The sequence below is a fragment of the Erythranthe guttata genome, chromosome 8 (assembly GCF_056151865.1).
Source record: "Erythranthe guttata isolate IM_541 chromosome 8, IM_541, whole genome shotgun sequence".
Classification (NCBI taxonomy): domain Eukaryota; kingdom Viridiplantae; phylum Streptophyta; class Magnoliopsida; order Lamiales; family Phrymaceae; genus Erythranthe; species Erythranthe guttata.
The window spans coordinates 21128008-21188955 of NC_142540.1; the positions used below are offsets into that span (position 1 = coordinate 21128008).

At 38.4% G+C, this 60948-nt stretch overlaps 7 protein-coding genes and 1 pseudogene across 7 annotated transcripts; 3 read left to right on the forward strand and 5 right to left on the reverse strand.

Moving 5' to 3' along the window:
• Positions 1–3695: 3695 nt before the first annotated feature.
• LOC105970348 (uncharacterized) lies at positions 3696–4271 on the forward strand. Its single transcript, XM_088821348.1, has one exon. It carries the CDS (start codon positions 3696–3698, stop codon positions 4269–4271), a length of 576 nt encoding a protein of 191 aa, XP_088677474.1.
• A 5711-nt stretch (positions 4272–9982) lies between these two features.
• On the reverse strand, positions 9983–11029 carry LOC148768792 (uncharacterized). Its single transcript, XM_088821349.1, has one exon. The coding sequence runs from the start codon at positions 11027–11029 to the stop codon at positions 9983–9985; it is 1047 nt and encodes a 348-aa protein (XP_088677475.1).
• Positions 11030–20098: 9069 nt separating this feature from the next.
• LOC148768793 (uncharacterized) lies at positions 20099–20832 on the reverse strand. The gene is made up of 2 exons (XM_088821350.1): positions 20669–20832; positions 20099–20537 (listed from the first exon to the last, which is right to left on the reverse strand). The coding sequence occupies exons 1-2, from the start codon at positions 20830–20832 to the stop codon at positions 20099–20101; spliced, it is 603 nt and encodes a 200-aa protein (XP_088677476.1).
• A 10570-nt stretch (positions 20833–31402) lies between these two features.
• LOC148768794 (uncharacterized) lies at positions 31403–31888 on the reverse strand. Its single transcript, XM_088821351.1, has one exon. The coding sequence runs from the start codon at positions 31886–31888 to the stop codon at positions 31403–31405; it is 486 nt and encodes a 161-aa protein (XP_088677477.1).
• A 2040-nt stretch (positions 31889–33928) lies between these two features.
• On the reverse strand, positions 33929–34663 carry LOC148768795 (uncharacterized). Its single transcript, XM_088821352.1, has one exon. It carries the CDS (start codon positions 34661–34663, stop codon positions 33929–33931), a length of 735 nt encoding a protein of 244 aa, XP_088677478.1.
• A 16696-nt stretch (positions 34664–51359) lies between these two features.
• Positions 51360–54862, reverse strand: RUG2 (Regulator of chromosome condensation (RCC1) family protein). The gene is made up of 4 exons (XM_012995215.2): positions 54483–54862; positions 54061–54277; positions 53638–53950; positions 51360–53100 (listed from the first exon to the last, which is right to left on the reverse strand). Exons 1-4 carry the CDS (start codon positions 54797–54799, stop codon positions 52625–52627), a joined length of 1323 nt encoding a protein of 440 aa, XP_012850669.2. The 5' UTR covers positions 54800–54862; the 3' UTR covers positions 51360–52624.
• LOC105970404 (uncharacterized) lies at positions 51503–52364 on the forward strand. Its single transcript, XM_012995218.2, has 4 exons — positions 51503–51763; positions 51865–51901; positions 51994–52115; positions 52191–52364. The coding sequence occupies exons 1-4, from the start codon at positions 51503–51505 to the stop codon at positions 52251–52253; spliced, it is 483 nt and encodes a 160-aa protein (XP_012850672.2). The 3' UTR covers positions 52254–52364.
• Positions 54863–56267: 1405 nt separating the features above from the next.
• LOC148768796 (uncharacterized) lies at positions 56268–58946 on the forward strand (annotated as a pseudogene).
• The last annotated feature ends 2002 nt before the right edge of the window (positions 58947–60948 follow it).

Here is a 60948-nt window from a genome sequence, read left to right on the forward strand (position 1 = left end):
GGAGCTCTGATTGCTGACTTGCATTAGCTGACATCCAACCTTTTTTATTATATTTTTTTTCTTATAACTCTTTTCTTCTTCTTCCGACGGCGGGTCGTCGGAGCTCTGATTACATGAATAAGCATTAACAAATTTCAAACATTAGCTGACTTCTGACTTCAGCATTAGATGACTTCCTACTTTTTTTCTTCTTCTCTGATGGCGGATCATCGGAGCTACAATTCAGCACTGAAAAAGTCGGGCATCAACTAATTCTTATTTTGGGCATGTGTGAAATATTTTGTTTTCAGAATGTTTATAGTAGGAGTAGAGAATTTACATTTGTCTATAACTAAGAGTTTAACGTTGAAAACGAGTTTAATTAATATCTATATTCTAGTAAATCCAAATCTTAATTCTTTAAATTGGGTTGTTATAAGAATTCCAATTCCGTAAGAATTTGTGTAAACTGGTTTTTGTGGTTTTGCTTTTTCGTACATTCTTAATTAAATCAATAATGTTTTTGAGTTCTAATAGGATTCAGAGACTTTCAAATTTATAAATATATACGTTTTGGTCTTCACATAAATTATTGATCTCCCTCTCTCAGAAAAAAGGAAAAAAAAAAAAATATTGCGCTTCAAGTTCGTGACATCAAAAAAGTTTACGCGACAATGTTTTGTTGTTTCACCGGAAGCAGTAGGAGAAAAAACAATGCTACTCCAAAGGAAGAGACGACGACGACGAAAAAGAAAGATTCTGCTCCGCCACCGAAAGTCAAGCCTTCGACAGCGGCCCGATCAGGAGGCGGAGGCACAACAACTGCAATTTCAACTCCGCAAGAAAAACACGGCTCGTCGTGTAATTTGCCGATGATGCCGTTGCCACTTCTCATGGGAACGTATTCAACTGCCGTCGCGGCCGCGGGTAATAACAATTCCAACGTGAATGACCAAACAAGTAATACTAGTCATAATCATCGTCATCATCATCATAATCATCATCACCACATTGGCAATTACGGTGGCGGCCATACTCATCATCATTTTGGCGGCGGCCATAGCTTCGGCGCCGGCGGTGGTGGCGGCCATAGTCATCATCATCATCATTAATCTTTTTGTCAGCTAATTACAGTTTTTCTTGGAATTAAGGTTCTCCTTACATAAAAGTTTTGCGTGTTTTTTTTAAATTGTTTTCAACCTTGAATTGACTATTATCCATTGGATATTAATTATAGAGCATTTATTTTCTTCTTAATTGTTCTTTTTCTCTTCTACCCACAAACCTTTTATTTTTTTTCTTCCTTCAAATTTGGTTACACGGGAAATTGAAAGAACATGAGTAATTGTAATAATTTTTGTTTCTTTTTATTTCGATGCTTTCAAATTTAACCAAATAGCAAAAAAAGACAAAAGACGAGCTTATTGCATTTATTACCTTTGTGAAAATTGCAACTGCGCGTTTTTCCCTTATCATAAAAACTTAGCAAATGCCCCCTGTATTTTTATCATCAAAGGAGAAAACCTCCCTCATCGCTTATCGTGTGTCTCAATCGCGGGTTCTGCGATTTTTCTTCATTTTTGTTGTGTGAAATTGACAGAATTGCCCCCATAACATCTTTTCCCTTTTTTTTCTTTTTTTTTCTTCTTTTAATAAATTTTAATATATATTTTTTGAATTTTCTTTGATTTAAATTTATTAAATTATAAATATTTATAAAGCAATATTTGTTACTTACAAAAATATGAATATTTTATAAATATTATATGTATCTTTAAAAAAATTACAATTCAGCCCCCGACTTATTTGATTAAGTTTTTCAAAATTTCAATTTGGTCCCATAGTTTTTTGCAGAAACCCCAAGGTACTTCGGTCCTTTTACAACCTGGTTGGAGAAAATTTAAATGAGTGGAGTATGCTATCTAAAAATAAATACATGGGGGATTTTTGCTAATTTTTTTATAACAAGGTGAATATGCGCAGTTGTGATTTTTACAGGAGTATTAAATGCAATAAGCTCAAAGAAAGACAAAAGAAATATGGGTGTTTATATTGCTAGATATCCCCAATCCCTATCTCATGTTAAATATTTGTATGATAATGTTGGTCCCGGTATATAAAACGGGTAGTGATTTAGTAAAATGATCAAATAGATTAATCGAAATACGAAAAGATTAGCCGAGGCGAGAATACTCTTTCCTTAAGATAATATTGCCCCGCTACGGTGCTTACGGTTATTTGACAATTGTCTCCCAAGATACAACGGCTAACTCGGCATATGAGCACTCAAAATCCCGAGTACAACGAACGTTACTTTGTGGCTCAAACTCTCGAATTGAATACGGAAGAAAATATTCTACGAAGAATATTTCCGGGCTAAAGAAGGAAGAATTCCATAGAACAAAATTATAAAATTGAGTTGATTTTTTGTTGTTTTCAATCAAACATGTGGAGTTTCTATTTATAAGTTTCCAATGGTTGTGATTAATGAACACAACCCTTAGGAATTTAAACAAGTGAAGAGGTGTGGCCACACCTCTTCACATTGTTACACTTATTTGATCAAATAGGTGCCTAAAAATATTTTTTTAATTTTCATTCAAAAAATAATTTTATTTTATTAAATAAAATTCCCAACAGATAACTCTCATTTTCACAATGTTTTGAGAAAAAATACGATTTCCTGGATAATTTATTTTTTTCTGAATTTAATTTGTTGTTATTGACCGACATTGATTTTTTTTGAAAAAAACTTTTCTCCAATATTGACCGTCTGTCAACGACATTGATTTGTTTTTTTACACGAACTTTTATGTGTTAAACAATAATATTATTTTGTTGCACATACAATAAGTTTTTTTTTTGCCTAGTTTCTTTTCTTGACCAATTAATGTAGTCATATTACTGTGAACCACAATAATATTAATTTAATTTTCTTTTGATATTACCGATTTCAACAGTAATTTTTTTTTATAAGAACAATGATTTTTTAGTTAACTTTGGGTTACTAGTGGATTACAAATCTATCTTATAAGACAATTATTTTTTTGAATTTTTCTTATTTTACCAAAGTCATCTAGTTTCAGAGTCTCCTGTCATCATAAATCATAATTACTGAGTTTCTTTTACAGTTTGACTAATGCAAAGGAAAATTTTAAAATATATCCCTTTTGGTAATTGACTAATTGTTAATCAATAACAATACCCTACAAAGCATAATATTGGTCTATTTAAATAAGGAAATTAGTTAATTTTATATTTAAAAACACACGATTAATGCCAACTTATAATCTTTATATAATAGAATCCAACTAAAATTCGGACTCTAATAAGCCTTCAAATATCGAATATCAATAACATATATAAAATTCCTTAAAAAAATAATAACATATATAAAATTCTCTCTACTTGAAATTCCTTTAGGAAATTTTCCAGAAAAAAAAAAGACCTGTATTTAAATAAGGAATCTATGTCCTACATGGTATATAGATAAATTAGGCCATTCTTGTTAAGAATTATATTATTATTATATTTATGGTAATATAATTCTATTAGGATTAGATAGTTCTATGTTATTATTCTATTTGGTAGCTATATATAGTTCCTTTCTCCTAGTATTTGTAATATCAATACAAAGTTTGTCTCTTCGTTCGGATCTCTGATTCTCTTCCCAATTCTCTCAGCATCTGAATTAAGTCTACACGAAACCTCGAAGAATGGAAGGAAAGGGAGCCCAGTTTTCGTATGTATTTTGCGCATCCGAGAAGAAAGAATCGTCGTCGGAGGGTATGGCGGCGTTGCTTTCCGTCTATGGCGGCGACGGCGAAGAAATGGAAGATCCGTTGGACAAGTTTCTTACCCCACCTCCCAAGGCCAAATGCTCGGAGGAATTGCAAGAGAAGATTATCAAATTTCTCGCATTGAAAAGTACTACCGGGAGAAGATTCAACGAAGATGTTCGAAAAAGAAAGGAGTATTGCAATCCGGATTTCATGCGGAATGTTGTATTGTATCAGAATATTGACGAGATAGGATCTAGCTTCGGGAAAAACGTGTTCGACCCGCGAGGATACGACGAATGTGACTTCTATGATGAAATAGAAGCTGACATGAGTCGGGAAACCGAAAGGAGGGAGCAAGAGATGAAGAAAACTCCCAAGTTTGTTCTTGCAGCACCAAAAATTATAAGCATGCCTACTCCAGGATCGACAGGTTTCAGAGCTCGGGATCGAAGACGGAACAAAAAGTCAAAGTGGGATATGGTGGATGTTGACCAAAGGAAGTTTATATAGCTATCGAATAGAAACCAAACGCTAGGATAACCTAAGAAACCCTAATGACGGATTTGTAATTTTTTTAATATTAATTATTAGAATTTTTTCATCTTATATTTTCGAGTTTGTTTTTTTCTCTAATGACCTTTATAGCAAATCAGATTTGTAAATCCTCTAGCAAAATACTAATCCATTCGAATAGTATATTTTTTTACTCTTTCTCTTATACACATCTTCATATCTGAATTTAATTAATACAATTCAATGCCCCATATAGGTCAACTGGTTTCGGAGGTGTTAAATTGGTATAAGATCTAGGATCGAATCTTGGCATATTTAAATTTTCTTCCTTTTTGCAATCCCGAAGAATTGCAAGTAAATATACAAATAAATCTCCTAGCAGAAAACAAGTTTCAAACTATCCACCGACAATGTGTTGCAGTGTAGGCAAAATCGTCCTCCCAGACCCGAAATCAGACGACCCGCCGAGTGCTGATGCAAACGCCAACCGTCAGCCACCGCCGCCGCCGCTGGCGGTGGAGAATAATGGAAAGTCTAACAGTAACAGCGAAAAGAATGGGAATACGGCGGTTAATCTGACAGTTTCGACTGCGGCCGTTAAAACCACCGTCAAGAAAACGCGCCGAAATTATTGGAGGACAATGTTCTGGTGCGGCGATGCAAACGCGTCTAATGAGAAGAGATGTAAGTCCAACGGTAAGGGTAACGGTAAAGAGGATGGAAATATGGTGGTTATGACCGGAGATGGTGGTGCTGTGTCTGCGCCGCCGCCAGCCGCCGTTAATACCCACGGCCAGAAAACTGGTCGGTGTGATTTAAATGGTGGTACTTTCGATTGGCTCTTCTGCTTTTGGGACGATCGGGGAGGTTGGGGCGGCGATTGTTTTTGCTGCGACTCCGATTGCGGTGGCTGTGATTGCGGTGGTTGTGATTGCGGCGGAGATTAATTAATTATATCTTCGCTTGTGAACCCTAATTTTTCGAAGATTTCTTTAATTCTTGTGAACCCTAATTTTTTATTGGTGTACGGAATTAATCAAGATGTATATATATTTGAAGTTACCGTTTATCTTGAATTGCAGTGTTTTAATTTGTCGTTTGGTTTCTTTGATTTTAATTTACCTAACTATTTATCATAAGATTGGTACTCAACTTCCAAAAATTCACTGTAAATTATAATTAATGAACTTGTGAAAATTGGTGACATTTGAAATTAAAATCGAGTATGATATTCCGATATTAGCGAAATGGCATCAAACTTTGAAATTTTGGTTGAAATTGGTTGAAATTTTGGGCCGGGGCTTCTAGTGATTGTGTGGTGGGTGAAGGTCTCGATCTTCTTTCACCATCGTCTTTTTTGGAGTGTTCTCGATCTGGCGGTGGTGGCCCATCATCATGAGTGCGGGCATCGCGCTTCTAGGTGTCGGATTTTCTGCAGTGTCTAGTTATTGGTTGTGTGCGCCCTTACGTTACTTATGGTGTTCGACTTGCTCTCCAGAGTGTCTTGCTTCTTGGTGTGAAACTCGCAAAACCTTTCGATCTTTTAATTTCTACGGAGGCAACCTTCTCATTTAAAAACTGAATTACTTAGATGTTAAATGTAGTTTCACCTTTACGTGTACCTTTACGACTTTAAATACAATATTAAAACCTGTCCAAATTTGGCAAAACTCAAAACTCAAATCTCGAGGCCGAATTTGTAGTACTTTGAATTGACGTGATTCAACTTGAAGCAGCTAGACTCGATGTTGTGTGAGATAGTTCTGCGTGAACAGTTGACATGTCGGAAGGTCAAAATGTGAAAATTCCATATGTACGAGTTGCCTTTTCCTATGAAACTTGAATCATGTTACCAGAAGATCGAACGAAAGAAATAACTAGTCTAAAAGTAATATATATATATATATATATATATATATATATATATATATATATATATATATATATATATTGCAAATTAAACCATGCACTCATGATATCATACTTATCAAGTTCCAATTCATACTTATTTAACATCACATTTTAAGTTTTGATCATGCACATAACACATAATTTTTTTAGGTTAAATTACACCCACACCCCTAATGTATGCTTAAATAACTTTAATGTTTCTGTGGTATTGATAATTACACTCTCCCCCTTGAAACGTAGTTATAAACTCTAATGATATAATGCATTGGATACGTTATTACGATAGAGTTCTAACGGACTATTGGTTTCAGGAACTGGTGGAGACAACAAAGAGTTATGGGTGATTTGAGAAATATTGGGGGCCATGTCACCCCATAACTCCCCATAACTCTATGTTATCTCCACCACTAGCTAAACGTAATAGTCCATTAGAACCCTATCGGAATAATGTATCCAATGCATTATCCCGTTATAGTTTCTAACTACGTTTCAGGGGGGTGAATGTAATTATCGATACCATAGGGACCTTAAAATTATTTAAGTATACCTCAGGGGTGTGGGTGTAATTTACCCTTATTTTACTGAAAGAACCTTCAGCCAACCATATAGGTACATCGGGCAAACTTACACTTTCGTATAATAGTTTGCAAACTATACGAGAGATGTAAACTAGGGGTGTGCGCCATAAACCCGCGGGTTCTATCAAAATCCGCCCTCGTCCCGTTAAACAACGGTTCTTGATTTTGAAGAACCAAACTTATGGGTTTCAACGGATTTATGATAGACGGGTCCATGACGGGTTTGTAGTAGGACCCAACCTTTACGGGTCGAAACCCGTTAATATCTAAACTATTTTTTTAATAATTTATAAGTTTTACGGCAGAATAATTAGAAACTAAAATGAATAACCTAAAATTTTAAATTTAAACCAAACATAAACAATTCTTAAATTTAAACCAAACATAAAAAAATTAATACAAGTATTAACCATAAATTCCATTATAAAACTATAAATAACTAATTGAGAAATTAAAAAATAAAATTTAAATAAAATTTAAATAAAATAAATATAGCATTTTCAAGGATAACCAACGCCATTTAGCTTCATTCAACGCCATTTTCTTTCTTCTTCTTTTTTCTGCCGTGTATTGACTATTGTATATATTTATTACATTATATAATGTGAAAAAAACGATGTCGTTTTGTATGGCGGGGCGGGACGAGTTTCACGGGTATTAAAAAAAATTGAACCCGTCTTAGATCTAAATCCACGGTTCTTCACCATTTTAGGACCCAATCCTATGGATGGATCTATCCATCCGGTCCCAACGGAGCGGTTTTTCACGGGTTTGATGGATCGATGTAGCGGGTTGACGGGTCCGACTTACTCACCCCTAATGTAAACCATACTAGGCTCACAATTACAACACCTAACGACCGCTGGCAAGGAGATTCGAACTTGAGTCAATTGAACAGGTTCACTTGCTCCAACCACTAGATCATCCCTTACGCCACACATAACACATACTTTAATATGTTGAGATCGTCACAAAAGAATTTTCAATTGTGTGTCTAATCGCAGAGAATATTATATCTTGGCATCCCATCGCATGCAGTCTAAAAATTTAGCAAACCGAAATGCCAAAAACTCTTCACGAAAATCGGTTAGTGAAAGAAGAGAGAGGAAAAATGAAGCTCGACGTGAGTGACATTAGATATGTTGGTATTCAGTATGATACTGTACTGGACATTAATACCGTATACCATATCGATCACCGAAATTCAATAAAACAATAACCGAATACCGAACCGAATTTTCAGTTCTTTATTTTGTCATGTACCATATTTTCGTTCACTGTGGTTCGCTATTTCGGCACCTACTAAATTTTCGGTTCAATGCAGTTTGATTGGTTTACCTACCGAGTGAACACCCCTACATGATACTCTATTTGCACGGGTACTTTTGTAAATTACCTCTTGATAAATTGAAAAAAAGAAAAAGAGATACAATGGAATAAAACATTGTATTTTATGATTCAATAGTTTTTCAATTTTTCTATTATAAAACTCGGACTTTTTTACTAGTGGATTACAAATCCATCTTACAAGGTCAACTTGTTTCCTTTATTTCCGTATTACAAAAATGATTGTTTACTATGATTATTTTGCTATAGTAAAAAAGTCGTAATAAAATGTATTTTTTACTGCTTAGTAAAGTTTTTGTCACGCCGCTATATGCTACGATGCGACTTCATAACAAATGCGTAACAAAAGTCTTTTTTACTATAAATTTGATACATTTTGCTACCGTAACTGACCATAATAAAAAGGTATTTTTCTATTAGTGTTTATTAATTTTTTTTTATTCGTTTCTTACCTAAGTCCTCTAATCAAATTAAAATTCATCTGTCCTCAGAATTTACGTTGAGTAAATATCAACCGTAAATATGATTAAATAAAATTCATATATGATAAGACCATGGGCGGAACCAGGATCTAAATGTAGAGGGGCTAACTAAAATTTTGGGATCTAAAAAAATTTAGGTTCACAAAACATTGCGAAAAATAAGTTTATATTATTTATTTTTAATTAAAATATCATATATATTATAATTATATCATATTTTAATCATCACAGAAAATTCTAAATTATAATTGTTGATTTATATGGGTATAGAAATCAATTAACCTAAGTTGTAACAGTTAAGTTGTAGAAACAGTATTCAGTTACAACTGTAAATCTTGTGTTGGCACAGTTATACTCTACTTAAAGTAAATAAGCAGAACACAAGAATTAATGTGGTTCAGACACAATTGTGCCCTACATCCACGTGGACCTGCAAACACGATTTCACTAGTTCAGATTTATAGTGTACATTAATAGGACTTAATAAAAACACTAAAGACTCCCTCTTTATGTAATATGCCGTTCTTGCACACAACTCGAACTTCGTGTTTCTTCCAACAGCAGCTCCACACCGCGTGCCTAGAACACCTTTCTGGCCTGAACCCCCTTCAGTGACGCGGTTGATCTCCCAAGAGATCTATACAGCAAATCTGTATATGTTGACACATCCAACGATGGCACAGTTCTGTTCAGCAGAACGTTTCAGCGATTCTTCAAAGCTATGGAGTGATTTTTCTCCCAACAAAAGTGTCACGGTCTTTGTGAGGTGATGAGCCTTATATAGGCGTGAGATCGGCCTCCAAAGACCTGTCTTCCAAAGGAACCGAATAACTAGGAAACATAATCCTAGTCAATATCTAGTTCTAATCTAGATAACTATAAAAGATTCCTAACAAGAGTAAAGTACAAGGAAATAAATCTAAGTCCTAAAGTATTACAAAGGTAGGACTCTAAATTTCCAAAATAAACATGGGAACAAATCTTTAGCCAATCTTTACTTCCCAAGTGAGGCGGATTTCTTCCTTGGTGGAAATCTGGCGCCAACAATCTCCCCCTTTGGCATAGATTTGGTCACAACCCATGTTTAACAAGAACTCCCCCTGCAGATAAGACGGAAAGAGGAAAGACTCCCCATGCATCACATAATATCACATACTGTTAGCACAATAGCAGCGCTACATAAGTATTCCCTGCAGTGAGACAAATAAGAGAGAGATATAGTATCACTCCAAAATTAACTCAAACATAGTTATCAATGCAGATAAAAAGCTAACAAATAGAGTCAAGATGCAGAAAAAAGAAAGCAATACTAGCTATTACAGACCAAAGGTAATAGCAGATAGTTTTAAGATGAAAGTCATAAAAACGCAAAAAAACATAAATCTCTGCTTTAGTAACTAAAGCCAGAGAACAAATCATCATCATCACGAGAGCTGGGCTGTGGAGGAGTGAGGAGGGATGTCTGCTTTTTGCCTTTGTCTTTGGTCTTGGTTGAAGCCGCAGGAGTTGGAGTTGTTGCTACTCCCCCTTTCTGACCAGAATGTGCCAAAGTCCTAAGCAGCTGATCTTGAATAGACGCAAACCCTTGAGCAAGCTGAGCCTGGATAGTCTCCTGAAAACGAGTGAGCTCATCCTTGGTGACCACATCAACTGGCGGCGGAATAGAGGCAGAGACAATTGGAGCCTTCTTCGCACGAGAGACCGTCTGAACAACAGAAGGATCGACAGGAGGCAGATCAACAAAATGTTCAGAGAGGACCTTACCATGGATAGTGATTGGACGGCCAGGAGGATCCAACAGAGTGGCATCACGAGTGGGCAGACCTTGTTTGATCAGAAGCTGATAGATCAGAGAAGGAAACGGCAGATGCTCACGCTCGGTTCGGGAATTGGCTAACACACCAATCTGATTGAAAATCAATTCACCAATATTGATTTTGAGGTCATGAGTGATGCACCATAAAAACTCAGCTTGGGTGGGATTGAGAGTAGCATTGTGAGTAGTGGGAAACCAGTTGGAAATGCCTATTTTAAACAGGACCAAGTACAGCTGAGTCAGCTTAAAAACATGAAAAGCAGACTTTGGACCAGGCCATTTTTTCAAAACTTTGGCAGTGAGAACAGAGGCCAGAGTATCTTTGGAAACATAGGGTTTGAAAGAAACCTCGTTTGGACATTTATAGAACACATTAATCAAGGCAGGGGTTACAGAATAGAAGGAACCCCTCACATACACTTTCCCATACCCACGAGACCCCTCAACAGAAAACCGATCAGAAAGATTTGCATAAAACTCAACAATGACAGACCTTTCGAAAGGTTGTGCACTCACAATAGTGCCCATCAACCCTTGAGATTTAAGAAGACGGAAAATCCCAGACAGAGGTAACACAGCCCTAGACAAAACACGCTCAGGAGAGCATGCACGCTTGCTCATACTATCCTAGTTTTCTTTAGCAAGTGCGGAATAAAAGAGGGTTGAGAAACAGTTACCAGCAAAGAGTTGAGAGCCCACAAATGAATCAGAGGATTTAGAACGCAAAGGGTCATCCTCAGGAATAGGCTCAGAAGAAGATTGATGACCTTCAGACACGGAGAGAGGAGTGGAGACAGATGGGCCTTCGTGTTTTCGATTAGAGCTGCGGAGTTGAGCAGGAAACACAACATTGCGGGGGGCAACCTCTGGATCTGAGGGCAAATCATCTTGTGGGGTTGCAGAGAGGCTATCACCGTCAAGATCAGCCACGCCGGTGTCGACAGGGTCAGGCACATCTCGTCTTAAGACTCGGTGATGGTGAAGCCACGGGAGTAGAGATAGGGTCCAGATCTGTGGTGACGGGAACAGGAGAGACCTCCACAGCAGTAGGACGAACTTTCTTCGAGGATTTCCTGGACTTCTTCTCAGCAGGCGAGGCAGATGGAGTGTGGCGTCTTTTCTTGGAGCCCTTAGCAGATCGATTCTTGCCCATGGTGAATAGTGAACACAGAGAAAAAAAACAAGAGAAATAGAAAAAGAACGGCGGAAGAGAAGGAGAAAAGGAATAAGAGTGTGAGAGGCAAACCCTAGAAGAGGCAGATATTTAAAGCACAGGGACCGAGAAAATAGGCAGAAAAAGAGAGGACTCTTCGGATACTGGATATTTTCAAATTAGAAAAAGATCCCACAAAATCCGCCAACAATAACAAGCAAGATATTCTCCACACGAAACATCAAAAATAGAGAAGGCAGATGACATGGCTATATCCACGTGGCCAGAGACAACTAGTAGCCAAAAAATACACAAAGCCCATAAAAAAATCAAAAAGATTTTAAAAGGAAAAAAAATCACATCTTTTTAAGGAAAAGAAAATCAAGAAGATCACAAGATAAAAAGTTGAGGGCTTGGTTTTCATGAATTAATTTGATAATCTTAAAGAGAATCACAATAGAAGGCCACCGAGCAAACTCTTGGATGCACGATATAACTATAACCCCATGACCATACTCAAGAAACCATAATTTAGGTAATTTTTTAGGGTTATGAATGCGTATGCGATTAGCACAGCAATTCGATCATGGACTTCAAGGAGAATTTCCTAATATATGCTTGAATATCATCCCAACTTTTTTTTTTTTTTTTTTGAATTTGGACTATTTATCTTCTCCTTTTTTTTTTTTTTTGATATGATGTTCAAGCAAACATTAGGAGGGCAACCTCCTTAAGAATCCACATAGCTTTTAAATAGAAATCAGGGATGCATATGCGGTAGGGATAATTCTCCCAATAGAGGTATGATCTTTGAGATGAATGAGGTCATAGACATTGATCACTCCCGATAGAGGGGGCAGCACACTTCTATCATGGCTAACTGTGGAAACAAAAATTAATTCACAAAAACTAACACACAAACAATTAGTCAAAATGATCATCCCATCATTCCTATTCCAAAAACAATGATGTCACATTTATAGGTGACACATATAATGTCCGATTAAAAAAATCAAGTGCAATCCGGACAAAAGCATTAATTGCACTATCATAGAAAATTTAGTTTTGCACATGGCAAATTCCAAGCGCTTTACGCAAGGAATCAAACCTAAGGAAATCGAGGGGCTTTGTGAAAATATCAGCTAATTGATTGTCTGTGGACACATAATCTATAGTCACACGTTTCTGCTCAACTAATTGCCTGATGAAATGGTGTCGAAGATCTATGCGTTTGGTTCTAGAATGCTGGACAGGGTTTTTTGAGATATTTATGGCACTTTCATTATCACAGAATATATGAAGGAGTTTTTCATGAAAGCCATAGTCATTTAACATATGTTGCATCCAAAGAAGTTGAGTGCAACAACTACCTGCAGCTATGTACTCAGATTCAGCTGTTGATAAAGAGATGCAGTTTTGTTTCTTACTGTACCAAGATACTAAGTTGTTTCCCATGTAGAAACAGCCTCCTGTAGTACTTTTTCTGTCATCCACATCTCCTGCCCAGTCAGTATCACTGTATCCTGCAAGACAAGTATTAGTATCTTTGGAGTACCATATCCCTAGTTCAAGAGTTCCACTCACGTATCGTATGATGCGTTTGACTGCACTTAAGTGACTTTCTTTAGGATATGATTGGTACCTAGCACATACTCCTACACTGAAACAAATGTCAGGTCTACTGGCAGTAAGATAAATTAAACTTCCAATCATACTCCTGTATAATGTGGGATCCACGTCTGTGCCCTCACAGTCGCGTCCCAACTTTTCAATAGGACTCATTGGAGTTTTTAGAGGCTTTGCATTATCTAACCCAAACTTACTTACCAGATTCTTGGCATACTTGCTTTGTGTGATGAAAATTCCATCATTCATCTACTTTACCTGCAAGCCAAGAAAGTATGTTAGCTCTCCAACCATACTCATTTCAAATTCGTTTGACATTTGAGAGATAAACTCATCTTTCTTGTGGTCAGAAGTAGACCCAAAAACAATATCGTCCACATAGATTTGAGCCAAAAGAATTTCGTTTTTAAATTTTTTAACAAATAGTGTTTTATCTACCCCACCTCTTCTGTATCATTTTTCAACTAAAAAAGTCGTAAGTCGCTCATACCAAGCCCGAGGAGCTTGTTTGAGACCGTATAGGGCCTTTTTAAGTTTATAGACATGTTGAGGTTTGAGAGGATCTTGAAAACCTTTTGGTTGTTCGACATACACTTCTTCATTTAAGAGCCCATTTAAAAACGCATTTTTTACATCCATTTGAAAAAGTTTAAACTTTAAAGCACAAGCTACCGAAAGTAAAAGTCGTATTGACTCAAGTCGTGCTACCGCAGCGAATGTTTCATCGAAATCTACTCCTTCAATTTGGGTGTATCCTTGAGCAACAAGACGCGCTTTGTTGCGAGTCATATTACCAAGTTCATCCGTTTTGTTTTTGAACACCCATTTTGTACCTATAACGTTTACCTGGTCGGGTCGTGGAACAAGTTCACACACGTCATGTCGAGTGAACTCCTCAAGTTCCTCTTGCATAGCTTGTACCCAATATTCATCAAGAATTGCTTCTTTGATGTTTTTTGGTTCTACAGTAGAAGTATAGCAAACATACCTGACCATTTCTTGGTAATCAACTTTGGGCTTATTGCGAGTTTTCATACCTTCATCAACTTCTCCTATCACCTGTTCAGAAGGATGATTTTTTACAACTCGTTTTGATGGCCTTTTTCTTTCTTCTGTGCTGTCCTTCACTGCTGTCACTCCTTCTGTGCTTTCCTTCACCGTTGTCACTTCTTCTGTGCTGACTTCTGGTGTTTGTACTGGTACAATGGTTTTTCCAGGGCTAGAGTCTTCCTCATCCATTGCTGCAGATGAAACTTCATTAAAGCTTACATTAATGGATTCCATGACAGTCATTGTACGTTCATTATAAACGCGATATGCCCTGCTGTTTAGAGAGTAGCCAAGAAAAGTACCTTTATCTCCTCTTGGAGAGAACTTACAGAGTTGTTCTCTATCGTTCAAGATGTAACATTCACACCCAAAGACATGAAAGTAGCTTAATGTCACGGACTTGTTCCCTTAACAAAGAACCGTGCGGCCTTAGCTCCTTCTCGCCCCTCGCGATAGCTAAGTCAGCCTCTCCCGAATTGTGTTGCGAATGCTAAGTGATGGAAACGAAGGAAGAAAGTAAGAAGACAAGAGAGTTGGTAGGAAAAGTACTTTATTGCTAGAGTATGTGTTGGATTTCTTGAATGATTACAAATGAGGACCCTACCTCTATTTATACAAGACCACCTCCTCAATGGACGGTGGAGATCGATATGATCTAACGGATGGGAGTGGAGCAATCCCTTGATTGTCTCTACCTACCACCACCTACCTCTACCTACCAAAAATGGCTCTACCTACCACTATACAATTGGGCCAACTTGGGCCTAACCCTACTTGGGCTAATTCTTGGACTCTTTAACCTCCCCAACTCAAGGGAAATCGGCAAGGGGTTGGGTCAAAACTCGCGGGCCGTGACATCCTCCCCCGCCTAATCCGGCGACGTCCTCGTTGCCTCGAACAAGTGGAGACGATCTCGAGATTTCCACAAGTCTTCCTTCGTCTTCCACGTTGCCTCGTACTTGGGTAAATCATTTGATGAGGCTCCAGTAACCCTGCCGGCTGTTTATTCTCCACCTTGTCTTGTTGGCAAACAAGACAAGTCTTCACACATGCATTGACACCGTCCCGCATGTGAGGCCAAAAGTAGGCCGTCTCGAGCAACGCCATTGTCCTCCTTTGGCCCGGATGCCCCGCCCACTTGGTGTCGTGGCATTTCTTTATGAGGTCCTTCCTCAAGCTGCCCCACTTCGGAACGAAGAGTCGCTGCCCCTTCGTGTAGAGTAGGCCGTCCTCTACCCAAAATTGTCTCGTCTTGCCCTCCTTGACGAGTCGAATTAGCTCCTTGGTCATTGGATCATGTTCGAGCCCTTCTCGGATCATGTCGGCCAAGTTCCCCCTTGTAGAGCTAATCGCTGTGGGTTCGGCTTTTCTACTCAATGCGTCGGCCACAACGCTTGCCTCCGATGGTCGGGTCTTCCCCGTCCCGACCAACTCGATGGCGTGGTCCACCTCCCTCATAGGTGGAAGCTTGTTGGGCAAATTCGGTGGCATCACGTCTTGGCTGGCCTCCAAGACGGTTTGGATGATCGGTGGCACGTCCTCCTCTTTGTTGACGGGCGGGCTTTCCTCCTTTAAAGTCGCTAATAATGTCGGCTCGCCCCGTCGAACTCCCTTGGCAACTTGCATGGCCGACAGTTGTCTTCGTTGTGTGATTTCTTCCTTAGTGGTGCCGTTGATGGCCGGCACCATGCAAGGTGTCCCCTTCTCTAAGATACAAAGTGAATTAAAACAAGGCATCGGGATAGCCATTACCTTGCGGAAGAAATCCATGCCTAGCACCACCTTGAAGTCATCCATTGGTGCTACCGAGAAATCCACTTGGCCCTTCCAAGTGGCTAAGTGCAGCTCCGCGTCTCGTGCTACACCGTTGAGCGGTTGTGCCTTAGCGTTAGCGGCCTTGAGCCAACCGTCTCGTCTAGTCCACCGTAGGCCAACCCTCTTGGCCTCGTCTTCGGTGATGAAGTTGTGGGTCGCTCCCGTGTCCACCATCACCTTTGCTGGGGTACCGTTGATGCGGGCCTCCACGTACATCAGCTCCTTGCTTGATGTTGCCGGCATCGGATTAGCCTTTAAGGCGTTCAGAAGTTGGAGCGATCCCATGTGGCCTAGCTCCTCGTTTGTGTCTTGCTCGGCCTCTTGTTGTAAGAGTGCCGACAATGACCCCATCTTGGGACATTGACTCATCGCGTGCGGCCCCTTGCACACGAAGCATCCTCCCTTAGGCACAAACGATCTCTTCTTCTCTTCAAGTTGTTGGTGTGAGGATGGCTTGTCTCCTCCCCTCGAGGTTGACGCTCGCCTTGGGTCTCGGTTGTCTCGATAGTCCCGACTATGATTGTCCCGTCTCTCTTCTCCGCCTTTAGTCGGGCTCCACTTCTCTTTTCGCAACGGCTCTCTTGGTTGATACTCGGTTAAGGACTCGGCGGCGGCAATAGCTTCATCGACGGATTTGATGTCTCGTCGGTGGAGTTCTTGCTTGGCCCAGCCTTGTAACCCATCGGTGAAGTGGAAAAGAAGGTCCTCCTCGGAGAGGTTGGGAATTTGAAGGGTGAGGGTGGTGAACTCCGTCACGTACTCGCGGATTGAACTTCGTTGCTTGAGTTCCCTCAACTTCCTTCGAGCCTCATAGACGACGTTCTACGGGTAGAAGTGTCGCTTGAGTTCCCTCTTGAACTCTTCCCAAGTATCGATTCGGCAAATGCCTTTCTCGATATCGGCGTGCTTTCTACGCCACCACAACATTGCCGTATCGGAGAGGTAAAGGGAAGAAGTTCTTACCTTAGTCGTCTCGTCGACTAGACCGATACCCTCGAAGTATTGCTCCATCCTCCATAGGAAGTTCTCGACTTCCTTGGCGTCCCTTACGCCGTTGAATCCCGTTGGCTTCGGGCAGTCCACCCTTGGACTCGAAGTAGCACCAACGCTACCGTTAGCGGCGGCCTTTTTGCACAAGGCCAAGTCGTCGCGCATCCCCTCGATGCTCTCTTGGAGGGATTGAATGATGGCCTCCAATCGATCCAACCGTTCCTCCCGCAACGCCTCATTGTCTCTAGACAAATCGAGTTGCTCGGCGACGTGATTCTCCAACACTTCCGCATCGTGCTCGAGCTTCTCGAATCGTTCGCTAAGCTCCGCTATGGCGACGTTATTCTCGAGCCTCTCGAGTCTTTCGCCATGATCCGTTAGCACGGCCTCATTAGAGGTACTCTCCCCACGAGCCTTGCTGTGGTCCCTCTTCTTCTTGTTGTTTACGTGGGCCTCCCTGCCACGTCCCTCGGTCATGTACGAGATATCTTCAACGTTCGCCATCGTTGAGAATTCGATCAACACAAAGCCCTTAGCCGGGCTCTGATACCACTTGTCACAGACTTGTTCCCTTAACAAAGAACCGTGCGGCCTTAGCTCCTTCTCGCCCCTCGCGATAGCTAAGTCAGCCTCTCCCGAATTGTGTTGCGAATGCTAAGTGATGGAAACGAAGGAAGAAAGTAAGAAGACAAGAGAGTTGGTAGGAAAAGTACTTTATTGCTAGAGTATGTGTTGGATTTCTTGAATGATTACAAATGAGGACCCTACCTCTATTTATACAAGACCACCTCCTCAATGGACGGTGGAGATCGATATGATCTAACGGATGGGAGTGGAGCAATCCCTTGATTGTCTCTACCTACCACCACCTACCTCTACCTACCACTATACAATTGGGCCAACTTGGGCCTAACCCTACTTGGGCTAATTCTTGGACTCTTTAACCTCCCCAACTCAAGGGAAATCGGCAAGGGGTTGGGTCAAAACTCGCGGGCCGTGACATTAAGCTGGGTTTCTTACCTTTCCATACTTCATATGGAGTTTTCTTGGTACCTGGTATGAGGTGTACACGGTTTATGGTATAGCAGGCAGTGCTCATAGCTTCAGCCCAGAACTTTGTGGCCACTCTTGCTGAGATAAGCATTACGCGAGTCATTTCCTGAAGAGTTCTGTTCTTTTTTTCTACCACACCATTCTGCTGTGGTGTCTTTGGTGCTGAGAATTCGTGAGAGATACCATGTTTATCACAGAATTTTGTGAATGAAGAGTTTTCAAACTCTCTCCCATGATCGCTTCGAATTCTTCCAATATTGCTGAATTTTTCAATTCGCATTTTTTTGCACAGAGTTTTGAACTCATAAAAGGTCTCTGACTTTTCCCTAATGAAACGTACCCATGTGAACCTTGAGAAATCATCAACACAAACTAGAACATACCTTTTTCCACCAATGCTCTCGCATAGCATTGGTCCCATTAAATCCATGTGAATGAGTTCCAAGGTCCTGCTAGTCCCTGCATGATCTGTGTTCTTGTGAGATGTCTGTACTTTTTTTCCCAGAGAACAGTCACCACATGACTCAGGTGCGTCAGTCTTCAGTTGTGGTACCCCTTTCACGCATCCTGTATTGACAAGACGGATTAGATCATGAAAATTTAAACGACCTAGTTTCCGATGCCAGAGATCAGTGAGATCAGAAGAAGTGTGATGACATTGATCCGATTTTTCAATCTGATCAATTTTGTAGCAATTATCTGATGACCTGTATCCGGTTAGAACACAATTTTTGTTTTCATCAAATACTTCACACTTACGCTTTGTGAACAATACAGAGTCGTATAGATCACACAACTGACTTACACTCAGAAGATTTGATTTCAAACCTTCCACATACAGAACAATATTGTTCAAGTTTGGCAACCCTCCAACATTCAAGTCCCATTTTCCTTTTACATAAGCCTTATTTCCATCTCCAAAAGTAACCTGTCCACTAGACATGTTATGCAGATTTGACAAGAAATTCCTTTCACCTGTCATGTGTTTGGAGCATCCACTGTCAAAATACCAAGAGTTAGTAGCACATGCATTTAAAGATAAAATAGCTGACCAGCAGTTAGTACTATCATTTGTCATCCTTTGTTTATAAGAGTGGTTACTTTGAGAGCAACTAACCCACGCAGCGGATTTGGATGTCTGATATGTTAACTGTTTATTTATCAATTTCCATCTTTTAAAGCATTTAGGCCTGACATGCCCTATTTTGTGACAGAAGTGACAAATAGGAATAAACTTAGTAGGATAGGTTTGGTTGTTCACACAAGAAGATGAGGAATTGACGAATCTGATTTTCTGGTTTGAACCAGTGTTAGCATTAGATTGTCCATCAGTATACCCTAACCCAATTCTTTTGGAATTAGAAGGATGAGCATTTATGATTTCATCTAATCTATTTGAGGGAAGAAATGCAGTGCGATTTAACTTACTGACAGAAGCCTCAAACATTGTGCTAACAGGCGGTGAGACATCTTGGTGATCATCAGCATGCATTTTTGGAAAAAGATTTTTCCTGATTCTTTTTGGTCTTTCACCATCATAGTCCTGCCAATACTTCAACAAATCTTTGAGATTGTCGATGTCTCTTTGTGCGAAGTCCTGTTCCACTTCAAAGACTTCAATCTCCATCTCAAGTTCATCAATCCTGTCATTCAGTTTTGTGATAACTCCTTTGTTCTCTTCCTCTTGTTCTTTGATTCTTTCTTTCAGGAGTTTATTTTCATTACTGACTTCATGACATTGCTTCAAGATATCATCCAATTGTTTTTGAAATTGTTGGATGGACTCTTCACCTTCATCTTCTGACTCGTCACTCCCTGTGGACAGAAAAGGTATATTTAGATTTTTGTAATTTTTATTTTCCTGTGTGACATACCAGATATGTGGCGGTTCTGTGCACGTGATGTCCTCGAGTGTGTCTTCGGTGATTCTGCAAGTTCTACATAAATCATTGTTTGTATCATCGTCACTAGCTTCACTCTCATCATCAGATTCTGAGTTGTCATCACTCCAAGTTGTGGCAAGTGATTTTCCTTGTTTTTTTTAGAGTGTTAGCACATTCTGCTTGGATATGACCATAACCATGACACTCTCTACATCGAATTCCCTTCTTGAATTCTGGCTTATCTGTAGAGGTCCTGGGTTTTCTCTCAGAGTTTGTAGGATGTCCATTTCTCTTGATGAATTTTCCGAATTTTTTTGCTATTAAGGACATGGATTTTGTGAGTTTGACATCAAGTGCTGACATAGGAACAGTAGGCACAGATGGTGAGGTGTCCGATACAGTTTGCAGAGCAATTTTCCTTTCCTTGTCCATTCTGCTGATGTTCAACTTGTTTTCGAAAGTTTGTAGATTTCCAATCAGATCCTCAAGTCGCAATGAGTCCACATCACTTGCTTCATTTATGGTAGTGATCTTGTACGCGAATCGGTCAGGCATGGATCTGAGCACTTTTCGTACAAGTTTAACTTCAGGATAAGTTTCACCGGGCCATGAGCTTCGTTTGATATGTCACATAATTTGGAGTTAAACTCGCTCACGGTCTCATTTTCTTCCATACGAAGATCTTCAAACCGGGTGGCAAGCATTTGAAGTTTGGATAGTCTGACTGAAGCAGTTCCCTCGTAAGCTGTTTGGAGTTTCTCCCAGGCTTCTTTAGCACACTCACACGCCAAGATTATCTTGAATTGATTGATATCAATTCCATTGAATATAGCATTCAAGGCTTTGGAATTCATATTTGCTGCAATTTGTTCGGCTTTGCTCCAGTCTTTCTCATGCTTTTCAGTTTCAATCCCTTTCTCATCTGTGGCAACGGGTCGCTTCCATCCAGTTAACACTGTTCGCCATGCATCTTCATCTTAGTTTTCCAATAGGAGTAGTTGGTTCCCGTGAGCAGTGGAAAAAAAGAAAAAGAGATACAATGGAATAAAACATTGTATTTTATGATTCAATAGTTTTTCAATTTTTCTATTATAAAACTCGGACTTTTTTACTAGTGGATTACAAATCCATCTTACAAGGTCAACTTGTTTCCTTTATTTCCGTATTACAAAAATGATTGTTTACTATGATTATTTTGCTATAGTAAAAAAGTCGTAATAAAATGTATTTTTTACTGCTTAGTAAAGTTTTTGTCACGCCGCTATATGCTACGATGCGACTTCATAACAAATGCGTAACAAAAGTCTTTTTTACTATAAATTTGATACATTTTGCTACCGTAACTGACCATAATAAAAAGGTATTTTTCTATTAGTGTTTATTAATTTTTTTTTATTCGTTTCTTACCTAAGTCCTCTAATCAAATTAAAATTCATCTGTCCTCAGAATTTACGTTGAGTAAATATCAACCGTAAATATGATTAAATAAAATTCATATATGATAAGACCATGGGCGGAACCAGGATCTAAATGTAGAGGGGCTAACTAAAATTTTGGGATCTAAAAAAATTTAGGTTCACAAAACATTGCGAAAAATAAGTTTATATTATTTATTTTTAATTAAAATATCATATATATTATAATTATATCATATTTTAATCATCACAGAAAATTCTAAATTATAATTGTTGATTTATATGGGTATAGAAATCAATTAACCTAAGTTGTAACAGTTAAGTTGTAGAAACAGTATTCAGTTACAACTGTAAATCTTGTGTTGGCACAGTTATACTCTACTTAAAGTAAATAAGCAGAACACAAGAATTAATGTGGTTCAGACACAATTGTGCCCTACATCCACGTGGACCTGCAAACACGATTTCACTAGTTCAGATTTATAGTGTACATTAATAGGACTTAATAAAAACACTAAAGACTCCCTCTTTATGTAATATGCCGTTCTTGCACACAACTCGAACTTCGTGTTTCTTCCAACAGCAGCTCCACACCGCGTGCCTAGAACACCTTTCTGGCCTGAACTCCCTTCAGTGACGCGGTTGATCTCCCAAGAGATCTATACAGCAAATCTGTATATGTTGACACATCCAACGATGGCACAGTTCTGTTCAGCAGAACGTTTCAGCGATTCTTCAAAGCTATGGAGTGATTTTTCTCCCAACAAAAGTGTCACGGTCTTTGTGAGGTGATGAGCCTTATATAGGTGTGAGATCGGCCTCCAAAGACCTGTCTTCCAAAGGAACCGAATAACTAGGAAACAGAATCCTAGTCAATATCTAGTTCTAATCTAGATAACTATAAAAGATTCCTAACAAGAGTAAAGTACAAGGAAATAAATCTAAGTCCTAAAGTATTACAAAGGTAGGACTCTAAATTTCCAAAATAAACATGGGAATAAATCTTTAGCCAATCTTTACTTCCCAAGTGAAGCGGATTTCTTCCTTGGTGGAAATCTGGCGCCAACAATAATTATATCATATTTTAATCATCACAGAAAATTCTAAATTAATTCAAATTATTCTAATAATGTATTGCACATAATATTTCGGGGATTCATGGCACGATCTCAATGCATTGATAAAAAAATTCAAAAATAAGTAATATTCATAAATTTTATTTAAAATAATACAAGTTTTAAGCATCTTATTTTATATTAAATATGATATATTTATCTATAATTTATGTAAGATTATGGAGAAGAAACAAAAAAATAATAGGTTAAAACACATATTTACAAAAACTTTGAGGAAGCCAAAAGTAATATTCAAAAAATACAATACCAAATACCTAAAAAAAACAAAAAAATTCTTGGCGGGTCATCAGCCCCAGCCCCTTGCAAGTACCGGCCCTGGATAAGACACCCAATCAATGACAACTAATAAAATAGAGTCCAACTAAAATTGGGACACAAACATTCATATATATATATATAAACGAATTTTAACAACCTATAAATAAACCTCAAGAAAACAAGTTCCCATCCGTAGAAAAGGAGAGCAGTATTCTTTGAATCAAAATTAATCCGGCCGACGACAATGTTTCTCTTTGTACGCCGAACCTACGATCAGCCGCCTGCTGATGCAAACGCCGACTTTCAACCACCGCCACCGCCACCGCCACCGCCACCGCCGCCAGTTTCTACAGCCGCCGTTAAGACCACGGCCAAGAAAACTCGTCGAAGCTGGTGGTCTTCAGGGAAGGCGAAGGAGATCAATTCTTCTTCGGATAAAAATAATTGGAGAACAATAATGTTTTGGTGTGCCACCGGTGCAAAAGCCAAGGCGGATCAGCCACCGCCGCCGCCGGTTGCTACAGCCGCCGCGGTGCAGGAAGAGAATACTTGGGTTCTCCCGGTACTGAAAAAGTGGCCGCCCAAGGTAATGGGGCCCGATAATTCGCATACTATTTAGTTTTTTTAATTATTATTTATTTTATATTAGGTTATTTATAATTTTCGTTATAGTTTACATGCATAAAAATACCTAGTTTTTTTTTTTTTTTATTAACAGAATTAACACATGTTTTCTAGATAAATTTATTATGCACAACTAATTATTCTATATTTTTCTTACTTTTTCTTTTATTATATAGATGTGGATATTAATTATATTTTATCTAGTTATTAGCATGAGTTAGCATGATGGTTTGTACAATTGTACTATGCTATATCGCATGACATACATTGAATGTATCTTTAATTATCATTCATTTACACATAAAAACGTACACGCTTTCACAATTGTGCGTGAAGAAAATCAGCTAATATAACCTTTATTGGATGTAGCATATAAAAAACGAATATGTTTTAATTCGTGACATAGTAATAAAATAAAATTTAATTTATTGTGTAACATAGTAATATACATGCGTCAACCCTAAAAAAATAAATTTAATGCAGTCTATTTTGGTCAAAGGTTGGAAAATCAACCAATTTTGATTAACGGTTCGACAATCAAAATCAGAGTTAAAATTGTTCAATTGGTAAATTATGGTTTAAAATCATGAATTGAGTTAGAGAGTCCACCCTTGAGTAAAAAAATAGTTCATTATTTTTGTTCCTACTTTCTGATTTTGTTAAAAAAATTGTGGTAAATTTTGTTCGTGGGCATCCGCATTATTTAGCTCACTGAAATTCAAAATTAATGCAAAAAGAAAGTCCTAAAAAAATTTCATTCCTATTTTCAGATTTTGGCAGAAAAAACATCCTTAAATGCATTAAAATTTCGTATTAAATATATATGCAACTCAAATCCGAATGTACAATGCGTTAAAATATTGAATTCCAATTTGCAACAACAAAAAATACTCCATCCGTTCCTATATAATTGTCACTTTTCACTCTTCACAAAGATTAAGAAACTCAATAAATATATCTTGATTTTAGAAAAATCATATAAAAAGGACTAAAACAACCTTTAATATTTAATGATTTATAAGAGAAAATTAATGAATATAGTTTCATTAATAAGGTTAAAACAGGAAAAATGCATTTAATGCAGTATTGGAAATCTACAGTGATAGATAATATGGAACAAAAATATTTTTAAAAAAAGACAGTTATTGTGGACTAGAGTAATTATTTTATTATAGTGAAAATTGATGATTTTATATGGTTACATAAATCTCCCATAAAAACAAATATGGTTACATAAATCTTAAATGGATTGTGGAGTGTATGTATGTGCACTACAAAACTAATTAAATAAGGAAATATAAATCTTTAATGATATTAAACACCTAATTAAATAAGGAAATATATTTTTCTAATCTAAATAAATACATAAATATAACATAAAATCTTTACACAACACATTAAAATAAATGGTTATTTCTATGCTACACCCGGTGAAGGTTACACCGGGTGATTTTTTACCGTTGATCTATACACACCAATGTGGGTGGGTGGGTGTTTGTGTGTATATGAATGGTAAAGATCTACCCGGTGTATTTCACCCGGTGTAGCATAGTATAAGCCAAAATAAATCAATTAAAACCCTAAATAAACTAATCACATGGATGTATTATAAATATCAGTTCCCCACAAAAAAAAAAAACTTCCCTAAACGAAAAGAAAACAATTCTTGATTTTATACAATAATCGAGCGACAATGTTTTGTTGTCTACGCACAAGAGGCCTCAAGGAGCGAGAATCTGACGGTGAGCCGCCTGTTGCTGCTGCAAACGCCAAGGCTCCACCGCCGCCGCCGCCGCTGCCGCCGGCGGCGTCATATGGGTCTGATGAAAAGACGCGAAATAGCAGCGGCGATGGCATGGTAAAGGACGGAAATATGGTTTTTCTGGCTGGAGCTGGTGCTGGTGCTGCTGTGGCTGGGGCGGTTGCTACTGCCGCCGTCGTGACCTGAAGAGTAGCGGCGGCGGTACGGGCCTAGGATGCTGTTGTTGTGGTGGTGGTGGTGGTGGTGGACGGTGTAGTGGTTGCGGCGGTTGTGGGGGTTGTGGCTGTGGGGTTGTGGTGGATGTGGTGGTTAATTAGTTTATTCGTTTCGCAGATTTTTAGTCCAACTTGTAGATTTGTAGTATCAAATAGAACACTAATGATGCTAATTACTTAGATCACCTGGGGTAGTGTAGAAAATGAGTTGGGAGAGCAAAGCGGATCAGTAGCTTGACAACTTGATGATCCTGAGGTCCCTGCGAAATGAGCACACGTGAACTAAGCCGGGGTTGATCCGGCAGAAACCCCTCTGACGCTCAAGTCAGATGTACGGATCGTGGAGATAGTCGAGAGAATAAAATTGTAGATTAGTTGTGAATAATAGAACGTACCTTAACAAACGAGTAAAACATCTATTTATATGTCGTTGAGTGGATTGGGCTTACTTTGTTGGGCTCAAGCCTTATTTTGAAGGTGCTTGGGCTTTCGTGTAGTGGGCCTAATTATTAGGAAAATTAGGGGGCCCGTTGGGTCGGCTCAATTAGGTATATCATTAAGCCCCCCAACTCTCGAGTCGAGATGGGAGACTTGTCGAGAGGGTTCCGAATCGTATCGAGAGTTTAAAGTGACGTGATTTACCGGATCGGATTGTAATTACTTGGCTTTTGAGCCTTGTCTTCTTTTTATGTTTTGTATTTATTTGGCAACAAGATATATATTTAAGGGTGTTAAATAATATACCAAGGACAAATAAACAGAATCCTTTTGCGGTGAGGAGAATAAATTCCAATCCTTGTGAAGAATAAATATGAGTGAGTATCTGTAACTTTTTGATCTTCTTCTGTGCTCTTCTTTTTTTATTCTATTGCGATAGAGTAGAAATTTTTTTGTTTCTTGATTATTTCTTCGGGGAAAAATATTTATTATGTCGAAACCGGGTAAATCGAAATCTTTGCGAATTAAACTGCGAGATCCGGTTGAAGGGGGCGAGAAAACTTTTGGAACGGTGGGTATGGAACGCGAGAAGCCTGTAGTATCGGGTGTGAAAATCGGATCTGCGGTAGATGGTGTACGGATTTTTTGGGAGATGTGTATAGTAGGTGGCTCGGATGCAGGCGTCGGCTCGAGCCGCGCCACTAGCCGACCTAAACCGTGTGAGAGCGCGCGCTTCGAGGGTGGATTGGAGCCGAGCTGAGCCGTCGAGTTAGGGGCTCGCACGGCTGCCGAGGAGAGGAGAGAGAGGTCCAGCTTTGCACGTGGCCCAATGGAAGGACACGCGCGGGGGTCTGGCCCACGGATCGATCCACGCGCGCGCGCGTCGGACACACCAAAAAAGAAACGCGCGCGCGTGGCCGGACAGCTGCCGAAGCTTAGCGCTCTTCCCGAGAGACGCGCGCACGCGCGTCTGTTGCGCTCTTCGAGGATGACGCGCGCGCGGTAACGTGTGAGGGGGCGCGTGTTGGCGCGTCGACGGATGGAAAAGGGGCACGTGGCCCTGCTTCAGCGGCTGACGTGCGCGCGCGTGAGCCAACCCCTTTTGGGGTTACGCGCGCGCGTGAGGGCGCGTTTAGCTCCCGTTTTCGGCCCGATTCGGGCGAGAGTGATGGGCGAGTCGACGAGAGTTTTGATGCACTTGGTGGTTTTAATGTGGTGAGTTTCGGACGGCGAGAAGCTATTGAATCCTGGAGCGACGACGTAGGTCCGAGTGATAATGTTCGTGAGCAAGTAGATGGAGTTGTAGCTAGTAGGCGTTATTCTCGACGCCAAATCGTGAATTTTGGGAGTGATAGCGATGAGTCTAATCAATCGCATTCGGCGAGTGAGCATGCGGTGCCGAGTAGTGAAGTTGAGCCGATGGTCGAAGTGGAGGAGGAAGATGATATTCCCGTGGGTGATGTTGAGATGGATACAAGGAGGCAAAAGAAGATTAAGCCTATCAATCTTGACTTATTGGATTTTGATAGTGCATTGACTGAGGAGCATTTGCGGTCTATTCGTCGACTAGTTGGAGCGCCAAGAAATATCGAGTTGTTGTTGCCTCAGAAGGGCGACCATTTATATTCGCCGCCCGTTGGGTTTCATACGGTTTTCTTGGTGTACGTGACGTGTACATCTCAGATCACTCCGCATCCGACCTTGTTGAAGATTTGTGATGATTTTAAGATAGGGTATAGTCAGCTAACTCCGACTGCGGTTCTTATGTTTGAGGCGTTTCACCATAAAGTGTCTCGAGTGGGTTTGCCTTTTACGGTGAGTTTGTTTAAGGCGTTATTTACATTGCATCGGCCAACTAATTTGCCGGTCTTTTACGTTCATCCTCGCGTTCCCTACCAATTTTTGAAGAGTGTGAAGTTATCTTTGGTGAAATGAAAGTCCCATTTCTTTTATGTGAGGGCTCCCACTTTCGACGTCCCCCTAGTTTGGAACCCTATGTGCAAGAGTTTCAAGATTACTGCGAATATGGCGAAGAGGATTGAAGAGTCTAGGATGTGTGATGTGGAATTTGACCCGAGGGGTTTGATACCGGATGGTCAGCACCATATATCCTTTTTTCGCATTGACCTGTTTTTTTTATTTTTTTGTTCTTTGGTTGTATTTATCTCTTGTCTCTTATGTGGTTGTTTTCTTTTGTATATCGGTGTATCACCTTTGCGGCACTTCGAGCTAAGGCGAATGAGACGTCGAAGAAGGCATCGAAGAAGGTTCCCTCTACGTTGGGAGATTCTTCGGGTGGTTTTCCTCGAGAGACGATCCATGTAGAGACTCCTCGAGTGATTGAAGATGACCGTAGTTGTGCTGGTGAAGTGGAGGGGCGTACACCTACGAGAGATCGTGGTAAGGGAAAGAGGGTAGATACTGAGTACGTGTCTGTGCCAAAGCGTACACGGGTAGACCCAGAGGAGACTTATGATTTCCATAGTGAAGCAGGGAAACAATTGTTTACCTTTGGTGTGAATCGTGAAGGGAAGGAATCGTATTGGGATGTGTCGGACCATGATTTGCCTATGTTGAGTACCGAGGGATTCGTTCGGGAGTACGACCGTGCTCGGATGTCTGGTAAGGGCCCTTCGCACATGTTGGAGTTGGCTGGTGGGGACATATGTCGGGTGAGTACTTGTCTTTTTAAAACAAGATTTTATGTTTATCTCCTCTCTTTCTTGTGTAAAATAATATTATTATTATTATTATTTTTTTTTTATATAGTTGGTAGCAACTTGGAGATATCTCATTGAGCAAGATGGGAACGTGGAAGCTATGAAGGAAGAGGAGCGGGCTCGAAGTCAGGCGTGTAAGGATGAAATTCGAAGCCAGTTGGAGGTAGCGCGGTCCGATCTTGCTCAACGGACGGAAGAGCTTGCTCATAGGACAGAGGAGCTCGAGGTTATCCGAGGTGAGGTAAAGGCGTATAAGGATGATGTTCAGAAGTTGAACGAGTGCTATGATCAACTCAAAGAGAAATACGAAGTTGAGAAAGCGACGGGGAAGAAGTTTCTCGCGACGTCGGGAGGTGCTATTTATAAGGAGTCCATCGTGGAGGAAACCAAGCTTGGCTTCCGAGGTAGTGTTGAGTGTGTTGCTATGATTGAGGAACATGCTTTGGTTGTGGTCTATAAGCCATTAGTTCGTGCTTGTCGCAAATACCTTCGCGAGGCGGGTGGTATCAGTGAGAGGGTCATTCGTGGGATGGAAGCTGGCATATCCGATGAAGAGGAGGATGAGGCAGATCTCAACGAGACGGGCACATAGCTCGTGAATGACATGGTTGCTGATGACCTCGCTGTGGGGGCGTCTTCCGCCCGTGGTGGGGGAGTTTAGATTGATTTGCTAGGATAGTTAAACTTTTTTTTATTTATTATTTGCTATGGATTTCTTAGTTTATTTTTATCGCTGACGTAGATGGGTATGTCCTCTACTATTTCGTTTGAATTTCTTCATTGTTTGACATTTGAAGTTTGATATCTTGATTTATTTATTTTGACATTGTCAAGAGTTTTATGCGTTGCTTATGTATATTTACATTAAGCATTGTACGCGATGTACTTGAGGAGGGGATCAGTCTCCCAAGGTTTTTGTTATGGGTCGTGCCCTTTGTTCGGACCGCTTGGGTCTTAAATATATTTTTCCGTGGCCACGTTTTAAAAGTAACACCTCGTGAAACAAATAAAGAGACTTAGACAATCCAGCTAGCCAGGCTATATGGATTATCTGAATCTCGCTAAGTGCTTGGAGGGTTGTACTGAATTGAACTCATTGTAATGGGTAATTTGTATGGATATAATGGCACAACGAGTAAAGCAAAAAAATTGATTTATTCAATGATAGCAAAGGAGAATTATTACAAGCCTATGTGAAGCGAAGAGAAATAACTTGCGAATGTCATAGGCTTGTTCTTCTTCCACGTTTTCCTTGTACTCGTTCGTTTCGCTGTGTTGATGGTGAATTGAATTCCTTTGGCGTCTCTATGCCTGAAAAGTATAGTTGAAAAAAACATTGTTTAAACACTTGTACTGAAGACTTAGTAATTGAAGCTGGGGTGATGTGTACTACAATTTCACGTACCCTACTACGGGGATTGCTTTTCTTCCTCGCACTCCAAGATATGAAATCAACTCGTGAGTTGTTGTGAGTTGTTGTGTGATCATGCCTGTTAGTGGAATGATTTTATCACGTTAGTAAGAGTATACAAGAGCATGCGTGTGATATATTTCAGTGGGAGTATTGTTACCCTTGACGATGTGGTATGGAGTGTCTTCGCTCTTTGGGCTGTTGATGAGTAATATGCATCCTCTCGTAATTGGTCCTCAATTTGTAAGAAGATGATGAGATGTGATTATGGATTGTTGATGTAAGTAGCCCCCCAGTTTAGGTGGGACGTTTACGCACCTCGTTATGGAGTAGAGACTTCCCTAGTATGTAGAGATAGTTTTGCAAGACGAGTGACGTGGAAGGTCGCGAAGCCTACATGGGTAGTGGTTTGTAAGTAATTTTTATATAAGAAGGATATGGGTGGTAACTTCAACGGATCTGAAGTAAGGTAGATGTATACCTCAAGCGTAGAACCTTCTGAGGTTCCCTATATTCCAGGTTCTGGGTATAGGGTGTCCGTCAGGGTTCTCGAGACGATATGCTCCAGTGTTGACCACTTTTGTGATTTTATATGGTCCTTCCCACTTTGGATCGAGCTTACCAATGGGGTGCGAGGCTTCAGCTTTTCAGAGGACTAAATCTCCAACTTGGAAGGATCGAGGGCGAACCTTTGAGTTATAGGCCTTGGCCATTCGTGTTTTGTACATCTGTTGTCGGATGCATGCAATTTCTCGTAACTCATCCACAAGGTCGAGGCTCCCTCGCATAGCTTCTTCATTAGTTGTGGGATCATAGTTGGTGATTCGCCAGGATGGTTCGCCGATTTCAACGGGTGCAATTGCCTCTGTGCCGAAAGCTAGATTAAAGGGCGACTCTCCGTTCGCTGCTCGTGGGGTTGTGCGATAAGCCCATAAGGCGCTAGGCAATTCTTCCACCCACGTTCATTTGGCACTTCCAAGCCTTGTTTTAAGGTGTTGGAGTATGGTGTGATTCGTGACCTTCGTCTGACTGTTAGCCTGTGGATTGGCTACGGATGTGAAGAACTGTTTGATGTCCAAGCCGAGGCACCAACTCTTCACTTTGTCGCCACAAAATTGGGTTCCATTATCTGAAATAATGGAACGTGGGATCCCAAAGCGACATACAATATTCTTCCATAGGAATTGGATGACTTCTTCTTCACGGATGCGTGCTAAGGGTTCAGTCTCCACCCATTTGGTGAAGTAGTCCACGGCTACAATGAGGAATTTGCGCCCTCCCGTTGCGGGCGGGAATGGTCCGACTAAATCCATGCCCCATTGGGCGAAAGGGATGGGACTGTCAATCGGTTGCATTAATGCTGCTGGCAGGTGAGGCATGTTGGCATGCTCTTGGCAGGGCTTACATCTCCGGACTAATTTCTTTGCGTCTTCGTGAATTGTTGGTCAGTTGTAACCTTGCCTTAATAATTTGAGAGTCAATATTCTACCGCTCAAATGATTTCCGCAGATGCCTTCATGTACTTCTCGAAGCACGTAGTTTGCTGTAGTTGGGTCGAGGCACTTGAGATAGGGGAATGAGAATCCTCGTTTGTACAATTCTTTTCCCACTATTACGAAGCGGGCGGCTCTCGTTTTTAACTTCCGTGCTTCAGTGAGATCAGTTGGGAGTTCTCCCTTCTTGAGATACTTTATGATTGGAGTGAACCGGCACGGTTCACCCTCCTTGTTGTACTGTACTTCACTGGTTGAAGTTATCTCCGGCTGAGGTGAGGTGAGGAGCGTCACCTCCCGACTTTCGATGCTTGCCATGGAGCTTCCAAGCCTAGCTAATTTGTCCGCATGAACGTTACTGGAGCGAGGTACTTGTTTAATTTCGTAGCTCTCGAACTTGGATAATAGAGTGTGTGAAAGAGCTAAGTATTTGGCCATGGTGTCTTATTTGGCCTCGTAAGCTCCGAGTACCTGGTTGACGACAAGCTGGGAATCACTTTGTATTAGGAGCTTACGCGCTCCGGCTGCTAAGGCGAGGCGGATTACTGCTATCAGTGCTTCTTACTCACCCACATTGTTTAAGGCTGTGAATTCGAATCATTGAGAATATTCGAATTCATCTTCGTCGGGGTTCGTTAGTACGATACCCACGCCACCTCCTGTGGCTGTGGAAGATCCATCAACGCTGACAGACCAAGTAGGTAGGGAGGTGCTCTCTTCTACTGATGTCATTTCTACTACAAAATCAGCCAATACTTGCGCTTTGATAGCGGGGCGGGGTTTGAATTCTACTCCATATTCACTCAGCTCTATTGCCCATTTGGCTAACCGCCCAAAAGTTTCGGGGCTCCTTAGTATCTGCTTTAGAGGGTAATTTGTGAGAACCACCACTTGATGTGATTGAAAGTAAGGTCAGAGCTTCCGAGCTGCGTTTATGAGGGCGAGAGCGAGCTTCTCCATATTGGTATAGCGTTGTTCGGCTCCTTGGAGGGCACGACTTATGTAGTATATGGGTTGGTGACCTTTTCCTCCATCTCGGATGAGGACTGCACTGATGGCATCAGCTGAGGTAGCTAAGTACACTAGTAGTGTGTCTCCAGGCTGAGGTTTTGTAAGCAAGGGTGATGATGCGAGATATGACTTCAGCTCAATGAACGCTTTTTGACATGCTTCATCCCATTCGAACATTTTTCCTTCCCTTAAAATCTTGAAGAAGGGGAGAGCTTTGTCTGTTGATCTAGAAATGAATCTATTCAAAGATGCCAAACAACCGTTAAGCTGTTGGACTTTCTTGATAGATGTTGGTGGAGCCATGAAGGTGATGGCTTCGATTTTCGCGGGATTAGCTTCGATTCCCCCATGCGAAATCATATATCCCAAAAATTTACCTCCCCGAACTCCGAACGAACATTTGAGGGGGTTGAGTTTCATCTTATATCTTCGCAAGGTGGTGAAACACTAATCCAAATCGGTTAAATGGTCCGAGACCTTGACACTTTTAACGAGCATGTCGTCGATGTACACCTCCATATTCTTGCCGATTTGATCTGCGAAACATTGCGTTCATTAGACATTGGTAATTGGCTCCCGCGTTTTTTAACCCGAAAGGCATGACTTGATAACAGTAGATGCCTTGGTCTGTGACGAAGCTGGCCCTCTCTTGATCTTCTGGGGCGAGTAAGATTTGGTTGTATCCTTGATATGCGTCAAGGAAGCTGAGGAGCTCGCATCCCGAGGTCGAATCGATGAGTTGGTCGATTCTTGGTAAAGGAAAAGGGTCTCTCGGACAAGCTTTGTTGAGATCAGTGAAGTCCACGCATAATCTCCACTTGCCACCGGGCTTGGGAACGAGTACTACGTTCGACAACCATTCGGGATATATACTGAACTGGTCGTATATGACATGCCTCAAGAAGTTTTGCCACTTCCGTCTTAATGTGCTTGTTGCGTTCGGGACCAAATGTCCGCTTCCTTTGTTTGACCGGTTTCAACCTTTTGTCGACGTTGAGCCGATGCAGAGCTACCTTAAGGGGAATGCCTGACAAATCTTGAGCTTTCCAAGCGAACACATCTCCATTGTGTCGAAGGAATTTGATAAGTTGCTTCTCCATTTATGGATCTAAGTCGGATCCGATTCGTAGGAGTTTAGAATCATCTCCAGGTGTGAGCTCTATGAGCTTAAGCTCTTCGACGGCCGCTAGCTTGATGCTACCGTCAGGTACACTGATGAGGATTTCTTTATCGTCCTCAATGATCGCGTTGACCCATTTCCGTCTGTCGGATTTTTGGGTGTCATCTCCCTTCCGGACGGTTTAAGCTTCTTGGAAGGTTCTCGTAGGGCTCTTGCATAGCATTCTCGGGCGAGACGTCTATCTCCAAGTACTTCCCCCATTCCATAGGGAGTAGGGAATTTCCACTTCTGATGGTAGGAGGAGGGTACAGACTTGAATGTATGGATTGCCGGCCTGGGATGATGTTTTAGGGGGACGGTTTGTCGACGATGAGGAATTTGATTATTTTGGTAATTCGACAAGGGTTTTCCCCTAAAGAGATTGGTAGCTCCACGTCTCCCATGGACAAGATGCCCTCTCCCGTGAATCCTTTTAGGGGCGTGGAGATGGGGCTAAACCGGGCATTATCTATGCCCTGCTGTTTGAAAGCGTGGAGGTACATGATGTCGGTTGAGCTTCCCCCGTCCACTAATATCTTCTTAACCAAAAACTTGGCCACCGTCGCTGTGATTACCAATGCATCAACATGATCTTCATCTGGACCTTCAAGGTCCGAAGAGTTGAAGACTATGCTATTATCAGGTCTTCGTATTTGATAGATAGATGCAGATGGAGAGGCGTGCTCTTGATTCATGCGTGCTGATCGAGCGAGGGAGCGTCTCGCATTTTGTGAATCGCCACCCGCCGGTCCTCCAGATATAAAGGCAATGACTCCCCGAGTGGGTTGATTATCATTGTTATCTTGTTCTCGCCGATGACCCCCCTCCTCTCGTCGTTGCGGTTGATCTCGATTGTTATCTCGGCGTCGGGAGTCATCACGATGCTTGTTTCGAGGCTTATCGATGTATTCGCGCAAGTGGCCCTGCTTGATCAACCTCTCAATGGCCACTTTGAGTTGTGCACATTCCTGGGTAGTATGTCCTCTATCCTTATGGAACCGACAGTAGCGATCCGACTTTTCTCGTTTCGCATTTGGCTGCATAGGGCGTGGAGGTTCTGCTAAACCTCTTGGTTCTACCACATGAAGGATTTCAGTGAGGCGAGTGTTTAGCGGAGTGAACCTATTGTAGGAGGAAGATGATTGGCCTTGAGGTGGAATTGGTGGACGTCGATCATCCCGCCTCCTAATGTCCTGACGGTCATCTTCCCTCTTCCTTTTAGGAGGAGCATGGGTAGAGGCTTCCTCTATTCGTACTTATTTCTCGGCTCGATTCAGCAACTCCTCTAGGTTGCCTGGAGGCCTTCCGGCGATAGATTCTTTGAATCTACCCGGCTTCAAGTTTTGTTGCATAATCCCGGAGAGCATGTCTTGCCCTACACTGGGGACTTCGTGGACGGCTTCTACAAAACGCTTGATGTAGTTGCGGAGCGTTTCGTTATCTCTCTGTACTACAGAGAAAAGGTGGGCTGGGGTCTTGGCATACTTCTTGTTGATGGCGAATTGATTGGTGAACCGTGTTGACAGCCGAGCGAAGGTGTCAATCGATCCTATGCGTAGAGAGTTGAACCAATTCATAGCTCTCTTGGAGAGAGTGGTGCGGAACATTATGCACATCGCAACGTCCGTCAGGGCCATACAAATCTGCCATGGCGTTGAATTTCTCTATATAATCTTGTGGATCTGTGGTCCCTTTAAATTGAGGTAACCCCGAGATCTTCACTCCTTGAGGTAATACCTCGTTGAGGATGTCTATGGTGAAAGGACTGCGTCTTACTGGGACGGGCATTCTTTCACCAATTGGATTGTTCGGTTGAGGGAAAGGAATTTGGCGAGACATTCTGCTGTTTACCTCGCCTTCTCCCTCATTAAAGAGAGGGACTCTCTGTGGAGACGCATTCCCCCGTGGGTGTGAGCGCTGACGTTGCTGTCTGGGTTGTGGCCCCCTGTGATTAGTGGATAGCTGCACTCGGGACCGTGGGTCCGAGGTGGAGGAGGAAACACTTATTTGGTTCTGGACTGGCGGTGGTGCCATAGGTTGCACCACAGGTGGAGCTGGCGCTGGTATCGCATTGGGAGCGTTTGCTCCCATCGTGGCGATATATTGAGTTACGGCCTCGGTGGTGGCGCGAGTTGAGGCTTCTGCTATCATGCGTTGGAGCGCATCCTCGGCTATTTGAACCGTTCGAGGAGCAGGGAGTGGCGGATCGGCGATTGGTGGGTCCCGAGGGGGATCACCTAAACCTCGCAAGGCGGATCCGCGGCACGTGGAGGAGGTGGCAAGGTGGCAAGCCAGAGCCTCCACGGACTGGGAGGTTGTTAGCCGTGTCATTTTCTCTCCGAACAGACGCCTCAGGGGGATCTTGTTGGCTACGTGATCTGGTTTGCATCGTTCCCACAGACGGCGCCAAAATGATGATGTTAATTACTTAGATCACCTGGGGTAGTGTAGAAAACGAGCTGGGAGAGGAAAACGGATCAGTAGCTTGACATAGGGGTGTGAACGAGCCGAGCTCGAGCCGAGCTCGCCTCTTTTGGCTGGCTCGAGCTCGAGCTCGAGTCTATTTTGTCGAGCTCGAGCTCGAGCTCGAGCTCGTCGAGTTCTTCTTTTTTTGGCTCGAGCTCGAGCTCGTGTTAATTATGTCGAGCTCGAGCTCGAGCCCAATCTCTTTTTTTTTTTTTTTTTTTAAATATTTTTTAATTATTATTTTATTATTAAAAATTATTTTAAAAAAATAAAAAATAAAAACTAAATTATGATTATATATTTTTTTAATATTTGCATTTATTTCTATAATATTTTATATTATTATACATTATTTAAATAAAAATAACATATAAAAAATAAAAAAAATAAAAAAAAAATAAAAAAAATAAAAAAATAATAATAAATCCGGCTCGCGAGCTGATGAACAACTAAAATCCGGCTCGAGCTCGGCTCGTCAGAAAGCTCGAGCTCGCGAGCTCAAGCTCGAGCTCGAAAACCTCGAGTCCGAGTTCGAGCTTTTTACGAGCCGGCTCGTCGAGCTCACGAGTCGGCTCGGCTCGTTTACCACCCCTAGCTTGACAACTTGATGATCCTGAGGTCCCTGCGAAATGAGCACACATGAACTAAGCCGGGGGTTGATCTGGCGGAAACCCTTCCGACGCTCAAGTTAGATGTACGGATCGTGGGGATAGTCGAGAGAATAAAACTTTAGATTACTTGTGAATAATAGAACGTACCTTAACAAATGAGTAAAACATCTATTTATATATCGTTGAGTGGATTGGACTTACTTTGTTGGGGACCAAGCCTTATTTTGAAGGTGCTTGGGCTTTCGTGTAGTGGACCTAATTATTAGGCGAATTAAGGGGCCCATTGGGTCGGCCCAATTAGGTATATCAAACACATAGTTCTTTTTTTTTTTTTTTTTTTCTAATTAATTTTTTTAATTTTTTTATTTTAGTGATAAGAATGGAACACAAATATATCTGAAATTACCATCTTTTGAGTTCTAAATGTACACTTGAGCAAACTTAGGTGTTGTACCTTCTTCTCGCAATAAACTTATTATCTTTCTTTTTTTTTTAATCGCAATAATTACGAAATATCGACCAATATTTTAGGATAATGAGTGCATACATGTCGAGTTATATCGTTTCTATAGAAACTGTTTTATATCGGGATGTGTATCGAAATATATTGCGATATTGACTAAACTGCCCTTTGCTACCCCTTTCGTTTAACGTTATTCAACAATCGATCAATGTGGTCAGCAATGGAAAATTAGGGGTAAAAATAGGAATATAATTTATTAAATTTAAAGTTTTGTTTGTTGAAATGCTTAAGGAGGGTTTTGTCAAGAAAAAAACTCATTGACAAAAATATATTAACAAATGGAGAGTAATATAAAAGGATAAAAAATGATTTTGATTTGTAAATTCAAAACCTTGTAATGGCCTTGTAAGCTATGTAGTACGAAAACTTCAATTTCTTAATGTATCCACGTTTTTTTTTTTTTTCTAAAATTTTACTTTATTAATTATTTCAGTTTTCACGTTATGACAATTTAATTTATATAGTCTTTCTCGGAGCGCGCGAGTTTGGATAGTTTGTATATCAGTTTGCAAATATATATATATATATATATATATATATATATATATATATATATATATATATATATATATATATATATATATATATATATATATATATATATATATATATATATATATATATATATATATATATATATATATATTTCTTTTTTCTTATTATTATTGTTACTATCATGTGTTTAAATAACTATTTTCTTTATCAAAATAAATAAACTATTTTCACTTTTAGAATGTTACCGTGTCCTGCACAGGGAGTAATACAGACCAGTAATATAATAAATGCAATAAATTCATAACATTATTAATTATAGACTATAGTACGTATATTCGTACATATATACAGTAGAACCTTGATAAATTAATAATTTCGCTTAAATAATATTTTTTATGTTCCTGATTCAGGGACAACATGCTAAATTAATGATTCGCTAATTTTTTAAAATAATACAGATTTGAAATTTTAAGACGCCCCATATAATATATAAACTAATAATGCAAAAAAAAATCTTAAATTACACAGAACAATGCATATTATATAGATCTATATATGAAGGCTTAATAAAAGGTAATTTAATTATCGCTTGTTTTTTGTTGAAGTTCATATCACCATCAATCTAGCTCGTCCCTCACGTTTCTTAACATGGTTAGAACTTCTTGTATAGTTTTCTCACAATTCTATAGAAAATTGTTCAATACCATTGTTGCTTAAGAGCTTCCGTTCGAGAAACGGGCTCTGTAGTACATTGAACTAATGGTAGAATGAATAATATATACGTAAAAAAATTTAAAAATAATGTATTTGTTGAAAATAATAATAAAAATAATTTCATAAATTAATAAGTTATTAATTAATATATAAATTAATAATTATTAATTTATCGATAAGTTAATAATTCACTAAATTAATAAGATTTTGATAGGTCCCAACTGTATTAATTTATAAAGGTTTACCTGTATATATTAATTAATTCCTTCCGCGTTATCCATTTAAATTTCACATTGCATTTGCGTGCATGAGGGTTTTTTGTTTTGAGCGTGGACTATACTAGTAATAGTAACTAATAACTTGTTATTCAATTATTGATGAATGAAGATGGTTTCAGATTTCACCAAATTGCCAATAGGAAAATGACAATAGATAAAAAACAAAAGCACAAAAAATGCAATTTCCTGGAAATATATGATTCCTAATAATAAAAGTTAATTACATTTGACTGTCCCGTATATATATGGTTATAAATCTCTTATATATAATAACTTCGATCCATGGATCGGATACGCAGTTTCGTTTATTAGCCACGACATATTGTAGAATTTAAGCTCGGGCGCTCGAAAGCATTTTTTCTTCGGACACACTGCAAAATGGGGTATATATATATATATACATACGATTCTCTAATTTTAATTTATTTTTTCTCGAAAAGGAAAGCTAATTCGGAGGTGTTCTAAATTCTAATAATTTAAATATTTGTTTAAATTGTATAGTGATGGGGTAAGCACCGCTGTGATTGTAGCCATCGTTGTCGCCGCTTTTGTCGTTGTTTGTTTATTATCATGTGCGATCAATGCATGTTACGTCCGCACCGCCCCTGCTGGCCCTGTACCGCCGCGGCCGCCAGCTGGAGTTGCCGGGAGGCCGCCGCCACAAACGAACACAAAGGAGAAGGATGGCAAGATGGAAATCTTCGAAACACGTTTACAGATTGCTGAAGAAATACAATATGATGAGTATTCATATCAGGGTTGCTGTTGTGCTGGTGGTGGTGGTGGCGGCGGTCATGATGGCGGCGATGGTGGTGGATGCGGTGGTGGATGTGGTGGAGGAGATTAAAATCCACGGTCACACTAAATTATGTCATCTTGACGAACATTTACATTTTATATTGTTAAATTTGAGAAGAAAAAAAATATATGTAAATTGTACTGTCTACGGGTGAGTTTTCTACTGCTACTTGTCATTTTTTTGTATTTTATAATATATTCCCCCGCTAGAGTTTACCTTTAGGGGTTTTCGAAAAAAAAAAAAAAAAGGACATGTGCCAGCAGAAGACACACGTGATGTTTATCACCGGGTGTAGGGTCGAAGGAGCCGTCTCATAAGGCTGTTTAAAAAATATTGTAACTGTTTACATTTTTTTATTAACTTTTCAAACAAATTCATATATTTTAATTATTGCATTTAATATGATTTATATGTAAAATTTAACATGTGTTTCCGTAACTTGTTGGATTTTTGAAATATTTATATATTTTATAGAGTATCATCTACTAATAAGGCATTATTTTTATTTAATTTTCCATTTTTTTATTTTTTTGCAATTCACTCAAAATGGTTATATTGAAGGACATGATTTGTGTTATATCCGAAGTCAAATCTTATTTATTGAATATTATATTTTGTGGTTTAAGAAGCATTCTCGATTTTAAGAATAGGAATCGTATTGCATATTATAGAATACTCTGCTTTGTAACAACAAGTACTCCCTCTGGGAGCGAAAGTTGGATGGATCGGATCGTGATTGATCTTTTCCAGAAATTTCCAAAAAAAAAAAAAAAAGAAATCGGAAATACAAAACTGATTGTAATTCCAAAACTTTCGGAATCTAGAAATCCATTCCAATTCTAAAAGCTATGGAAATTTCAAAATTTCCGAAATTTTAGAAACCACGTAAGTAATAATATTTTTAAAAAGTTTCAAAAACCTTCGTAAAATTTTAAAAATAAGAACACCCACGCAAAAACTACCAACACGGCAAACTCTAATGATTTGAAATTGCACTCGGCACCTATTTTCAAATGACCCAAAATTGTAAAACTCTCGAAATGATAAAGTCGAAATTAGGGGAAAAACTACAAAAAAATTTTAACGTGAGAAATAGCAAAGGAAAGAAACTTTCTAACATGTCCCATTAGATACAAATATAATCAAATATTTAATTTAGTTTACACCAAGTAACATAATATAAGTGTGTTTTTTGGAAAATAAATTGGATTGGAAATCGAAAATTCCAAATATTTCTTATATTAATGACAAGTGTATTTTAGTATTTACTAGTATATTGTTTTGCTATAATCTATGCATATTTACTAAGGTTTTTAATACCCGCCATATAATATACTCACTCTGTTCCATAATATCTGTCTCTTTTGAGAATTTATTTTGTTTCATATTATCTGTCACTTTACAATTCCAATGCTGCATTAATTGTTTATTTTTCATTTTTATCATTATTAACTCTGCAGCAATCTTCCAGCATTAATTAATAAACAAGGGTATTTTGGTCCATCAATATATAATTTCCTAAAATCAAGACATATTTATTGAAATTCTAAAAATTTGTGCCAAGGTGAAAAACGACACTTATTTAGGAACGGAGGGAGTAGAAAATAGGGAGTTTTAAGTTTTAACCAAATAAACCGCTATGGGAAAAGGTGACGAAAATAATTACAATTACTTGTCAAAGTAAGAACAATCTTATTATTTTCAAATGAATTCGTCCGGCGTTATAATATTTCATCGCAAAATACAAACAATGGAGGACAAACAAAATTATATATAATAGACAATATTCCCCAGAGCATATTCCGAATATTCCAACCGTGTTTTCTGTTTTTAATTTGGATGAGTTTACTGGTTTTGACTTTAGAGCGTTGATGATGATACCAACATTGTGTTTTTGCAAAAGCTTTGGTGAAAATTTTGAAATAATCGATAGCTTATATTGATTTATATTAAAATAAAACGAATCATTTATTTTATGGATATACGACTTGAATTTAGAAACGTATTTAATAAATAATTATAATATGTCATCTACATATATTCTCTACCAAAAAATTATTTAAATTTTTCATAATCTCGTGTTAATATTTAAAGAACTAATTCAATTATATATGTTTTTCAAGCATTTATTAATTTATTTATAGTTTATTACAAATAATTATAAGAGTAGAATATTTCGTCCAATAAATAAAAGATTCCGTTAAAGTTAATTAAATTATACACCGAAATACTATATTGAGATAGATTGTAATTAAAGTTTGAGCATGATAATGAGATAATCGGGACATGAGGGACTAAAGTGAAACTAAACACTAAGATGAGGGGACTATTAGTGAGATTTGGCCTTATAAAAATACTTTTAATCTAAAATTACTTTTGTAATGATACTTTTTAATTATAACTTAACATATTATTTTAAGAGAAGCAAAACAAAAAATTGTATTTCCAAACACTCGAAAAACAAATTATGAGCCGTCCAATAAAACAATCACAATTTATTGTCAAAAGGTTTTGTAGACACTTCCTAAATTAAAAACTAAAAATAAAGGATTAGCTTATATGAAAATTTGCTATTTTCTTAAGGGGAAATTAGATGGAAGTCCCTAAAAATATTATCTATAGCTAAGGACAATAGCTAAGGACGAACAGATTGTGCTTTTTTTGTTGAAGGTTCTTGTGCGAGTTTACGCTCTGGATTTGAACGCTAGGTTCGGATTATCTCTAATGGAATTGATTAGGAAAATTAACAGTAACGACGACGCGGTCATTTGCACAACTTAATTATATTAATAAGTAACAACTTAGTTAAATGATAAGCAACAACTTAATTAAAACGAGGAAAAAAAACTAAAGTAAAAATAGATGCATCCCACAACACATACGTACAGAACTTACACATATAGATTAAAAAACTTATTTATAGAACTTAGTTACATTAACGAGCAACACTTTGGGGGGAAACATGTTTTTTCATGTAATTATGAAGTTATATAGCCTAGAAAACTAATTTGCATAACTGTGTTAAAATAAGCTGAAGAAAAATACTTAAATTTATGGTGCGTACATCACCACCAGCATTACCACCACCAGCACCATCACCAAACTCTTCATATTTTTCCGTTTTGGTTTCCATGATTATAATTAGGTTATAGCGGAGATGAATGAATGTAACCAATATCGTATGTGTGTGCATGTGATTGATCATGTATGTGTGGATATATGTAGGTATGCGCTTATATGTGTGTGACTGTGTAGAAGATGGCAGCGGCGGAGAGTGGGGGTGGAGCAGATTTCACAGAGTCATGTAGCGGTGTTGGATTTTGACGGAGAACAATAGAGCAGCGATGAAGGCGTGTGTGAAGAATAAAGATTTTTCAGCAAATTTCAAAAATCCGATTATCTTAAAAGATTAATAACGCTTAGGGTTTTAGCAAATTGCTCCATTCTTATAAAGCAATAGTGTAATGGGATTTTATTTTTATTTTGAGAAAAGTGTAATGGGGTTAAGAGAGGTCTAATTCACAAATTTTGGTAAACAAAGATAAAAGCTCTTCTCATAATACTTGGTCGGGATGAAAAATATTAAAATATTTTATATTTAGAATATATGATTACATTATTATATTGTATAATATTTGTAATACACTATTTGATAATAAAGAATATATATTTTATTTTATAAAAATTGTAAAACAGTATCCATAACTCTAGACTAAGAATCAGCATAACTTTTCTTAAAATATATATGGGCACAACTTGTAATTAAATGAATTTTTTTAGGGAGTAATTAATTACGGGACTTACTTTTTACGGTTTAAAAATTGCTATTTGTAGTTCAAACCTAATCCCCTCTCTCTCTAGAAAAAAAACCTCTCTCATAACAATAGAAGCTAATTTGTCATAAAATTATTTTTGTTGAAGTGATATACAAACACAAATGAGTTCATCGGGTGAAGATCGGGATACACATAATAACGAGGTAAAAATTTCGTCATTTTGTTCGAAAAATCTGACAGAAAGGGCAAACGCCCAATCCAGGCGCCCGAAGCTGTTTTACACGCCCAAGTTGGGCGTGCAAACCACCAATCCACGCCCATTTCTGGCGTGCAAAACCCCGGTCCATGCCCAAACTGGGCGTGTGTAACATAATACATAATCGATTAAAATCCAGGTCAATCTTTTTTTCGTTTTATCATGAGCTCGAAAACTTCAATTCCAAAAGTGTGTATTTTTTTAATTTTATTATCTAGGGTAAATAGCGTTTACCCCCCCTTTGGCCATAATCTTTTGCAGATGACTCCCTTGTACTTATAATATCAGCACATGATAATCCTTTATGGTTGATAGGGGTAGTTTCCGTTAGTTTTTCCGTCAAAATTAACTTCAGGTATCAAATGTCAAAATACTATATTTTGCAGCACCACCTTGTGCTTACATTTTTCCTTAATTTTTTTTTTTTAAATTTAATTAACACGCGCGGTTAAGTTTGACTGAAAAACTAAGGGACACTACCTCTGTCAATCACAACAGGGATTATGTGCTAATATTACAAGCATGAGGGGATCATCTGCAAAAGCCTGTAACCACAGGTGATTAAAAGCTATATATTCACCCTATTATTTATCTATTATTTATGAAGCCTAATCCGGGTTCCCAAACACGTCTTATAGTTCAACTGATCGATGGCGATGATTTCAAATATCACCAACACATAAAAACAAAAAAGTGGAACAATTTGGCTGTCTGTGAAAACATTTCCTAGAGAGAAGATATATATAAGATTTAGTTGTATTACCCGCCACTCATCAGGAGGCAATACAAATTCTGAAGACTTAGTTGGAACTCAGCTTTATTCAAATATGTATAGGTATATTTTTCAATTAAGTTAATGCCTAGGTTTCGGGTTTCGGTTTTTGGTTTAGGGTTTCGGTTTTGTGCATGTGCAGGGATTACGAAAATGATCATAACAATCACGGTGCCGCCGGTCCAATCATATTCGGTGTGATTTGTGTGTCGATGTTAATTTGTGCGATCACTGGATGTTGCCGCCGCAGCACCGCTGCCCCACCACCAGCTGGAGGAGTCGACGCCGGAGGCACACAAACGGACACAAAGGAGAAGGATGGAAATATGGAAGTTCTGGAAACTGGCGTAGCGGTTGCCGAAGTAGCTGTTGAATTTCGGGGTTGTTGTTGTGGCGGCGGCGGCGATGCTGGTGGTTGCGGTGGTTGCGGTGGAGACTAAACTTTATGGCTCACTATATCTGGTCGGACGATTTGTTCGACCCTACAGCGGGTGAAAAACACCGGGGTGGGTCTTCTGCTGCCACAGGTCTTTTTTTTTATTTTATAATAGATTCCCCGCTAGGGTTTACCTTTAGGGGTTTTAGAAAAAAAAAAAAAAAAACACGTAGCAGCAGAAGACCCACCCGGTGTTTTTTTTTCACCGGGTGTAGGGTCGAAGGAACCCTGGTCGGACATGTACATTGATTAATTAGTATTATATTCCATTATATATTGGGCTTCTTTCGAATTTTGATTAAAAGAAAACAATTATCTAATTTGCTACTGTTCAATTAATCAATTTCCTTTTTTTTTTTAGGGTAATAAATCAATTTTAGTTTGGTGAAATTTTCAAAAACTCTTCTCAAAAAAAAAAAAAAAAGAAAATCAAAAACTTATAGGACTTGGTAGTTGGTATAGTAGAGCGTACCTGCATTACTAATTCACATAGTTGACTTTGAGTAAACAAGTACTAATTTGTAATTACTCGAGTCGGCAAATAATAAATTATTACAATTTACAAATACAAATAATTTGCGAAAGGGTATTAGCCGCAACCAATGTTGTTAGAATCGGACCGGCTATGAAACGGACGACCATTTGGATCATAGTTGTATAGTGTCGAATCGGTTTAACTGAGCTTTTGATTTTTTTTTTAATATGTTAATATTTTATTAATTTTAATGTTTTAAAAATACATATTTTGTTTTTACATTTTTAATCTCCCATCTATTATTTTCATTTTTATCTACGTCACTCCACTTTTTACTATATTTTTTTTCCTTATACTCTATATTTTTCCATTCTTTAATTTTTTCAAATCCGGCAATCGGCCACCCCTATTCGATCACCCATGACCATATCCGGTAATCATTTGACCACTCATAACTAGATCCGGCCACCCACCACTAAGTTTGTGAAAGTTTGCTCAAATCTAGCCACAAATAACCAACTCAGTGATGGTTTGAGACGTTTTGGCCGAAAATCGGGTTCCTTGACTGACTCGCCGGTTTCTGGATTTTACCATATCGAACCGAATTTTGGTCATTTGACCCCGGTTTTCAATTTTTCCGGATTTAAAGGTCAGATCGGATCGATTCATCGTTGGGTCACCGTCGAACCAGTCGGATCAACCGATTCGGTCTGATTCTAACAACATTGGTCACAACTCACACATATCAGCCCTGCCTCACCACCGCCTCACGCGCCACCACTTGCATCAATTTAGAACGTACTGTCTCACCGCAATGTTGATACGGTTCGGTGTAGCTCTCGCAAGCCCAAACTCAATCCATGGATATTTGAAGGATGGGGAGAGTTAGAGAGGGTTTCATGTTGCTGGAGTAGGTAGTTTATTTTTAATTCTATCTATATTATTTTTTTTTTTGTTTAATTATATATCGAATATGTAAGTTGACGTGCGTGAGATTGAAACACCAACATATATTCAAGCAATACCAAAATTAGTATTAGGTTCTAGTTGCACTCACTTTTCACATAATCATATCGAATGGGTCCAAAATCTGATATCGATTGGGAATTGGACGACATTGTTGGTGATAATTAGAAAAAATTCAAATGTAAATTATGTCATGTAGTAACTATATGTGGCAGTGAATATGATTGTGGGTCTTGCAGAAGTAGAAGTACGAGATATCAATATTTAGGATTTAGGTACTATCACTATAATCATGAAACATCTGCAGACACCGATTCATCTCATGCGTGCAATGAGCTTCAATACGTATAATTTGGGTCACATATACTCAGTGATTCTCAAATAGATAATTTTGAAAACTTTTAACCAGCTCAACATTTACCCAGTGATTGTTGTAATATTTATGTTTTAATTTTTATTAGGTTTTTTCACATTATTGTATTCTAGTGTTGGTATTATAAATATATTTGAAATATATTCTACTTTTTAGCATTTTAGTTAAAATTTGTTCGTTTCAGCTGCGATGCGACCGCAATATTGCAATGGAACTGGAATGACAATATCCACAAAAATGCACATTCCGGCAAACCACCAAAAATCTAGTTATCACCGGTAGCAAAAAAACCCAAACAAATTAAAAAAGCCCACAAAACAAAACAAACTTGAGAATATGTACCATATTTGATTTTACACAACAATTCGATTTATAAAATCCACACAAGGGAATAATCAAAAGCATGATTCAAAAGATATAACTAATTAACCTCCACAGCCACCACAGCCGCCGCAACCACCGCCGCCACCATCGGCACCACCGCAGCAACATCCCTGTGGAACATCGCCGCCACCACCCGTTGACTTTTTATTCTTCTTATTATTCTTACTCATCCTCCTCTTCTTATCATACGTAACATAATACGCAGGCGGCAAAGGCGGCGGACACGGCTTAGCCTTGGCCGCCTCTCTCTCTTGCCGGCGTCTCTTGGGCATACAACAACAACAACAAAACAACATTGTTTTAACTTTTAACGCAGCTTTAATTTGTATGAATTTTGACAAATGAAAACTGGAGGGAATTTCATTACAGATTTTTTTTTTTATTTGTATATATATAGAGAGACATGAGTTTTGTTTGGTCATCTCCAGAGGATTACATTTCTTAGGTTTGTATTATTGTATATGATCAGGAAATTTCAGTTCATTTTTCTAAGTCACCTTAAATAAAAAAAATTGCCAAATTGATCATTATTGTTTTTATTAAAAAAAATTGACCTTTGTATTATTGTATATGATCAGGAAATTTCAGTTCATTTTTCTAAGTCACCTTAAATAAAAAAAATTGCCAAATTGATCATTATTGTTTTTATTAAAAAAAATTGACCTTTGTATTATTGTGTATGATCAGGAAATTTCCGTTAATCTTTCCAAGACAACTTAAATAAAAAAATTGTGAAATTTATTATTATTATTATTATTATTATTATTATTATTATTATTATTATTATTATTATTATTATTATTATTATTATTATTATTATTACTTTGTTTCAGTGCTTCGTATTCTATTGCAATGTCACTGAAATTCACATTAAATAATTTAAAATAAGATTAAAGCTTATCAATTGACGGTATTTATTGAATGCCACGTGTTATTTTGTTAATGAATATTTGGGTGGATGAATTTGGAATTAAATTTAATGATTTTATTGGAATATAATTTTTTTTTTCCAGCATTGCTATATTGGTTGGTCGTTGGTTCATTTTAATACTCAATTTTAATGCTTCATTAGAGTCGTTATAATATGGTTGACTTGTATGATTCATGAATGATACAAGATAGTCTTTTGTGTGACGCACGACATCGTATCATGCTTATCTTTCTAGAATATTTAATTGGGTTTCGTCTAAAAAAAAATCTTCAATTAATATTCTAATTTTACATCATTAAGTTAGAGTAAACTGCAACAAGTACCCCTGTGTAATTTCCAAATAGCAAAAACCCCCTTGTGATAAATAAACTAGCAAAAATCTCTCTGTGAAATTTAGTCAAAGGCATGCAAAAATCCCCCCGGTTGACTGAGGTGTGGCTCACTCGCAGATTGCGCGACTGGTAGTTGGTTTTTGGACGTGAAATGACAAAATTGACCCTAAAAATGTATTTACATGTATATATATTATATGTATATATATTTTCCTTTTAATTTGATTATTTAGAAATTAAAATATTGTTAAAACATAGTAAATAATTAAAATTAAAAATTATTTAAGTATAGATTTTTTTAAATCATAATAATAGAATTCAAGTTTTCTTTTCATGTAGCGATAATTTAAAGTATATACAAAAATTATGTGATAGTAAAAATAAAAATAAATTAAAGACCCCATTGTACCTTTATAATTAAGATATAACAAAAATAAAATAATTAAAATATTTAAAAAATATAAGAATTTATTAATTGCAAAATCCCGAGGGTATTTGTGTCTTTTTATATGAAGTCAACACTCAAATGAGAAATGGGTCGAGTGTGTTATTTAAATAATTTCACAGGGGGTTTTTGCTAGTTTATTTATCATCGAGGGGTTTTCGCTATTTAGAGATTACACAGGGGTACTTTTTGCAGTTTACTCCATTAAGTTACACATAATAACACATTGTACTAATATGTATATGTTTTTAGTAGATAGTTGTTTGTTGCAAAATCATTAGTGTATTTCACCGTGTGTATCGTCTTATAGAAACAGTTTAATATGATTTTTGTAATAAATATTGAATTGCATCTAATGTTTAAAGCCACAATCTAGAGCGACTCCATCGAGATTGACACGAATTCTTACTTCTTTTTTTTTTTCATCTCGTGTTTTTACGTGAAGGAAACAACCCACCGAGAGCTCACGACTCTATGTCGATTAAGTTTGAGTCGATTAAGTTCAACTTTCGTTATAGGGAGACCAATGGGGTGGCGGACTTTTCGGCTAAACTTAGATATTTATTCATTGTAGTTGCTTTACATTTTGAACTCCTCTTCATCAAGTCAGATAACTACATAAATATAAGCAAATAAGCTCAATTAATTTGTTTTTGTACAACGAGTCAAGTTACTTGAGCTCGATTTCTATTCAACTCGGTCAAAACTCGAACGTTTGAGTTTGAGTCGATTCATTTATACCCCCTATGTTTTAATCTAGTACATTTCTGATTTGGAACAAATTTTTAATCTTCGAAAATTTCGGAAATGGAATCTGACGTTTGTTTCATTTCCTAAAAAGTGGAATATTTCCGAAAGGCTTTTTTTCGGTCCGACTGATCGGACTTTTCAGCCCGACACATGTGACTTGCAAAGAAGTAAACAATAATATAAATAATTATAGAAGTCGGGAAATAAATGATTACAAAACGAAACAACGTCGTGGAAACGGGATTAATCGATATCGCCGCCACTATTTAAACTTTAGATTTAGAATGTATTATTATCTTTTTATTAAAATAATCTTATAGCAAAACCCAAACAAATTAAATAAATCCACAAAAACAATTTTTAACAACAGAATAATTACATCAAACTTCAACAGAGGGTAATTTGAGATATAATTATCCGCCTCCGCCGCCACCACCACAGCCGCCGCCGCCACCACCACAGCCTCCGCCTCCACCATCAGCTCCACCACCATCAGCCCCACCGCCACTGCAACAACATGTCGTGAGAATCTCACCGCAGCTACTAACAACCTGGGCATCTTTATCACTCTTCTTACTCTTCTTACTCTTCTTATCACTCTTCTTATTAATCTTCTTACTCTTCTTATCGTACGCAGGCGGCAAAGGCGGCGGCTGAGCCTTGGCCGCCTTTCGCGCCTGCCGGCGTTTCTTGGACTTACAACAACAACAACAACAAAACCACATTGTTTTACGCTGCGTTAATTTGTAAAAATGTGGACAAATTGAATGAAATGTGGATGGAATTAATTTCATTACATAATTTTAATTTATATAGAGAGAACTACAAAAGATTTATTAGCTTTAATTTGTATTTGATCAGGAAATTTCAGTTGATTTTCTAAGTCAAAGGTCAATAAAAGATTTGGTTAAATCAATCAATCATGTTTAGTCTTTGATTCTTTTCTGACGCTGTTTCGTGTTCTAGTTCAATAAGAGATGATTGTTTCTTTCTCCATTGAAGTTGCTAGGAATAAAGGTTATTTCTATGATACATCTGATGAAGGTTCATTCCAATTTCCAAAATTCCAAATTTTGATATTTTTTTATTAGGATTGAAATTATAGAAAAAATATTTGGAATTTCGATCCGATTTAATTTGCGAAATTAATGCGGAAAATTATTATTACCTCGTTCCCATGTTGGAGATGAAAAGTATTTCATTTGTTATTTTTCATGTAAAAAGGACATAATTTCTATTTCTATCATATATAAGTTTTGACTTTTATCATTTTGATTGAGGTTTAGAATTTTATGTGGTATTTGAAAATAGGTGTCTATAAAAAAAAAAAAAAAGTGGATATGGCAATTGGAATCATTATAGTTATTTGGTAATTACGGCCATTCTCTGAGTTATGGTCAAATTACGAAAACCCCGCTCATGTTTGAGTAATTACAGTCATCCCCTCAACTATGTATTATCTTTCGAAAAAACCCCCCAAAGGTAAATTTAGGGATGTTAATCGATAAAATCGAACTGAAATTTCGGTACGCCAACATTTCATACCGTTTACCGAACTACATATACGATTTGGTTCGGTAAATAACCGAATTACATAAATTTTATGTAAAAATATTTACAAGGAGGGGGGTGGTTGTAATTACCCAAACAAGAGGGATTTTTTCGTAATTTGACTATAGCTCAGGGGGTGGCCGTAATTTACCCTATTTATTTTTAAAACAATTTTTAAAACATTAAAATTTATCATATGAGTAGTTTTAGTTTTATGATTTTATGAAGGTTGGGGGTAAGATTGTAATTTCACAAGAAACATTACAAAACTAATGTTTTTTTTGTAAGTTTGACCAAAAAATATAGGGAGGTATTTGGCACATTTTATAATTGAGGGGTGTGTTTGCGACACACCCCAATAATTCAGGGGTGCAAAGTGAACTTTACCCTAAAATGCTCAAATACATTTAAGAGGAAAAAAAGTTAGAAAGAGCATTCCCATATGGCTCAATTTATTTGATTCTTATTTGACCACACATTTCCTTAGGCAAAATCAAAAGAGTGGATAACAAAACCAGGAGGAGAAAAAAAGAAGCCAAAGGCCAAGAAATGCCACTACTGAAACTTCTCCACCACCACCACAGTCTATCTCCGGCAGTGAAACATCTCACTCCTCCACATCATCTCCGATCAAATCTTTTCCCTCCGCCAGCGGCGTTACAGCTGAAGAATGGTTGTTTTACGAGTTCGAGAAGCCGCCTGAGAAACCAGCGGCATAGATCATGGGCACCTTCAATTTCAGCCTCATCTGCACCACTCGATTTGACAGAGGACAATATCAAACAGGTTTTAGCCGATGCCAAAACCGAGGCGAGTTTTCTTCTTCTTTCTCCTGCAACTGCATTTTTCGCTACATGATAATAATGTTGCGAATTTAGCTTACAAATTTGGATTTGCAATCCTTGTTGCAGTTGGCGCAACTTTTCGACACTTCGGTTAACATAACCGGTGAGTTTAATTATACAATGTGGTAAATAAATCAGCTTCCATGCATGAAAGAATTAATTCGATGAGAGCATTTCCGTTTATTGAACAAACAGGAAAAGTAGAACTTGTTGAACTAGACGGACCATATGTGACGATCAGCCTCAAAGGCCGGTTTTGGCATACGCGTTCCATGGTTTTGGCGAGGCTCGGTAATTACTTGAAGCAGAGAATACCCGTAAGTTTTTATATGTTATTTATTTAATTTACGTATCTTTATAGGCTATATATATTAATATATATATCACATTAGGAAATCTTGGAGGTGGATGTTGAAGATGAGAAGCAGTTGGATGATAGCCCGGAAAACTTTTGAAAGTTCATTACTATTTATTTGTCGAGGCTCGGATGGAGATCTCGATCGCACGATCTTATTGCTGAATCGATTTCGATTCCTAAATTTAATTCTAATTCAATACAAATCACATTAATGTTCTCTCGTAATCTCTAATTAGAGCGATACACACTCATGTTGATGTTCGTGGATGCATCCTCCTTTCAATCAATAAGATTCTCAAGATAACATAGAACATATCCATCGCTCCGAATCAAGATTCTTTCTCTCTCACAAACTCACCAAGTTAATCACAAGTCACAACTTAACTTGCTTCTAGTAAATATTTCAATAAGCACCAAAGATTTGAAGATAATATACCGTTTTTTTATTCGACTCGAGCCCGCGATATATCACTCAGCAACAAGAACAAGGCTGTGATCAAACCCTGCAACAGCTTGCAAAACTTCACTGCCCTCTAAATACTGATTCGCCATAGGTTCGACTTCATCGACAGAGCTACCCAATCCTAGGCGTCCGTTTCTACCGCAACCCCAAGACCAAACCTCTCTCTTACCCGTTACAGCTATCGAATGTACTCTCCCTCCAGAAACAGAAATCGGGATCTCACCGTCAAGACTTTCCACTACAAGGGGAATATTCTCCGGACCTTCTCTCCCGAGTTGAGAATTCTGATTCCATCCCCACGTAACAACACTTAGTCCGTCTTGTGGAATATTCTTGCAAATTGCGAAAGAGTGACCGAGTCCAGATGCTATACTGATAGGCGAGAGGTGGCTTGTATTGATAGCGTGTAAACCCAAATCTTGTTTTGCTCTGCCTAATTGGCCGTACACATTGCTACCTCCACTTAGAAGAGTGCCATCACCTGCAAAAAAAATTGGAAAAAAAAATGAAGTTAACTCGATTATCATATTTTATAGGGGAAATTACAACCACCCCTGAGGTATGGTCAATTTATGAAAAAACCCCTCTTGTTTGGATAATTACATCTACCCCTCAACTATGATTTTTTCTTACACTCTACCCTTATGGTGTCAAATTCATCATAATCATCTAGATTTCGTGGAATGTTCTTTAGTTTGTACTCGTTTTGTGTAAAAATACAGTTTCTAATGCACCACAATCTGATATATACAAGCCAAAACACACATATTATGGCTTCAAAATGTATAGTTCGAATGGGACAAAATGGGTATAAAAGTGATAATATTCCATATAATCTCGAAGATTCCAGTAAATTTGAAACCGCAAGGGTGGACGTGTAAGAAGATTTATAGTTGAGGGGTGGTTGTAATTAACCCAAACTGGAGGGGGGTTTTCGTAATTTGACATACCCTAGGGGTTGGTTGTAATTTACCCTATTTTACATTAGCAATGACGATGGAAATCAAAATTGACTTACTGCATAACACTAACGAATGATCGAGCCCGCATGCCACATCCACAACTTCGATATCGCACAGTTCTTCGATTAAAGTTGGTTGCCATATGATTGGCATATCTTTTTCCTTTTCTATTGCTTCCAACACTAATTTTTCTGCCGATTCAATCATCGTATTCGAATTTGACGATTTGAACTTACCAGCAAACGAATCAAGTGGAGAGGCCTCGGATAAATTCCCAATCTTTCCTAACCTTCCATCGGCGTAATAACCCCAGCCGAATAATTTCCCGTCTTTAGTCAGAGCAAGAGCATGCCCCCAACCTAGCGAAACCTGAAAGATTGTAACCAACGAAAAGCGTAAGTCTATTCGATCGGCAAAATGACTTCACAATTAATGCATCTTTAACAATTATTCTACCTTAAAGATGATATGAGGACCACCTTAACTATGTCTTGCCCAAGAAGTGCATCGACTTTAGTCGGTAAAATAGCTCCGGTGATGTCTTTTCCGAGGCCTAATTGACCCCGTTTCGATTTTCCCCATACCCACAAATCGCCGTCGACTCCAATTGCAGCAGATATAACACCAGATGCAAATGCACTGATAATCTTCACTTGATTCAATCCTTCTACTTTTTGTGGTTTATTCCATGTTTCTCTAAATCAAATAGGAATTTTTTTTAAAAATAATTTATAAACTAAATTCAGGTGGTGTAATACAAATGTAGACTTGCCGCCATTAAAATTCGGGAAAATTGAGAGTGGATTCATAGATAAGGGTTAGGTTAAAATAAAAAACTTGAAATTCAGCAAAAACAAAATATATATTATTAGCAAAATTAAGCATGGAAAAAGGGGAAAACCTAGGAGAAAGGTGGGGGCGGCCGAGCTGTGATTCGCTATTGCGTCCCCAAGACCAGAGATGGCCGTCGGAGGTGACGGCGAGAGAGTGGTAGTGGCCGGCGGCGACGCTGGAAACGTCGGGCGGAAGGGACGGGATGGGAGTGGGTTCGTAGGCGTCGGAGGCGACGCCAATTGTGGAATCGGCGAGGCCGAGAGCACCCTGGGAGCCGTCGCCGAAGCTCATCACCGTCGTATTGGCTGAGAACCACCGCCGGCTCAGCCCGATTAGGCGGAGGTCCGGTGGCGATCTATTAATTGTGTTGAGGAATCGTAGCATTATACGGTTTTCTTTGCGATTGGTCAGCGTCTCACCGAAAGAAGCTACTAAACTAGTGAAAATTCAATGCCAAAATTAATTTTTGAGATAACTGCATTTTTCCTTTAATTTTTGCAAACCCTTCTTTTGAGATTTCACACATACAGTGAAGTTTGATAAAAAAAACTAACCGAAGCTATATTATCTTTACTACAAGGGCATTTTTGGTTTGGGGTATTACAAGGGATGGTATTTGTTGTACCATTGTGTACAATGTTTGATTCAGTTGACGAACCCATCCTTGATTGATGGGCCCACTGTTTTAATCCCCCATTTGAATTATTAGTAGTCAAGCCAAAATTGACTTGACTAATTATCAGGTATTGTATCCCTTCTAGCTGGCCGTGTGAAATGTCGAAAATAGCCTTACAAAACACACGAATTACAAAATTAATAGGTATAAATAGTACATTCTTAATCTTCTTCTCTCTTCCACCGTGCCCTAGTTTTTTGCAGGTAAAATCTCATCCCTTTCGATTTTGTCACAATCTTCATCTTTTATCTTCTTTCTGGTGCTAAACCCTTGTAATTTTCACAAATTTGATGTTATCGTCGCCATTGGAACTACACTGGAAGGTTGAGCTGTTGGGTGCTGCACATTGTTACTGGTAAAAGGTACATATCTCATTTTTTTAGATATTTCGCTCTCCATACGGTTGAATCAATGTGTATAAATTTGATTTACCGGTTCGTGTAGCGTTTCGGTATTGGGTACACAGGAGGCACCGCATTTGGAAGCAGGCTGAAAAAACCGAGGTAAACATGACCTCTTCACACTCTGCTGCTTGTACTGTTTTTTTTTTTTTTTTAAACTGATTCCTTCAGTTTCATTGATAATAGAAGGAACTATTTGGTTGACAAACCCCATCGCATTTGGTTCTAGGTAATTGCTTCGAAGCTGTTCGCGACCACTTCTACACTTTTAAAATCTGCAAGGTATGCCACTTTTTACCCAACTTGTTTTCGTGCGTTTTATACATTTTTTGGTGTATATGCTAATGCGAGCATTATAATTTGGGTGAAAACTGTTCTGCCATGTGGTATGCTGGCAAAACCTAAATGAGCATGTTGCTTGGTTTCCCTTTTACATTTCACTTAGTAATGATTTCTGTTACAAGGATGAATTGATGAACTTTTCTGTTATTTTACAGTACGGAGCAAAGTATTCATTTAAAGTTTTGTTTGCAGTCGGATTATGGGTTTCACTTATAGTCTGAAATCAAATGTCGAGTGTCCTTTTTTACGGTTTTTAAGATTATAGTTGGACTATGGGTTTCATTTTGCTTAACAAATTGATTTTGTGGTATAATATCTCAGTGAATATAGTTTAGAATTGAATATTAGACATTCTTAAAATGGTTGCTTGCATAATTTAATAGACGCCCAGGCTCTACGATGGCTAATGTACACCGAAAATTGAAACTTGAGTGTTCATGTTAATGTAGGAGATAGGTTGGTTTGCGATGGATCTTTCAAAACAAGAAGAAGATGTAGTTGTTCTACACCAACTCATGTTTAATCTGAGGCTGTTTTTTTTGGTGTCTATACATGTATTTTGTCAAAAAAATCGTCGTTGTTTGTCTCGCTGTAACAATAACAGCAGGACTTATAGTTTGATATCCCGCACCCCTTCACACCTCAACTATTTGCGTTCAATAGTTGGTTTAAACGATGTAACATGTCGTGACAACCTTAGAATGGACATACAAACTTTTTACCGACTGTGTTACATTTTAGAAAATGTCGGCGGTCTTAAAGCAAATAGAAATCTCTCTATACCCGAACAAGTTGCAATGTTTCTTCAAATTTTAGCCCACCACACAAAAAATGTTGTTGTTCGAAGTCATTTTAACAGATTCGGGTATACCGTAAGCAAGCACTTTAACCGCGTCCTTCTAGCTTTGCTTAAGTTACACGAAATGTTGTTAATCACACCGAAACCTGTCGACGACGGCTGTGAAAATGAGCGTTTTTCACACTTCAAGGTAACCAAATACCAACCAAATAATATGAGTATTATGATACGCAACCGTAAAATGTTTAAATAATCACCTTATCATGGTATCTTATTTACTAGGGCTGTCTTGGTGCAATAGATGGGACATACATAGGGTGTCGCGTTCCTTATCTTGATAAGCCGAGGTATAGGAATCGCAAGGGTAATGTGTCGATCAATGTGCTAGCTGTTTGTGATGATAACATGAACTTTGTATACTTACTTACTTGGTGGGAAGGGTCTGCAGCCGATAGTAGAATACTTCGAGATGCGGTAACTCGAGATAATGGTCTACGAGTCCCCACGGGTGAGTATTAGTTTGTAGAGTACCAAATTACGTCATTTAAAGTTAACTTCGGTATTACCTAGGACGTGTGAAAGTCAATTACAACTGTAGTAAATCCTTCACCTTTACAGGTAATTACTACTTGGTTGATAATAGTTATACGAACAAAGAAGGTTTTTTGGCACCGTACAGAGGTTGTAGATACCACCTCGATGCTTATGCTCACGGTCCAACCGCACCAGAAACTTTAAAGAATATTTTAATATGAAACACGCGAAGGCAAGAAACATAATCGAGCGGGCGTTTGGTCTTTTGAAGTCACGATGGGCCATATTACGCAGACCGGCATATTACCCTATCAAGGTACAAAACCGGATTGTAATGGCCTGTTGTCTGCTGCATAATTTTATACGAACCACCAACGACTTCGATCCGGAGAAGAAACTTTAGACGAATTTTTTCGGAAAAACCCAGGCATTATTAGTGGAGAAGATTACATTAATACTGTTGAGAGTTCGGACGAGTGGACTGCATGGCGGAATTCTATTGCTATTAGCATGTACAATGAGTGGCTATTGTCTAGATAGATAGTCAATACAATTCTCTTTCTTTACGAAACTTAATTTATTTCGTTGTGTGTTTATTTGTACGAAACATGGATTCTGCTGTCTTTACAAATTCGTATTCTGTTAACATTTTATATTGACTTGGTGTAATCTGAATTAATGTTTTTTGCACTACAATCGGTTGCCTAATTGCATATAATTCAGGTAATACGGATAGTAATGCTGCCCCGAAAAAATGTACTACTAGCAAAAACCACGTGTCCAACAGCAGGCGTTGTTGGACAGTTCTTGAAGAGCAAACCTTAATTTTGGGGCTCAAAGATATTGTGTCGAGAGTTTGGAAATGTGAAAATGGTTTTAAGACCGGTTTTTTGGGAACCCTTGAACAATTTATGGTCCAGAAATTTCCGGGGACCGATCTTAAAGCAACACCTCACATACATTCCAAGATACACGTGTGGAAAAAACACTACGGATCACTAAGCACCATGTTGTCAAGGTCGGGATTTGGTTGGAATGACTCTAACAACACCATAGACGTCGTTGACGACCAGGTGTGGCAGGATTACATCAATGTAACCCTTCTCCTCCTTAGTTCAAAAATCTTTTCACTATTATCTAATAGTAACAATTTATACAACTCATAATGGTCAATTGGTATTACGTGTATGAACATAGACGGATGCGAGCGCCCGTTCAATGCGTTACAAATCGTGGCCGTTTTATAAGGATTGGGTGCAAATATTTGGCAAAGATCGTGCAACCGGTGAACATGCCGAAGCATTCACTGAAGCAATTAACGATCTGGTGTCGAACTCCAACAAAGGAAAAGAAAGCGTGCCAAACGATGACGAGGAAGTTCCGCTAATAGATCCTTCAAATGCTGACAATTACTCTCAATACATGTCTTTCAGTCGAATTGACGAGGCGACTTCTGCGAAGAGTAAGTCGAAGTCTAAAAAACGGTCACGTAGTGATCCCATCGATACTAGCTACGCCGAGATGGCCTCAAAATTCTTCGAGAAGATGGAGGTCCAAATGGCCGAATTGGTGAGCCGTATGGGGTTCGAGAAAGATGTCTCAGCAGCAAGGAAACGAGTATTTGATGCCCTAGAAAACATGCCAAATCTTAGTTTCGATGAGAGGCTCAAAGCAACTTCCCGAATATGCGATAATGCCAAAGATTTAGATATATTCTTCTGCCTTAGTGATGAGCACAAATCCAACATGGTGCAGTTGATTCTAGATGGACGGTACTAATAAACGTGTCCAGTTTTTAATATATATGTTAAATCATCCCGCACCCTTATGACTGAGATTGTTGAATTATCTTTATTTGTTGTTTTGTAATCTAATATCGATATTCTCTCAAACTAATTTGACAACGATGTTTACTATATTTTATATAATATAATTGTGTTGTCTAACTACAGTTGCAACAATAGTATCAATTCAAACATCCAAATGTATCAACAAAAAACAATACAGGGGTATGTCAATAACAAGTGCCAAGTTTGTAGTTGGAAACTGAGTACACAACAAAAACATAATAATAAACCAACAACAAATACGAAATTTATAGCCCTTCACAAGGACTAATCCAAACCTCGAACATATTACTTAAAGACAGTCCATATCTTACGTACAACAAAACACAATAAAACATAACAATAAAACACATACAAATGCACAATACCTATTGGAGTTTGTCTGTGCGCAAAATATATATAATTGTTTTTTTTAGCGGTCAAACCTGAAATCACCTTATTTGTTTGCTAGAGTTAAGAACTTTACCGGAGACGGCTTGTTAGAGGCTGTTGAGCTCTTGGGAGTTCGGAACGGGTTGAATTTCCTTATGTTCCCTGATTTTGACCGAAGTATTGATGCTCCATGAATCTCGGCAATATTGTCAACGTGGCGTGAGTTTGCTGTGCTCAACTCAGTGTCTCTTGAGCCATCTGAGTCGGAAACGTAGTTGAGGTAACCGAGCATATCGAAGTCAACGTTATCCGAAGAGTCGGACGAAATGTTTATGATAGAATGTTGTTCGTTAGGGTGCATGTTAGCGAACTCTAGCTCGGCGACTGCCTCGAAAGCATGTGCGTTAATTCCTAACCGGTCAACTTCATCGTCACGACCCAGAAAAACTGAGCATTCACCACCTTCAGTGTCGGCTAAGTTGTCATCAGATAGCAATACAATCACTTATTCTGCCGCGTTGGGGTCTTGGACGGGGTCGGGCCCGAATATACACTTTAATTCATTATACTTAAGCTCTCCGGAACCGCGGTAAAAATATGCGAAGTTACTCAACTGAATATTTTGGGAAAAGAACCATGTAGATGTTAGAAACTGGTTAAAGTACAAACTTCGGACCCGAAATTTTTTTCAAATTAAATATTCATAAAATTCAAGATTAAATGTTCATAACGGTAATGTTAACCTTCAAAATACGATCCCACGCTTCTTCAGTTGTTGAAATGATATTAGTCGTTGAATTGTAACGAACACCATCTTGAGCCAGGATCCAATGGAAGGTATAAAACCTTTTTCGAAGCATACTCACTTTTTTAGTTAGATGCTTGTAGGAGAAGAATTTGTTGAACTTACTTTGAAGAGCCTTTTGGCAGCTAAACAAGGCTAATGTATTTTTCCCTTCACGTTCAAAGCACCCCCGATATGATTCCACAGCTAGAAGATCGATGAAATAATCCTCGACCTTCTCACTCCATTCCAGCTCATACATGAAATCTTCGCGCCTAAAGATTGGTTTCTTCTTTGGTGCCATGAAATGCGGGTGTATTTTGCAACAACTGGGATTTTTTTTTTAATTCACCACACTAAACTGGTTGGTATTTAACTTACATTTACAGAAACCCTAACCAATGAAACCATTGAAACCGTAATTAATGAAAGTTGGTGTTGGTTATACTTCACATACAAATAATTGCTGAAAAGAATGTTGAAGTTGACTACGTGTACATTTAATCTGACAACTCAAAAAGAATGTCAACTTCATTTAATTATATTTCTAAAAATTCCGAATAAAGCTATATCTACTGCAATGTTTTAATGATATCTGTTCATAGAGGCAATCGAAATATACTTAGTTGCTGAGGCTTCATTTAATGAAAAAATCCACACCTCAATCCATCAACATTAATCCAAGTGAGGGCATAAGATGACCAATGCTTCAATTGGTAAGATAGAGAAAATAAGACTTTTCAGTACAAAATTAATATGTTGAGTGCAATAGCCGTTC

Bases quoted from the DNA above. Each gene is read 5' to 3' on its own strand.
- LOC105970404 (XM_012995218.2), top strand. From the start codon at position 51,503: ATGCCACTACTGAAACTTCTCCACCACCACCACAGTCTATCTCCGGCA. The intron at 51,764-51,864 runs GCGAGTTTTCTT...TCCTTGTTGCAG, and splicing joins TAGCCGATGCCAAAACCGAG to TTGGCGCAACTTTTCGACAC. The intron at 51,902-51,993 runs GTGAGTTTAATT...TTGAACAAACAG, and splicing joins CACTTCGGTTAACATAACCG to GAAAAGTAGAACTTGTTGAA.
- LOC105970348 (XM_088821348.1), top strand. From the start codon at position 3,696: ATGGAAGGAAAGGGAGCCCAGTTTTCGTATGTATTTTGCGCATCCGAG.
- RUG2 (XM_012995215.2), bottom strand. From the start codon at position 54,799: ATGCTACGATTCCTCAACACAATTAATAGATCGCCACCGGACCTCCGC. The intron at 54,278-54,482 runs GTTTTCCCCTTT...TATTTGATTTAG, and splicing joins CGCCCCCACCTTTCTCCTAG to AGAAACATGGAATAAACCAC. The intron at 53,951-54,060 runs GTGGTCCTCATA...ACAATCTTTCAG, and splicing joins TTGGGCAAGACATAGTTAAG to GTTTCGCTAGGTTGGGGGCA.
- LOC148768795 (XM_088821352.1), bottom strand. From the start codon at position 34,663: ATGCAGCCAAATGCGAAACGAGAAAAGTCGGATCGCTACTGTCGGTTC.
- LOC148768792 (XM_088821349.1), bottom strand. From the start codon at position 11,029: ATGAGCAAGCGTGCATGCTCTCCTGAGCGTGTTTTGTCTAGGGCTGTG.
- LOC148768794 (XM_088821351.1), bottom strand. From the start codon at position 31,888: ATGGCCAAATACTTAGCTCTTTCACACACTCTATTATCCAAGTTCGAG.
- LOC148768793 (XM_088821350.1), bottom strand. From the start codon at position 20,832: ATGAATTCCAAAGCCTTGAATGCTATATTCAATGGAATTGATATCAAT. The intron at 20,538-20,668 runs GTTTGAAGATCT...AAAAGTGCTCAG, and splicing joins CTTCAAATGCTTGCCACCCG to ATCCATGCCTGACCGATTCG.